The sequence below is a fragment of the Toxorhynchites rutilus genome, chromosome 2 (assembly GCF_029784135.1).
Source record: "Toxorhynchites rutilus septentrionalis strain SRP chromosome 2, ASM2978413v1, whole genome shotgun sequence".
Classification (NCBI taxonomy): Eukaryota; Metazoa; Arthropoda; class Insecta; order Diptera; family Culicidae; genus Toxorhynchites; species Toxorhynchites rutilus.
Genome location: NC_073745.1, coordinates 163492472 through 163564560, shown reverse-complemented (window position 1 = coordinate 163564560; position 72089 = coordinate 163492472). Strand labels below are relative to the sequence as shown.

At 40.1% G+C, this 72089-nt stretch overlaps 2 protein-coding genes across 5 annotated transcripts in view; both read left to right on the top strand.

The window, feature by feature from the left end:
- LOC129764832 (uncharacterized protein CG16817) overlaps positions 1 to 1994 on the top strand; it is a 2242-nt gene extending 248 nt beyond the window's left edge. The window contains exons 2-4 of the mRNA XM_055764356.1: positions 335 to 418; positions 471 to 730; positions 1575 to 1994. Of these exons, the coding sequence (XP_055620331.1) occupies positions 335 to 418; positions 471 to 730; positions 1575 to 1732 (502 nt within the window). The 3' untranslated portion in view covers positions 1733 to 1994. The remainder of the gene's footprint in view (positions 1 to 334; positions 419 to 470; positions 731 to 1574) is intronic.
- Positions 1995 to 18900: 16906 nt separating this feature from the next.
- On the top strand, positions 18901 to 64821 carry LOC129764828 (protein mini spindles). 4 transcript variants are annotated; one of them, XM_055764339.1, is made up of 16 exons: positions 18901 to 19109; positions 22042 to 23182; positions 23243 to 23423; positions 23477 to 24719; positions 24784 to 25306; positions 25366 to 26370; positions 26430 to 26749; positions 26839 to 26979; positions 44882 to 45208; positions 45294 to 45486; positions 45545 to 45801; positions 45867 to 45960; positions 46030 to 46470; positions 46532 to 46661; positions 46726 to 46799; positions 63255 to 64821. In XM_055764339.1, the coding sequence occupies exons 2-16, from the start codon at positions 22097 to 22099 to the stop codon at positions 63519 to 63521; spliced, it is 6282 nt and encodes a 2093-aa protein (XP_055620314.1). In that variant the 5' UTR covers positions 18901 to 19109; positions 22042 to 22096; the 3' UTR covers positions 63522 to 64821. The 4 variants fall into 4 exon arrangements, with proteins under 4 accessions (XP_055620314.1, XP_055620315.1, XP_055620317.1 ...); XM_055764340.1 differs by lacking the exon at positions 26839 to 26979; XM_055764342.1 differs by lacking the exon at positions 44882 to 45208.
- Positions 64822 to 72089: the final 7268 nt, after the last annotated feature.

Here is a 72089-nt window from a genome sequence, read left to right as displayed (position 1 = left end):
ATTTTTTATCGATCGCTGTCGGCAAGTGAACTATATAAAAACATGTATTATTTGTTGTGGTATTACCAAAGGATTGATTTTAACAAGAATACTATTACTTGTTTTATAACAATGTGCCACTCCCGACCATTATTGGTGTGAATCAATGCCCTATCGAATGGCTCAAGTTGATATGTCGGTATCCAGGATACATGTTCATAACCTTTACTTAGGATGATCTAGAACTATCTCGAAACTTAATGTTCCTTTCTGAGGAATATTTATGAATGTATTTTACGACAATTTTTGAATGTTCAACACCTTAGTGAAATATTGCTCTATTTTTTATTTCCAGTGTGCCACCGCCTGCTATTTGGGCTCAACGGAATGATGTTATTTACCTAACATTAAATGTGGAGTGCCCTGATCCAACTTTTAAGTAAGAACTATTTTTGTTAGTTAAACTAAGTATTTACTAAGTTTTTACGCAGATTCACACCAGATACCATGTATTTCAAAGGTATTGGGTTACCGGAGAAAAAGAACCACGAGGTTACAATAAACTTCTACAATAAAATAAATCCAGATAAAGTTATCAGTAAAAATACTAGTCGTTGCATCGAGTTTGTTATAGCGAAGGCAGATACGAAAGGACCTTACTGGCCAAAATTAACAGTTGACAAGAACAAACCTCATTGGCTCAAAGTTGACTTCAATCGATGGAAGGATGAGGGTTCCGATGATGAGACAAGTAAGTGTAAACTTGGTATAATAGTATAGTTGCTTTTTCTCAATACTTTTCTTTGATAGGTACTGTAATTAGTGCGTGTTATTTGTACTAATACTGAAGAAATAAAAATCGGGAAATGAAAAACGCTTCGGAATCGTGTCTACATGCTACTCTCGTGTAGTCTCTAACATTCGATAATACGATTCATGATACCTCTTATGTCCTGCACATTTAGATACATGAAATGAATTTTGAGTTATAGCTCAGTTAATGAATTTCCACGATTCTTAAAATCGATAAAACTGTTCCCTCGGAAGAGTCCAGCTTGTTGTTCATGTTATTACCATGTTCGCGGATTCGTGTTTAACATTGCCTAACCGCATTTTCCCTAAATAATCACTGGATTATGATCCATGCTGATCCGCCCACGTATGTATTGCAATATGTATGGATGTCATCGAAGAATGAACGTTTAGGAAAAGCTTTAGCCTCCTTGCAAAATTTGAGGCGCTCCTAATATTTTGTTATTTCTTTTGTTTGTTCGATTTGGATTCATCAGCGTTTTCAGCTAATTTAATTCGCCCGATTGAGTGTACCTGTTATCTTATCGATACATGTGGTAAATTACACATTATCGAATTTTAATGTAAGAATTTTCCGTAACCGTAAAGTGGGACCATTGATTATACGAGGCTTTCATTGTTGTGTTATGAATAGCCCTAAAAGAGGCTGATTGGGTTCACGGATCAGTGATAACTGTTGCGTGGATGCAGTTACTCGATATCCGCGGATTCAAAAGAATTATCCATAACAGAATAAAACTGCAATACTCTTCAATACTAATCAACTGGTCTTATATTTGCAGATGAGGGCGACAACGCAATGTCACTGGAAGACATGTTGCGGCAAGCTAATGATAGTAAACTTTCATTCGATGATCTGGACGACGATCAGGAAGACTCAGACGATGAGGCGATGCCTGGTTTAACTGAGGATAAAGACGAAAATGAGGATAAGAAGTAAACAAGTTAATACGAACAATGCTTCCCTCTCATTTTTGAAAAATGGACCCGGTTATGAATACAAAAGGGAGAGGACACAGTCAAAAGCAACCATTGAAATGTGTAATTTTTATTTAAGACGTAAGAAGGGATACCGTATAAGTAAAAAAAAAACGTTCGAATTGTGCGAGAAGATTTCCAAACCGTTAGATTCAAAAATGGCTTGGTGTAAAGCCTAGGAACAAAGGTTAAAAAGATCTAATAGAATCTTTTTTACACTCATAGGCATTAGTTTATTATCTTTTGATTAGAAAGAACAGATCCAGTGTGTCCAAGCAATCGATAAATATTTTCTTGTTTTGCATTGACATCCATTGGATGTTTTGATTTTGTTCATTATCATATTGATTTGCCATGCAAATTATTGTTACAGCATCTAACACGTGTACTAAATGAGGCCCTCACATTAAATGTGTCTTAAGCAGTTATGGGCAAAATCGCATCAAAATTCGTTCAACAACGCTTATCCACAGATAAAACTCATCCAACAATTAGAGAGTTTATGCCTCACTTTATTTGAGACAGAAAACATTCACCTATCATCGCAAAGTTCATTCTCGAGTTTAACGGAAACATACTGTCTCGATTCCGCTCATCTAATCTCAGAGAATTTCGCATTCCCTCATTTGCCTCTCGGAATGACGTTAGATGGTGATAGAATCAAATTGGAAACTTTTGCTTGGCCCATCAAGTGTCTGTAAAATCATTCGTTTTTCACTCAAACAGCAATTAGTGATCCCCGATATTTTAAATTAATCGTTCATCTTCTTCTTGAATGGCGTTAACGTTCCCTGTGGAACTTTTGCCGTCTCAACGTATTCATTAACTAGCGTCGTTCATTAATACTTGGTTGAGATTTCTATGCCGAATAACACGCCTTGAATGTACTCTGGAGTGGCAAGCTCTAGAATACGCGTGACCACAGTGCAAGCCGGAAGAATTTTCTTTGACGAAAAATCCCCCAACCAGAACGGGAATCGAACCCGAACACCCGGCATGATAGTGTGGGACGCTAACCACTCGGCCACGGGTGCACCTCGGGTAATAGTTCATCAGCTAATCGAATAGTTTTCAGCAGTTATTTATATATATTTTTTTACCCTCCACTCACCCCCATCTCGAAGATACTCTCATTTGAGGATCCTAGAGTTGAGCTTTTCGATACGATTAATCGCCCCAAATAATCGGTTAATCGATTAATCGTCACCCCGAGAGAAATAATTAGTTAGACTAATATTTCTAACATTTCACATTTCACTAATAGCAATCATTGAGCCGCAGTAAAATATAGGTAGATAGTTGAAACCGAGTTGTTCCTATCGCAACCTGTTCCTATCGCAATGACATTTTTTGTTTCTAGTATGAAACGATCTTAGCCAACGCAAAAGACCATATTAACGCAAGTTATTGGTGAGCGGGAAGGTAGATTCATGTGCACTTGAATGCTGACAAGAAAAGAGTACAAGGGAAAATAAAATCATACATACCCTTAGAAAAATCCTCGGTCGAAAACTACTAAATACATTTGGTAATGCAAAATTAGTAGAATGTACAAATTTTTTGTACATATTGTCAACAAACCTGCATCCCTACCAGAGATTAGTATATTTTACTCGATAACATTAGTAAGCTTGGATATTGTCATATCTGAAAATTGGTGAGAAAAGCGCGTATTAACCATTTTCATTGACGGCGCCAGTGGTTGTATGGTTAGCGTAACAGCCTCACAATCCGATCGGCCTGGGTTCAATCCCAGCTGGCGTCGTTGGGATTTTCTGAGGCGAAAAATCTCTGGTTACGTCTTCCTTCGGAGCGGAAGTAAAAGAAGTTGGCCCGGCTCATGAGTTGTTGAGTCTGATAGGTAGGAACAGGTGGAGTCGCCTCCCTGATGTCGGTGATTGGCACTAAAGTGGCGGAAATAGGCCGACGAAAAATAAGCGAAGATAAAAAAAAAAAAAAACCATTTTAATTGTTCCTATAAGGCAATACGGAGGTATAATAAGGATATAATTCTGATACGTGCATTTTCGGCGAGAAAATGTAGCCGATATTGGGCTTCCGAATCATTGTTCTGCTTGACATATGTGTTTATTAGTACGGGCGAAAATGACTATAGATTGGTAGTATTTACCAAAAAATTCGTTATATTTACTAATTATTTCTCTCAGTGTACACGCAGATTGAGTCTACAGTAAAACTTGTTTTTGTGCAAGTATTTCTTTGTGCGATTTTTTTTTGTGCGGTTTTCTGTTCTTGTGCGGTATATGAAAAGCAGCATATTTAACGAAGTTATCGTTCATCTAGTTTTTTTCGATGGTTTATATGCATTCCAGTGCGAGAAAAAGCATATTTGCGTCTCAATTATTCGATTCTACAATCATTCTCCTTCCCCATCAAATGCTCTAAGTTTTTGCCTGACATGATAACTAACAGCATCACGTTTCGACATGCAACTAAAAGCACAAAACAGCCACGCGCAACCGAAAAGGCAAACTATCTCATCGCAAAGCAGGGAAACAAAAGGAAATTGAACGGTGAACGGCGTGGATTTGAGTTATTTTCGGCTTTTACATCCACGATGTTTTACTGGCATTTTTGGCATCAATATCTGCGGTTCAGCTTCAACCAATTCCTTTCCTTTTCTTCTTCGAAAACTATCGATAAATTAGTGCTTGAAAATCATACTATGAAAGCTGAGCACCCTTGGTGCACTCCACACTGCTGAAAAAATAACTATGGATGGGTTATACCTATGATATAACTGATATAACCGCAAGGTCGACGTAGGACTGTCGTTGGCTTAGTAATTATCTGTTTTTTTTTCAAATATCAATAATGGCACTTCGAATGTTCCTCATTGGGTACGATATCGCCGCTGCGCAAAGCTATTGATTAAACTAGTGAATGAATGAAACAATTTACGACTTCAATTGCAAACAAATCCCAATTTAGGTCAATTCATTCAATATGGCAGTGGTTATCGCAGCAAATAGTTATCAACATTTTGCCTAATCATCAAACGGTATGCGTAGAAGTTCAGTGAGCTGGCGACATGAAGGGACATGCAGTCTTGAATAACCAAGCTGAAGCATTGCATTTGTACCCGCTTTTGTAGACCGTGTTAGCAAAACGCATTCCGGAGTGTAAAAATGCATGGGAGTATAAAAAGTACTGCCGAGATCTGGAATGCCGATCTTTCCAACTTATTGGTTTCGGAATCTGTGTTGGGGAAACATTCCGATTTGCAAAAACGCAAACGAGTACAAAAGTACCCGCTGCTTGTATCTATTTTGCAATGCCAATTTCCCTTGGCTCCATGGTTTAGATGTCTGTGTTAGGGGAACATTCCGATTTGCAGAAACGCAAACAAGTACAAAAGTACCCGCTGCTTATATCTATTTTGCAATGCCGATTTCCTATGGCTCCATGGTTTTGAGGTCTGTGTTAGGAAAACATTCCAATTTGCAAAAGCGCAAACGAGTACAAAAGTACCAGCAGCTTGCATCTATTTTGCAATGCCGATTTCCCCTGGCTCCATGGTTTTGAAGTCTGTGTTAGGGAAACATCCATTCATTCCTGCGATGGTACCTCAATCGCTGTTCAATTATAACTGAGTGGATTTCCGAGGGGCGCTCCCTTATATACCGATTGGTGATTTCAATAGCCTGTTTTGAAAATAATTTTAAGGCTACTGAAACAAGTTTTTGTACCAAAAAGTAACAAGTATATAACGCGTAGACATTTTATCTTTCGAATGAAGTGTTTATCATACCATTTCGTTCAGTAGTTTAGGAGTTATTTACGCTCAAAATCTCGGTCTCCAGCGTAACGCTTTCGTTTTCGAAACTTCGATTTTACACCCCGGTATAGAAATGAAAGACGTAGTCCTACGTCAAAAACCATTATTGTATTGAGAAGAATGTTTCATGACAACCAGGAAGCTGAGAAGGTCTAACTAGGGCGTGATACAATATGCTTTATAACGATTTTTGGTTCGATGTAACTATGTAAACTATACATTACCTTTGGTTTCGGCGAGTCTTTGAACAAGACTACAAAGAGGATACAGATGGATCTGAATGTCAGATTTTGGGATGAAAATGAGAAGGATTTGGTAAATCTTTACGTCAATGTTCTTGGGACATTCTCAAGCATCACTGGAAAATCAGGGAATATCAGGGAATTTACTTTCGGATTTTTAGTCGACACCCTGACAAACTTTCTGTCAGTATATCTAAATGCGTAGTAATGACTTTTCATCGAACATGGACTCGACTGATGAAGTTGTACTGGAGAGAGTTGAACAAGTAAGTGACTTGGAGATAACGTTGGACCCAAAGCTTTCGTTTGATTTGCATCGATCAATGGTAGTCACTAAGACGAATCGGCAGCTAGGATTTATATTCAGGATTTTGAGGGATTTTTCCGACCCGTACTGCTTAAAGGCACTATTGCGTTCACTTGTGCGACCAATTGCCGAGACTGTGTCTGTCGTTCAGATTCCATACCAACTGTCCTGTAGCATCAGAATTGAACGTATCCAAAGAACATTCATTTGTCGAGCCCTCAGGCAACTTCCTTGGAGAGATCCTCTAAATTTGCCTCGGTACGCTGAAAGATGTCGTTTGCTGAGTATGGATACATTAGAACGCCGACGGAAAATTCAACAAGCCATTTTTTGTCGCAAAGATTTTGACCAATGAAATCGACTGCTTTTACCTACTCTCTCGCTTGAATCTGCATGCACCAAACAGATCTCTCCGGTCAACGTACCTGTTGCGGCAGTATGATCCACACGTTTTCTTCAGTTGGGGAGCTTTTCGAGTTTGGAGAACCTAGTGCTCGTTTCCAGCGACGTATTACTGGTTCTAGGCTCATATAATGTTAAACCATCTAGTCCTTTAATACATATGTCAGATGAATGTATCTTATAATAAAATAATGAATAATGAAGAGCATCGATTCGTTCAGGATCAATAGTTTACCGTAATGCGGAAATTTTTAAGCTGTTTGATTTAAAGCAAGCCCCAGTTTGGTTTGCAATATGCAATTCGCAACACATGAAGTTCGAGCAAGAACTCGACTCGGTTAGATTACCTCGATTCATAAAACACGAAATTTGTCTCGGTGTGATAGTCATGAGGATCGTGTCGAACGCTCGATTAGATTTACACAGTAAGACTAGAATTGGGCGATCTTTTAAAAAGATCGATGTTGTCGAATCGATTTTCCAAAACTGTGTGAGGATCGATCCACTGATTAAATCGGTATTAAAGAATCGATCTTTGAAAAATTAAAAGCTTTTTTCGATTTATCTGCTTGTTCTATATAAATGTCATTTAGTCGAAGCCGATTCTTGATTTTGGCGCCAGTTCTGAAAAACAACCTTTTGCCGGTAATTGATCAACTGATCAACTGATCAACATCAGGATCAGTAATCTTATGCGCAACTGGTTACAGTACATCCCCCCCGTCGCTGCCGTTGGTCTCTGTCTCTGTCAACATTTGTACGGAAGTAAATCGTAGAAGAAGCGATCCAAATGTTGACATCATGTTTTAAAAAAATCAGTATTACGACGGATTTACAGTGTCGGACAAAACATTAAGATCACTACTCAAGCCAAAAAAGAAAGTGACAAAACTTTGAGGAAAAATAATTCAGTCCAGTGCTTCAATCCACTTATAATAATTTATAACATTTGTAGTTAAAACATAAATCATTCATTAAAAAACTAAATTAAATGACTAAACTTCAAAAAATTCGAGAGGTTGTATCCGAGACAGACCGCTTAAGACGTAGGACTATGCAATATATATTTTTCCAAATTTTTTGGTTTATCATTTCGGATATTATTTTCGAATACGTCGAATTTCTTGAATAACTCTAGCAAAAAGTTCCCGGGACCCTGAAAAGGTTTAATGGCTTGTGTGGTTCTGTAGAATCATTACGATAAGCAACGATTCTTTCTTACCTTTGCTAGAACAATACACTAATTGATCATACACCCGTATACGGCATTTCGTTAAAACGGCCCTCTTCAATTAAGGCACGTTTTCGATTGACGGCCTAAAATGTTTTGCTAAAACGGCAAAAAAAAACTTTTTCGATATATCTAGGTAGGTTTATGGGCCCTATTCCAGAAAACGAGACGAGCAATTCGTCTCGGCTTCAGTCACTGTCGAGACGAGCAAAATATCCTATTCCAGTACACGAGTTTCATTGAAATGTTTTATTAGGTAGACTGGTAGACAGTGTATGCCAAATGATCCACTCATAGAAAAAATCGCTTTCGTTCGTTCAAATATGATCTTTCAGGAAACATTTCCCCCAGCGGTATTCTATTATTGTTATGTGCTGCAAATCACGACACAAAAGAGAACGAGACAACTCTGCATCGGCTCGCACTTCATTGCACACCAGCATGCAAGCAAAGCTATCATATACGCTTTCAGTGCAGAAAGCTTATTTTCTTCTTTGCCTCTAACATATGCATACCGACCTCTCCATGCATCATGAAACAGCAGGATCATACGGACAACGCAAAGCGAAAGATTCATATTCAGCTAATGTAGCAGATCCTGATTTTTAAGTCTCAGAGAGTGCAAACTATATGATTATTTAGCTCGATAGAGGCTAAGGGAAGGGTAGTCAGATTATATTTTCCATTTTTAACGCCGCTATCCCTTGAAATGTGTATATTCATATAGACCGCATAGTTTTACTAGCAAGACCGCTCCAGTTAGAAGCAAAAACTCTCGCGTTTTATCTCTTTTCCCATTCGCTGCTCTCCGCAAATGGTGACGTAATGATGACGTAATTTTTCTTGTATCATTTATTGCTTTACACTTGTCTGTGCAGTGGGTTTCGCTATAGTAAAATGAGACGATATATGCGGTTCAAACTTGTATGCAGGCTTCGAAAATAGTGTGCCATGTTTGATACAACTCGAATATGCAAACAACAGTCTTCGTTCCTCTCTTAGTTTAATCACTAAATGTTACAAAAGTGATTGCTGACATTCATACAAGTATCTGAATGATCCTCTCATATTTGGTTATATGTTCGTGAGAGTTTACTTGCATGACACATTGTGTATCATTTGATTTTGATCGAAATCCAAACACTGCTGGTAGAGCTCTTTCATCCGTGTTGACGGCATTGAGCTTTGTATTACGAAATGGGGGAGTAGGCATGACAATATGGGTTTGCAGAAGAAATGAACACACTTTTAAAAATAAAATTATGAATATTATTTTTTACAAATCAAATTAGTACTCCATGTATTTTTTTTTTATTAATCCGTTTATTTTTACAGGCTCAGTTACATAAGTTTAATGGAGCCAAACTCTTAACTATACTTCAACTAGCATATATCAACATGTTGTTTCCTTAATTCTATGGTTAATGAAATAGGAAACCGATTACTCGCGGTCGACTCGAGTTTAGAAGGGTGACACATTTTCATTAGGAAAAGGATGGGATGTAAGGAGATTTGTGTTTACACTCGCACTCACATTCACATTCACATTCTCATTCACACTGACACTTCACACTCAATTCTTAAAACTATCCTTACATCTAATATGTATTTACAATTTAACTTATTCTAATGTTAGTAGGAAGGGAACCGATAGCTCGCGAAGGACGAAAAGGAGGGGAAAAGGATTTATAAACAATCACACTCGAAGATCGATAGCTTTAAGGAAAACATATATTTGGGACATGTAATCAAGGTCTAACCGAGCCAACACATCTCTCACCGGCACATTGGACTGCTTTCCTCCAGCCCGAAGGGAGTTTTCTAAATTCGATCTGGCGACAAGATACAACTCGCACGACCAAACAACGTGTTCGATATCGTGGTAACCATGGCCACAACCGCAGAGATTGCTGTCGGCAAGATTAAAACGAAAAAGCAGCGCGTCTAACGAACAGTGATTGGACATGAGTCGGGAGAAGGTGCGAATAAAGTCCCGACTCAATTCCAGACTTTTGAACCACGGATTGAGGCTAACCTTAGGGATAATTGAGTGGAGCCACCGGCCCAATTCATCTTCGTTCCATTTGCGTTGCCAGTTAACGATGGTATTTTTACGAACTAAAGAATAAAATTCATTGAAGGCGATTTGACGCTGATAAATTTCGCCTTCAATTGCACCTACCTTTGCTAATGAGTCAGCCCTCTCATTACCCGGAATTGAGCAATGTGAAGGGACCCAGACAAAGGTAATGACATAACAGCGTCTGGATAAAGCACACAAAATTTCTCGTATTCTCTCAAGGAAGTACGGCGAGTGCTTTTCCGGCCTCACTGAACGGATAGCTTCGACAGAGCTAAGACTATCCGTTACAACGAGATAGTGTTCAACAGGTCGTGAAGCGACGCTGTCCAGCGCCCAGTGTATTGCTGCCAATTCAGCAATATACACTGAGCAAGGATACTGAAGACTGTGTGAGGTGCTAAAAAATTTGTTGAACACTCCAAATCCTGTGGACTCATTCATAGAGGACCCATCAGTAAAGTACATATTATCACAATTGACACGCCCATACTTTGCTTCGAAAATCGTAGGAACGATCTTCGATCGATGATAATCTGGAATTCCATGGATATCCTGCTTCATGGACAGATCAAAATGCACAGAGGAATTGATGTAGTCAGGAAAACAAACACGGTTGGGAATATACGAAGAAGGATCAACCTGCATGGAGACGAATTCATGATATGAGCTCATGAATCCAGAATGAAAATTTAGCTCGATCAGCTGCTCAAAATTTCCGATCACCATACTCCATGTAAATTAAAATCACTTTTGCTTGCAAGTAGTGAAAAAATATCATACAAAAATTGTGTCTAAAGATAATTTTATATTGTAATGGTAAGTTTTGGAGAGAATATCTGAAAATTCATAGAAAATAGTTTAAATTAGGGTCAGAACAACGTGATTCTAGAAGGTATATAACGCAAAGAAAAAAAATTCATACAAATTTTAGCAATTTAAAACTGCCTCAGGATCGACTAATCTGATAGAGAATAGTTGGCCTCATACAAACTAATGTCGCATCGAGATGTCGACACCATTCCGCCGTCAACGCGAATTTTTGACGGATATCAATATAAATATTTAGGTTGGGTTGTGATCAAGGTGTGTATATATATGTAAAGGTGTATATATATATATATATATATATATATATATATATATATATATATATATATATATATATATATATATATATATATATATATATATATATATATATATATATATATATATATATATATATGCATACCAGATGAAGCATCATCGTCACTTTTATAAGAAGGGAAATACGGTTTGAAGAGCAGGGGTTGTTTGATTTGTTATTGCTTCGAAACGTCACTTTTGCATTCTCAAATGCAAGAATAGTGTGTGTTAAACAAATGAAATTGAACCAGGATAAAGGACTTGAGAAGCACTTTGTTTTACAAATTTAAGATCAAATATGTTTGTTAAGCATATGAAATCGTGCATTCGGGAGTGGTCCGCCACTGGTAGCAACAATTAGGAAATCGTATGAAATAGCTTGTCGTATGTAAAACATAGAGGTAGATCGCTTACCTGTTTCTGTGTAAAGTAAAAATTCGCCATCAGAGAGTTCTAGCAAATTGTTAATGCTCAAGAAGTGTTGATAACCAACAAATAATGACTACAGAGGGCAACGACGACACCTTGTGTGACCATAAAGGGATATATAGTATGACAAATATTATGGTTTCTTGATACCCAAACTGCTCGATGTTTGTTTCTGAAACTTTTACTTACTGTTTAATATGTACAAGACAGTCTATGTAGGCTTTATGTATATCATAATATATCTACATAAATATAATTTTTTGAACCAAGAGTGGAATTTATGTTTAACCTGTAGATTTTTAGTAGTAGCGGCAACAAACAACGCATACTGTTGCATTTTCATGTAAAAATTTGTTACTCACAAAAATAGTTATATATTTGTTTTGTTTGAGTGTGCGCTCAGAACATATTTTTTTGTAGTTACACCGAAACAGCCACATAAGAATGGTCCTGTACAGTCACACAAATTACCAGTAACGGAGGCATATTAATATTTTAAATATATTTTTAATTTGACTTGTTCTGCATTTCGGCTTAAATTTAGTTCACTTTCTATTAATTGAATAATATGGCAATTCATTTTCGCGATCCAAAGTCTTATTCATACATCGTTGGAAGTGAAGAGTGCGACTTGTTATTTCCATTTTATTCTCAGTAGTTTCTATTTCCAGTATGAGTTTGAATGTGCTTTTAGAGGGCTGAAGCACTTACAAACGCTATTGGACATCGTGAACTAGAATAGGGCCGTTTACCTGCAAATCGATGACTCTGCTGAATGGTTCATTATAGTAACACATATTTTATCAACTAGTATGGGTTCAAATATGCCTTTGGAGCAATGCAGAGCTCACTAACATTTTTGGGCACTGTGAACATGAAATTGACGTTCACCTGCAAAAATGATCCTACTGAATGGTTAATTTTTGTAACATGTTTTACCAACCCTTATGAGTTAATGTGTTCTTCGAGCGTTGTAAGACGATTAAACGCCTTCGGACAATGTGGACAAGGATAGGGATCTGCAATGGGATGATCCTGCTGAATAAATTATTGAATATACCTCATTTTCATTAATTCGTATGAGTTCCAACTTGCAATTAGAGTTCGTATTTCGACCTATTTTTTTACGTTCTTGAAGTTTTAATGGTTTTGTTCCTGAAATAGATTATCTGTCAATGTTTACAAAATAAAAAAAAACATCATATTCTAACCTGTGTGTAACCAAATGGGGTCTTTCATCAAATCTCCGTCCGCGAGACTTTTCTACTTCTATGACGGATTTTTTTTTGCGGAGCATCCAAACTACATTTGGCAGCCGGAATTATTCAAGTGTTGTTTTCTTCTTCGGTGGAGTGACTCACACCAACAGTATGAGTAAATGCTGAGTATGTGGAATAATTCGATGTCGAATTCGGGGAGTTATAATGCTAAGAACCAATATTATTTTTATTTTACTACTGATCTGATCGTTTCATTATCTATTTGAAGATTCAAATGCAGAAATTTAGGTAATTATAACATTTAAAAACACCTATGCTTCTCTTTGTTCATCGTGTACAGAAAATATTAATTATATGATCAGCGGTTCAATGGTTTCTTATATTCATCTATTAGGAAACACTAAGTGATAAGACACTATCGTGACAGACATGTTTGGACTCTACAAATAATGTGATTCAAATGTAGATTTAGCTTATAGCACATCATACTGATAATTGTTAATTTTCGAACGACTTTTGAAAGCTGTATGGAACACGTCTGATATGCGGACAAACAGTGATTTTTCGGAAACGTTTTTTCAAATTTGCTCAAATGTTTTCGAACAAAAAATGTTTGTTTGCATGTTGAGCAAACGTATTACATTGTGTAGAATGCGAAACAGCGAAAAAGTCGATTTTGTTCATTTTGTCGTTTACGTCTCCTATACAAACAAGGGCAGTGCGGCTTCATTCACGTTTCCATTCTACGGTGAAAACGAAATGAAGTGAATCCCCGATGACAACGGTGCGGTGTCGACATCTGGATTCGAAATGAGTTTTCCACTAAAGCTTATCATTATAATATAAAATTATCAGCACATAAAGGGTGTGTCACATCAAATTGCATCACGGAAAAAACGCTGTAGAAATTCGCCCAGAAGACCGATCCTTTTGAAAATTTTAGACAGTAAAATAAAAACTATTAAACAACTTTTGGCAATTTCTTTTTATTCATACTTCGAGCCCAAGCCCGTATGCTCGCACCTTCCTCTTTATCCCGTCCATAAGGTTCTGTACAACGTCAGGTTGTAGTTTTTTTTTGAACAAAAATCCATTTTCTCTTGAAGTCCGCCTCCGATTTGACAACTTTTGGGTTCTTCCGGAGGGCCTGATTCATAATCGCCCAAGATTTCTCTATTGGGCGAAGCTCCGGCGCGTTGGGCGGGTTCATTTCCTTTGGCACGAAGGTGACCCCGTTGGCTTCGTACCACTCCAACACGTCCTTTGAATAGTGGCACGAAGCGAGATCCGGCCAGAAGATGGTCGGGCCCTCGTGCTGCTTCAATAGTGATAGTAAGCGTTTCTGTAGGCACTCCTTAAGGTAAACCTGCCCGTTTACCGTGCCGGTCATCACGAAGGGGGCGCTCCGCTTTCCGCAAGAGCAGATCGCTTGCCACACCATGTAGTTTTTGGCAAACTTGGATAGTTTCTGCTTGCGAATCTCCTCCGGAACGCTGAACTTGTCCTCTGCGGAGAAGAACAACAGGTCCGGCAGCTGACGAAAGTCCGCTTTGACGTAGGTTTCGTCGTCCATTACCAGGCAATGCGGCTTCGTCAGCATTTCGGTGTGCAGCTTCCGGCTCGCGTCTTCCCCACCATGTTTTGCCTTTCGTCGTGGTTAGGAGCCTTCTGAACCTTGTATGTACGCAGGCCCTCCCGCTGCTTGATCCGCTGGACGAATGAACTTGACAAATTCAGCTTATTGGCGACATCCCGGACCGAACTTCTCGGATCACGTCTAAACTGCTTAACTACGCGCTTGTGATCTTTTTCACTGACGGAGCATCCATTTTTGCCATTCTTCACCTTCCGGTCGATGGTTAGGTTCTCGAAGTATCGTTTTAGTACTCTGCTGACCGTGGATTGGACGATTACCAGCATCTTACCGATGTCCCGATGTGACAACTCCGGATTCTTGAAATGAGTGCACAGGATTAATTCACGACGCTCTTTTTCGTTCGACGACATTTTTCCAAATTTAGGAAAAATTGACAGTGAAGCATGGCCAACGTGATCTATACACTCTTATCTGATTATAAGCGAAAGCTGAAGATATAATTCCTAAAAATTAAATTTCTGCAGCATTTTTTCCGTGATGCAATTTGATGTGACACACCCTTTACAATTTTCGTAAGCGATTATTTTACCACATGAAGAAAACAAAGTTCAATTCACATTGAACACTAATTTGATACGAAGAAGTTAATTTTGATTCATAATTTCTATTTGAAAGGTGTTCTGCCTGAAACCCCATTATTATCTTTGACACTTCACTAACTCGTAAAACGTAGTTCAGTGGCGTTCCGTTCATTTCGTTTTCACCGTGAAGTGGAAACGGGAATAAAACCGCTGGTATTTATATATCCACACCTTATTTCTATATATACACCTCGTTCATATATACACACCTTGATCAAAACAAACTCAGCTCGTCGGGCTGACAGTTCAGACACTGGCTTTTAATCCGTCGAGGCAGACGAGTTTCTCGTTTGTTTTTCGTCGAGCCCGACGAGTTACTCGTCTGTTTTTAGTCGAGCTCGGCTTCTGGAATATGAAAACAAACGAGACGAGCACCCGTCTGCTCGTCTCGTTTTCTGGAATAGGGCCCTATATCAGAGTGCCAATGAAAATAATCACCCTGAATTTTCAAACGGAACATTCTTAAAAATGTTGATTCCCTCAAAAAAAAACTAAAACAAAATTATCAGCTTCATTTAAAATACAGTAGAACCTCGATTATCCGCGAAATAGTCTGGCAAGGTCAGCGCGAATAACGAAAATCGCGTATAACGAGTTAATATACCAAAAATGAGGTGCAAACACGAAATAAAAATATTTCACCATGTAAACTTTGTTTTATACATATGCATAAATCACTCGACTATCCATCTGTAAGGTCGTGCACACCAGTGGTCAGATAATCTGAAAGCCACGACCAAAACAAAAGAGCAAGTGATAGAGGTCAAAAGACGGCAGAAAATTGTGAGCACGAGGTTGAAGAAGAAACTACTTTATGAGTAATATTGCACTTTTATTGTATGAATATTGTATGAATATATTAGGTTGTCAAAAAAGTCCTGTGGTATTTCCGCGAGGTGTCGTTGTAAGCGCGTAGTTCTAGTTGTATTCATTGTATCGAGTCATACTATAGCTTGTTGGAAAGGTATTTTTGCGCGCTATAATATAGTCCTTGACAGTGTTTTGTTTGGTTAAGTCGTTCGTGAGTTATAGTGTCGCAAATATGGAGCAAAATAAAGAGAAAATCCGACATATTTTACAGTACTACTATGACAAAGGCAAAAATGCATCTCAAGCTGCCAATAAAATTTATGTAGTTTATGGACCCGATACAGTTTCCATTTCCACCGCACAACGATGGTTTCAACGTTTTCGTTCTGGTGTAGAGGTCTTCGAAGATGCGCCACGCTCCGGAAGGCCTGTCGTCGAAAATTGCGACAAAATCGCTGAATTAGCCGAGAAAGACCGGCATAGTAGCAGCCGTAGCATCGGCCAAGAGCTGAGGATAAATCATCAAACCGTTATTAACCATTTGAAGAAGCTTGGATTCACAAAGAAGCTCGATGTATGGGTGCCACACAAGTTGACGCAAAAAAACATCTTTGACCGTATCGACGCATGTGAATCGCTGCTGAATCGCAACAAAATCGACCCGTTTCTGAAGCGGATGGTGACTGGCGATGAAAAGTGGGTCACTTACGACAACGTGAAGCGCAACCGGTCGTGGTCGAAGCCCGCTGAAGCGGCTCAGACGGTGGCCAAGCCCTCATTAACGGCCAGGAAGGTTCTGCTGTGTGTTTGGTGGGATTGTCAAGGAATAATCTATTATGAGCTGCTTCCCTATGGCCAAACGCTCAATTCGGACCTGTACTGCCAACAACTGGACCGCTTGCAGGTAGCACTCATGAAGAAGAGGCCATCTTTGATAAACAGAGGCCGCATTGTTTTCCATCAGGACAACGCCAGGCCACACACTTCTTTGGTGACGCGCCAGAAGCTCTGAGAGCTCGAATGGGAGGTTCTTTCGCATCCGCCGTATAGTCCGGACCTTGCACCAAGTAACTACCACCTGTTTTTGTCCATGGCGAACGAGCTAGGTAGTCAGAAGTTAGCCACAAAAGAGGCCTGTGAAAATTGGCTATCCGAGTTTTTTGCCAATAAGGAAGGGAGCTTCTATAACAGGGGTATTATGAAGTTGGCATCTCGTTGGGAACAAGTCATCGAACAAAACGGCGCATATTTGACTTAAAACAGATGATTGTAACTAATTTTATGAACAAATGAAAATTCAAAAAAAATACCGCAGGACTTTTTTGACAGCCTAATATTTCAGTTTGAGCTGATATTAAAAAGACTGCTTCACCTACCTCTCACTGACAAATCGAATCATCCGCTGGTGGATAATCGGGGTTCTACAGTATCTATGCTCATGACACCTGGTGAAGTCTGGTTGCGTGAAACGCTACAATGTATGGGCTGTACACCATTTTACTAAAAAAAAACATTAAAAGTTTCGTATTTCGTATTTCCATCAGCTCTTATTTTCAAACGCTCAGTTTTGAAGCAAATCGTGAGTGATGATGCAAAATCTAAGCATACACAACAATGTTGAGTGAAAACAAATGTTTGGGCTAGTCAAATGACCTCCGTTAGTTATCCTCAAAGCCTGTCTCCACCAGGAGAAAGTCATTCGTTGTGTCTGAGTTATTGGAAAGAAATTCTGTATTATAAGTTGCTGCCAAGCATCAAGTCGATAGATTCCAGCACGCACAGTTCGCAACTAAACGAATCAAAACCAGCGATCCAGCGATTAGCTATCATGATAGGCGTCCTATTCCACCAGAATAATGCCAAACATCATGTCTGAGCAATTCAAAAAGCAATCTTGAACAACGTGATGATATTCATATCGTTTTTTATACCACTGAGGTCTTGTTTCGCTTCAGATTTTCTTCGATGATTTGATTTTCTCCAAAACTTAAGCAGCTCAGCCAGTTTACGTCAGTTTATGCTACAAAATTTCGAGAGAACATTCACAAGTGATGCTTTGATATAACGTAATATAACGTGATAACAACGTAAATGGGATTTGGAGGAATCTAAGGAGTTATACATATAACTTCACGGGCAATGTTGGGAAACAAGTTAAAAAAATGAGTACAAACCGCTATTATTAATAAACTTTTTCATCAAAGTAGAAACATAGCATAGAAAATAGAACCAAACTAAATATGGAATTTACGTGCAGTTCAATTCTCGCGTAACTTTTGAAAACGTCCTAAGTAACAAATGTAAACAAATCGAGTTCATGGATTCACACTATTAGTTATCAATCATTTAATGCATTGAGAAAACAATCGTTCAAGTATCTATCCTTTTCACCTTTTTATCGCCGATACAAAAAATGACCAATGTACAGATTCGAATTTTAAGCACTCGACTGTTACTTCGGACACCATTTTCCTCTGACGCTCGATACATCCGAAGTAACAAAGCACAGCACGAAAGCACGAAATCGCACTTCGGTCATTTTGAGTTTTTGTTATTTTCGGGTGTCGATATCGTTTTTAGTTCAATTCAACGAGTTATAACAATAATGATCTGCTTTTAGCACGAAGTGCAAGTATTTGGATCGTTGTAGTTATTTTCAGATTCTCATCGTGCAACGTTATTTGTCCAATGTACAAAGCGGGCAGTCAAAACGTCCAATGTAACATTTTTCGCTCGAAGGCTTGAATTTCTAACTAAAATCACATGACAACAGTTACGATTGGTTTTTCAGAGTTATTATTGACTGCTAGTGGTAAAAGTAGTGATAAAGATCGATTCCTTTTGAAACAATTCGCGGAACAATATTCCGATTTTCAACTCCGTTTTTCTCGAGTTGATGTGAATGTTACATAGGACCTTTTCAAAAGTTACGCGAGAATTATTCATTCGATTTTTATTCAAAAAAATGGAGAAATGTCCACGTTTACAACATGGGGAATGGTAGAAAATGACCAAGCTTGTCCACGGAGGGGAAGGGGGTGTCTCAAATCGTGCTTTTTCTTTTCCCGTGGTATGTGGGCAAGGACAAAAGCATTAAGTACAAAATAGTTAACATTTACTGATTTCTTCTCGGAGTGTAAGCGGTCGAATGTCATTTACTCATGTTCCACCTCTAATTTGTACTTGAGATAAACCTTGTTGTCCAAAAATGATCGAACTGCCGTAGTATGTGTGCAGACATGCGACATACGTTCTATCTCGCACAGATCGAAAAAGCGCTGAGGGAAAGCAACGAAAGAAAATTTGCTATTGTGTTTTTGTTTAACGGACGCGACGAAGTAAAGAAGCTGACGGTATCATTTGCAGTTTGAGTTTAGGTGTTGCATTTTGTGCAATTTATCGTTTTGAATTATCACTTAATGTCGTGCGTTTGCGAGGAAACTGAGAATACCCGTAAGTATGGGACAAACAGCAGTGCAATTTGATTTTTTCCCAACAGTCGGGAGTAAAATAGTGACAAATGGTAAAAAATGTCGGCTGTAATATGATGATGACGATGATGGCTGCTGCTGCTGGTGCGACGGAAAGCGATTTTGCTTTTTCGTTGAACATGGGGAAATCCGATGGAAGTAATTTAAACATGATAAAGCTGGATAGTTACATTCGGTAAACCAGCGTAATGAATGGTGTTGAATTTGGCAATTTAGTTTATTTTTAGCGAAACACTCCATTTCCCCAATGCGACGATTTTAGTGTGCTGTCACAGGAAAATTGGATTTTGATTTTGATTGTGACTGTTCCTTTAAACATAAATTTCGATATTGTTGATTTTATCAATATACCAAAGTATATTGAACAGAATTCCAAGCAAACATATTACAAGAACGACAGATTACATTGTTTTTGCAAGCATGTGAATAATACATATCCATTACCAATGTTTGATAGATATTTGCTCGAAGTATTGATTTTCTTGCATTATTTTTGTTTGCTTTTAAAGCTATGGGCCCAATATATTTTCAATTGGTTATTGCGTAAACGTAATTATGCTTTTATCGTTGAATAACTCTGGAAACAGCTACTTAACGGGTTACCTTCTTGTATTCAGTACTGTTTACAGATCATTGAACAAATATTGGATGAATATTCTTTGCATGAAAATCCGTAAAAACAAAGTATTTTTGATGCTTTGTCAATTTTCAAATCTCGACACGCTTCGAACCAGTCGAAATTCCGAGTAGGTTTACCGGTGATCTAAAGTACAGTTTGTAATGCGGCCTATATTTTGTTAATGACATTTATTGAAAATCTATTCTAAAAATAAATCATTTAGTGATGAATTTAAGCAATGCGTTTTCACTTTGCTTCCTCACGAATGAACGAGGAGTTATGTTTGATAAACCTGGCAGGTCTAGCAAAATTGTGAAAATTGCAATTTATTACCTTTTTTCCTATGCGTAGCTATTGTTTCAGCTGGTTCGGGACACTGCTGCATATTTCCATTCGCGTGAATTATGCCTGTGGTCCAGCTTAATGTTCTGCGTGCTCTCAGATTGATCCAAAAGTTTTTCAATGCTACGAGCAATAATTCATGTAACTTATTCGTATATTAGCAGAATCATAAAGTGAATAAAACCATGTTGAATGAATATTATCAGTAGAAATTAGCAAACATTCATTCTCAACCATTTGTAGAACAAAATTGCAGATTAGTGTTGTGCAAAAAAAAAAAAAAAGAATAGGTATTGGATTAACTTAAGCGAATGGATGTACCTGAAGCAACATTTATTACGCTTTGTTTCAAATATGAGGTGTTCGCTAACACAAATTTCGATTAAATATATTAGGTGTACCGGTGAGTTTTTTCGGTTTTACAACAGATGGCGTAACTTGATTATTATTCCAGTGATAACATTTCCAGACATTTTTTGGAAAGCTACTGTCATTGCGCGTCTTTTTCAGTATATGTCAAAAAGTTGAAGCGTAAACAACATAGTTTTTTTCCACTTCGAATATGTCGAAGAGTGTTTTTGCGGGGAGTGTTACTTCATTACTTCAATATGAAGAAAAAAGTTGCGGAAAGTCATCGCATTTTGGTGGAAGTTTATGATGACCATGCTCCAACTCAGCGAACGTGTCAGACGTGGTTTGCACGGTTTAAAGTGGTAATTTCGACTTGGAAAACGAAGAACGTTCCGGACCGCCAAAAAAAATTTGAAGATGAATAATTGGAGGCTTTACTCGATCAAGATCCGTCACAAACGCAGTAAGAACTTACAGAAACTTGGAGTAGCTCAGCAAACCATATCCGATCGTTCAAAAGCAATGGGAACGATACGAAAGATAGAACATTGAATGCCGTATGAATTGAAACCACGACACGTCGTTTTTTCACGTGCGAACAACTGCTCCAACTGCATAAAAGAAAAAGTTTTTTTTTTTTGCATCGAATCGTTACTGGCGATGATAGTGGGTCCATTACGACAATCTTAAACGTCGGGAAAAGTATGGATACCCCGGCCATGCACCAATATCGACGGCCGCGCGGAATATTCACGGCCCGAAGGTTATGCTGTATATTTGGTGGGACCAGCTGGATGTGGTGTACTATGAGCTGCTAAAATCGAATGAAACCATTACGGGGGACCTCTACCGACGACAATTGATGCGTTTGAGCCGTGCACTGAAGGTAAAACGGCCACGATAGCAGAAAGATGAAAAAAGATTTTTGAAAAAAAAACGAAGAAACTTATCGGTACTCCTATTATATTTTATATACACTTTAATACCATGAGATAGATATTTGTACACATATATTTATTTGTATTTGCTTAACATTCAAGTTGTTTAATCGTTTGAGTGCGGACCAAATTTTATTAGCACATGTCAATAATGCGGATTATTTAATATAATTTAAATATATCAATAAAAAAATCTCAGATCCATCGAAAATGGGTGAACAATAAGCTATAGAATCTAGATTTTTCCAATTTGTATCCCCAAAATGTTCTCAAAAACCAAATTCTACGGCAGCAAGTGCGCCTTTGGGTTCAAACTGTTAAGCTTGCTCAGCATATATTTGTTTTATACGAAACGAAACAAAACAAGTATTCTATAAATATTCTATCGACAAAATCGAAAAAAAATAATTTAAAAAATAATGGTCACAGTAACAAACGTGGCGTCCTCGTTAAATTTGAAGTTGATAAAACACAATTAGCAAGTTGATGTTACTTCGCAAAAATAAGGGTCGTTAATTGGAAGTTGAATTAAGTTCACTTTCCATCTCCTCGCGTCGATCATATGAAAGTTCAATGAATAATGAAAGTACAATGAATATTGAATGAGTGTCAAACATTAATCAACATTTATTTTCTAATTGCAGTGTAACTTATTTTATATTTGTACTTTTTGGTTGAGTGTTATTTTGCGTCGACACAATGGAAGAGGATACTGAATATAAGAAGCTACCAATTGATGAGCGCTGTGTGCATAAACTATGGAAAGCTCGCGTCGATGGGTATGAGGAGGCTGTTAAGCTATTTCGAACAATCGATGACGAAAAGTCGCCAGAATGGAACAAATATTTAGGACTATTGAAGAAGTTTGTCGTCGACAGTAATGCTGTGGCACAGGAGAAAGGTTTGGAGGCGACACTGGTGTTTGTCGAAAACAGCGGCAATGCAGGAAAAACAGTTGGAGAAGTTATGGGTGGTATCATCACTAAATGCGTCGGTGCGCCGAAAGCTAAAACTAAGGATTTAGCACTGCAAATCACACTGATGTATGTCGAAATCGAGAAGCATGATATGGTATTGGAGGAACTGTTGAAAGGGACAGAGCAAAAGAATCCGAAAATTGTAGCAGCATGCGTTGTGGCGATTACGCAGGCTTTGAGGGAATTTGGCAACAAGGTGATAAGCATAAAACCTATCGTAAAAAAGCTACCTGCGCTGTTGAGTGATCGCGACAAATCTGTACGGGATGAGTCTAAATCGTTGACGATCGAAATCTATCGATGGATAGGAGCTGCCTTCAAATCACAAATCGCTTCTTTACCGGCCGTTCTTCTCACTGAGTTGGAAGCGGAGTTTGAGAAAGTTAGTAGCGAGAAAGCTGTTCCAACGCGTTACTTACGGTCGCAACAGGAAAAACAAATGTTGGCAGCGGTGGCGGCCAGTAGTAGTGGTGACGTGGAAGATGGTGGTGAGGACGAGGAACCTGATGAAGCCGAGGAAGTCGATCCAATGGATCTTATCGACCCAGTCGATATACTATCCAAACTACCAAAAGACTTTTATGAGAAGTTGGAAGCCAAAAAGTGGCAAGAAAGAAAAGAATCACTTGAGGCTCTCGAGACTTTGTTGCAAAATCCTAAATTAACTCCTGGAGATTACGGCGATATAGTGCGGGCGCTTAAGAAAGTCATTTCCAAGGATACTAATGTAGTTCTCGTTGCACTGGGTGGTAAATGTCTCGCAATGCTCGCAAAAGGAATCGCAAAGAAATTCAACCCGTATGCAGGGGTAAACATGATGTTTCGGTTCACAAGGATAACTAATCAGGATGTTTTTTTTTGCTTTCAGGCATGCGTTCCAGCCATTTTGGAAAAATTCAAGGAAAAGAAAGTGAACGTGGTTACTGCACTTAGAGATGCTATCGACGCTATTTATCCTTCTACTTCATTGGAAGCCATACAAGAGGATATTCTCGAAGCTCTGGGAAACAAAAATCCTAATGTTAAAATGGAAACCGCTTCATTCCTCGGTAGTACTTGTTACCCACATTCCTAAATCACATAAATATTTTATCTTTTCCAGCACGAGCATTCACAAAGACATTGCCGACAATTCTCAACAAAAAGTTACTTAAAGCGATCGTGACAGCATTGCTCAAGACACTGAATGAGCCTGATCCAGCTGTTCGGGATGCTGCAGCCGAAGCCATTGGCACTGCAATGAAGCTTGTTGGCGAGAAAGCCACTGCGCCATACTTAACGGAAGTTGATGCCCTAAAGCAAGCCAAGATCAAGGAATGTTGTGAGAAAGCAGTGATCGCGATAAAAATACCTGGGCCGAAAAAAGAACGTCCCGCAACGGCACCTCCTAAAACGGGTGCGCTAACAACGTCTACGGGTGCCGTTAAAAAAGGAGGATCTACAGAACCGAAACCGGTGGCACGGCCCGCCACGGCCGGGGTAAAGAAATCGACGACTCAAAAGAAAGTGGCGGGCGGAGGAGGTGCCAATACTGGGATGGGTATCACGAAATCAGCAAGTGCTACGAAAGTTCTTCCCACAGAACGAGATATGTCACAGGAAGAGATAGACGAGAAAGCAGCAGAAATTCTGGCAGCGGACATTGTCCAAGGTTTGGTAGACTCAAATTGGAAAACTCGATTGGCTGCAATGGAATCACTTTCGGGTGAAATTGCAAATTTAGACCCTAAATGTGGACATTCACAAGTGATCTTGAGGTTCATCGCAAAAAAGCCGGGTTTGAAAGATACTAATTTCCAAGTGATGAAGCTTAAGTTGGAGAATGTTAGAGCGACAATTGAGAAGCTCGGTATCACAATAACTACGGCCGATTATATTATCAATGATATTACTGAAAAACTTGGTGATGCAAAAAATAGTGGACCGGCAGGACAGGCTTTGACGGCCATGGCCGAAGGAATTAAGCTGGAATATGTGGTATCCAAGGTTATGGAGTTTGCTTTTGAACAGAAATCACCCAAAGTGCAGCAAGAAGCTCTCACCTGGGTTAATAATGCGATAAAAGAGTTTGGGTTCCAGGTAAATCCGAAACTTTTACTTGAAGATTCTAGAAAAGCCGTACAAAGTATAAATCCGGCAGTGAGAGCCGCAGGTATTGCGCTACTGGGAACGATGTATTTGTTCATGGGCAATTCATTAGCAATGTTTTTTGAGAATGAAAAACCAGCTTTGAAGCAACAGATTCAGTCGGAATTTGATAAATGTGCTGGTCAGAAGCCACCTGTTTCAATTAGAGGTTTATCTAAGTGTCCCAGCAAGGCTTCGGTCGATGATAATCTTGAAGAGTAAGTTTCTTTTACTGAAAATTATGCAGTGGTAATAAACAAGTTTTATATTTTTATACAATAGTGATGGCGAAGTTAATGATCAGCCGGCTGTTAATTTAGCTGATCTTCTTCCACGGGTGGATATTTCACCTCAGATAACTGAATCGCTCCTGTCCGAGTTGTCTGATAAGAATTGGAAGACGAGAAATGAAGGCCTAGAGAAATTGAGGACTATTCTCAGTGAAGCAAAGTTGATTAAATCAAATCTTGGTGATCTACCACAAATTTTAGCACAGAGACTAGTGGACAGTAATGCGAAAATAGCACAGACAACTGTGGAAATCTGTCAGCAGATTGCAACAGCAATGGGACCTCCCTGCAAGCAATATGTTCGCACCTTTTTCCCTGGATTCTTGAAAGGTCTTGGTGACAGTAAAGCATTTATCAGGAATGCTTGTATTTCATGTATCAACATATGGGGTGATCAAGCAGGATACAAGGAGTTCTTCGAGAGCGAAATGATTGCTGATGCGCTTAAAACCGGAAGTCCAGCATTGAAAACTGAGTTGTGGGGATGGTTAGCGGAAAAATTACCGTCTGTTCCGGTATAGTGAATCTTTTTATATACATTGGCAAATCATGAACATCATTTTTCTCGTTTTAGGCCAAAAGTATTCAAAAAGATGAACTAGCAGCAATGCTCCCCCATCTGTATGCTAATATCTGTGATAGGAATGCGGATGTGCGCAAGAATGCTAATGATGCTGTTCTTGGTATAATGATTCATCTTGGTTACGATGCGATGATGAAGGCCCTTGACAAACAGAAACCTACGTCCAAGAAGGATATTCAGGCAGCTTTGGATAAGGCTCGACCGAATTTACCCGTGAAACCCCTACCAAAAAATAAACAACAAGCTCCAATTATCGAAGAACCGAAAGTGGTTCGCTCGGGATCGGCTAAAACCCAAAAAACTACTCTTGGCGCTGCCGCCAAGACAAATGCTCCAGCCACTTCCAGGAAAAAAGAAGAGGAAGTAGATACTTCTCCTCTGCTAGCAATCAACAACATGAAAAGCCAGCGACTGCTGGATGAACAGAAACTCAAAGTTCTGAAGTGGACTTTTACCACCCCGAGAGAAGAATTCACCGATCTACTCAAGGAACAAATGTCGTCGGCTAATGTTAACAAAGGGCTAATAGCTAATATGTTCCACGACGATTTCCGGTATCATCTGAAGGTGATCGAGGCATTGGTAGAGGATTTACCCAAAAACGACAAAGGACTGATTTGCAATTTAGACTTGATCATGAAGTGGCTTTCCCTAAGATTTTACGATACCAACCCTTCTGTACTGCTAAAAGGTTTGGATTACTTGAATCTGGTATTCCAGATGCTAATTGAGAAGCTGTATGTGTTGGCCGAAAATGAAGGCAGCTCATTCATTCCTCATTTGTTGACTAAGATAGGAGATCCCAAGGATGTTGTTCGCAATGGGGTTCGTACACTGTTGAGACAGATTTGTTTGATTTATCCCTTTGCTAAGGTGTTCGTATTTGTGATGGATGCTTTGAAATCGAAGAATGCACGACAACGTGCGGAATGTTTGGATGAGTTAGGATTTTTAATTGAAACATACGGTTTAACCGTTTGTCAACCAACGCAGCAGGTATGCAGGCTATGTTCAATTTGTGATCTGAGCCCAATAAATGGTTTGTCCTATTCCAGGCTGCACTCAAAGAGATTGCAAAGCACATTTCAGACAGAGATAATTCTGTTCGTAATGCTGCGCTGAATGCTGTCGTTCAAGCTTACTTCCTTGCCGGAGAAAAGGTATACAAATTGATTGGCCAATTATCGGAGAAGGACCTCTCGATGTTGGATGAGCGAATAAAACGGTCTAAAAAAACTACAGTAAAGAAGCCCACGAATACCATCGACATTGTAAAGGTACCGTCAACGGCAGAAGTTACTCCCGAAATTGAGCCCACAGAAGAGGAAGAGGAATCAGTACCCATGGAGCCTCAACCCGAACCGATCGCCGCGCGGTAAGTTACTTTTGCTCATACGCTTGAAATTCATCATCACGCGCAATGTTTTGTTGTCACGCTTCAAGGTATTTTTTTTTCTTTTAAAGTAAACGTAGATCTGTTGTGTTTAACAATACCATCAAAATCAATAACGTATCTGAAAGGGTGAATGAAGAAATAGCAGATGAGAATGGCGATTGTGGAAACACACAAAAAACAGAAGATCAAATAGCTCCTGCTGTGCTGAAGTTAGTATCATACTTATGGGTTGTTTCTGTACAATTGAAGGAAGGATTTTCTCTAATACTTTTATGTGTGTGTAGTTGATATAATTGTTTGCCAATTTCTGGAGTATCGTCTACCATAACGTGATGGGTTGTTTGCCGGATTTTAAAATCTACGTGTAATTTCTTTCAAATAATATATACTACGGCAGTACATTCACTAGGGTTGTGGAGGGTACAATGGTCAGTGGCTTGTTTTATAGTAAACTAATTGACTATTGATGCTGTATTGATAGTCACCTTATGTTTGAGGAGCATCATGTCTTTTGAATCACCCTGTACTTAAGTAGAACTGTCGCATGCAAAGACAGAAATCGCTCTCTCGGTAGTCTTTCGGATGTAGTTTGTGCGCATCGTATTTACGGAATTTTCCGTGAAATCTAATTTATTCGACCTGATATCTTCGACAAATCTTCAGTATTTACGACTGTTCACATACTAGATAGGAGGGATATATTCGATAGGGAAAATGCAGTTAGAATGAACAGGGTTGGTAAAATTAACCAGTGCTCAAATTCCGATAATTCTACTAAAAACCAATCGATATTTCTTGATTATCCTATTCTTAGAACATATGAAACTATTTAAGACACCCTGTTGTGCATGAATCTTTCAAATGTAATAAACAGAAACAGAAATTGCTCTGTCGGTATCCATTCGGATGTAATTTTGCGCGCATCGTATCTAAGGAATTTTCTGTGAAATTTAAGTTATTCGACTTGATATCTTCGACAAATTATTAGTTTGTACGACTGTTCACATATTCGATTAGAGGTAAACAGATATTTGGTTCGATTTCAGCGATTGATTCGCATTCGAATTTACTTTGTTGTTTGGGGCAAAACGAGTCACCATCGGATAACGACTTACAATGTTATGTTTTCTGGAGCTGATATACCTTATCACATGTTGCCCTTCAAGGTGTTCCATTTGTGGCTTTGACCCTGGGAAAATATTAGGCTGTCAAAAAAGTCCTGCGGTATTTCCGCGAGGTGTCGTTGTAAGCGCGTAGTTCTAGTTGTATTCATTGTATCGAGTCATACTATAGCTTGTTGGAAAGGTATTTTTGCGCGCTATAATATAGTCCTTGACAGTGTTTTGTTTGGTTAAGTCGGCGATGAAAAGTGGGTCACTTACGACAACGTGAAGCGCAAACGGTCGTGGTCGAAGCCCGCTGAAGCGGCTCAGACGGTGGCCTAGCCCTCATTAACGGCCAGGAAGGTTCTGCTGTGTGTTTGGTGGGATTGTGGCGTCCAAAAATCGAGGGGCGAAGGGGGGTTGAAACGAGAGAGCTTGCTAAGACCAAAGAGGAAGAACCCTAGACTAAACACGTCAATCAGTAGACTTGAGGACTACCCGGATTGTACGTATCCTGCTAGAATTCTTGTTTGCAAGCTCCCTGAGGGGTTTCGGATGAGTAACTACTCGTTTACTCTCGAAAATGCAAGTGATTTATTCGGTAAAGAGTTGGCTTATATATAGGGTCTAAATCTAAGAACTAACCAATATCGCGTTGGTTATTGCCTACCCGGCTGGCGGTTTTCCCTCCCGGCTGGAGGTATACTTTGTTTCACACACAAACATTTATTGCCAGCAGGGTGTTTACACATGCGCCGGTCGATAAGCGACCGGCTCCGCCTATACAAAAAATATGTTTATTCCTAGTCGTAAATTATCCTATCTTCTACTGGAGGCATAAACATACGTAAACAATTGATTATTTATTACCAGACCTCCGACTGTGGTCGATTAACGACCGGCTCCTATTTCTACGAATTTATGGTCACCATAAATTCTTCCAGTGCAGGCAGACCCATAAAGATCCGCTGCAACATATTTATTTTTGTATTTCGTTTCCTACGAGGATAAACAATTACTTCTACGCTGCGCGGCAGTGATTGCTAGTTTTCCTTCGGGTCATAAAACTTGCCTATTTTCCCTTTCTATGTTCCTTCGCTTAGAAACCCTATCTGCTATTTGAAGGCAAGCGTATCGCGCTTACAGATAAGCACGCGCAATATTGACACTGCTTATTTGAGCAGTGACAGGGATTGTCAAGGAATAATCTATTATGAGCTGCTTCCCTATGGCCAAACGCTCAATTCGGACCTGTACTGCCAACAACTGGACCGCTTGAAGGTAGCACTCATGAATAAGAGGCCATCTTTGATAAACAGAGGCCGCATTGTCTTCCATCAGGACAACGCCAGGCCACACACTTCTTTGGTGCTCATCGCAAGCGAGCAGATATTGTATTTCTCCCGCTGCGAATAATCGTTGATTACGTCTCACTTTGTGTATAATTGTGCGTGTGAGTTTCACGGGGCGCCGCGCAGGTCGTGGAAGTGAACTTTACCGCTTTTATTTCGTGTCCGTACGGTCCGTACTGTCCGTTTGTTCGTCGTGAAAATTGTGTGTAGTGATCCCCGATAATCGTTCGATTAATCGATTAATCGAATACTTCATACAGAAATCGATTATTAATCGAACGAATACTGCGCCACCAATAATCGAAGCGAACGAATAATTTACGTCGATTAATCGATCCAAACCCAGAGAAAAAAAAACGTAAAAAAACTGAAAATCAATCATTATCTTTGACGCTCCCCTAAACTCGTAAACGAAGCTCAATGCCGTCAACGCGAACCCAGCTTCGTTTACGAATTTAGGACAGTGTAAAATATAATAATTGATTTTCAGGCGAAATGAACACTTTTTTGATTCCAAATGGCTTTCTAGCAAATGAGAAATATTAGTCTAACTAATTATTTCTCTCAGTGTGACGATTAATCGATTAATCGATTATTTAAGGCGATTAATCGAATCGAATAATAAACTGCAGAAAAGTATTCGATTAGCTGATGAACGATTAATTTAAAAAATCGGGAATCACTAATTGTGTGTACCGATAGCATTGTATACTTTTGTTGACGTTTGTTGAGCCACTAGCGCTGGTGCGGCTACATCGCCGTACACAAGTGTTCGAACGTTTTGTTCGCGTTAATTTTGTTTTGTGGACAATTTATCAATTGTTTTTTTTAATTGTTCAACCGCCGGGAAATAAAACGCGAGTGAGGTGAGAAGCCGCGTCGGTGACGTCATTGGGGTAGGAATTCCTCCGTAGCGTGTTTTTTGTGCGTCGTAAAAATTCACTGTTATTGGATAAGCGGCTGCTGAACCGCCGTAATGGCGGGTGTCCCCGGCCCCGCACCTAGTGTGTGGGGCCTCAATGGCGGGATAAATCACCGCACAATCGACGGTAGCTTTTCGGGTGCGACTTTACCAACATACATGGACCCCGGCGGTAATCACGGAGAACTGATGGTGCTACGAATCACTGGCGTGGACAACGACGGCAAAGATAAGGCGCTCCCTACCGCACCATTCATGATTCGCAAGTCAATAGAGGACTGGGCTGGAAAAATTGAAGGTGCATTCCCCGAAGGTGGCAGTGCGGCATATGCACTAAAGGTACGTGACAAGAAACAGGCAGAGAGACTTCTGGATTTGACCAATCTAGCGGACGGAACAAAAGTGAGGGTTACGTACCACCAGTACCTCAATTTTTCTAAGTGCGTCGTAAGTTGCGGGCAGACAGTCAACATGTCCGAGGAGCAAATTGTGAGCTACCTCCAGGATCAAAAGGTTACAGCGGCGAGGAGAATAAAGCGACGAACTGGCCCGACCACTTTCGAGAATACTCCGACGATAATACTGACTGTAAGCGGTACCCAAACTCCCGAATTCATTGATTTTGGATATCTGCGTGTCAGAACGAGACCCTACTATCCGTCGCCCATGCAATGCTTCAAATGCTGGGCGTTCGGTCATACTAAACTCAAATGCAGGCAAGACACACCAACATGTGGGAATTGTTCAGAAAAACACGTGATTCCGGCGGAGGGTCCCAAATGCGAACGGTCATTGTTCTGTATAAAGTGTGGATCGAATGAACACAGTCTTGCATCCCGTTCCTGTCCTGAATATCTGAAAGAAAACAGCATTCAGAGATTAAAAGTAGACCGCGACATCGATTACAGGGCCGCACGAATAATTTTCGAGGCAGAAAATGGTCGATCAAAAAGCTACGCCGGTGTCACTAGAGAGGTAAGTGATCAAGGCCAATCATCGACTACGGGGATTGCCCCGGACAAAAAATACAATGATCTAGTAAAAATAATAGCGGAGAAGGACCTCATCATCGCGAACATGGCCGCTTCAATTGAATCGCAGCGCACCGAGGCTGCCCAAAATGCAGCGACCATTAAGTCGTTGGTTGAAAGAGTAGATCAGATGGCCAACATTTTAGCGGCCATGGAACAGCGATCGATTCTGAGAGAGGGAGCAAATGCATCTCAACAAGAAGAGATTATCGTAGCTAGATCATTGTTGACCCGCACCAGTACCACTAATGCATCCGGAGCAACACGGCCCGTCCAAACAACTCCTCCGTCTTCGATGAACACACCGATCCCCTCTCCACCGACCAAAACACATTCAACAAATGAAACGGTCTCAAAAGAAGCAGAAAATGCAGCTGCCCACAACGATTTCATCTATTATCGATTCGATTCAGACACCGATTCCGACGATCAAACGGCAACATTTAAGGACATCACCTCGCCGCCCACGCCAGTATACCGTTCTTCTCAACCAAAAAATAACGTAGTCGCACCCGCCACGCCTTCGAAAAAACGAAAACCGGACTCCCAGCTCACTCAACCGCCAAAGGACATCCGCAAAAGACAGTTGGCCACAGACCAGCAGCCCACGTCGCCGCCAGACACCAGTCGGTCGAACCAGCGACCAGCTACCCCCTGGCATCCGACAGAAGCGAATAATTAAAAATGTATCCCACAATGCCTCACCTGAACCAACACACATCCACACATGTCGCTCCACACCATACTACTAGTCAGCTCTCCGGAAGGGATAGTCGGGGCCCCGCCGATGCGGCCGCTACAGCCCAACCGGAATCGTCGGACAACCTCCGGCATCCCATGCCGCGACCTGAGGATGATACGAGTAGCAGCGCCTTGGGTATACAGGGCCCCAGTAGTGCGGACGTTACACCCCCACCGGAACTACTGGACCACCTCTGCAGCTCAAGGACGAAGAACCAGATAAACGATGCAGAAAATCGGAACTCCGCGACAGCCCTCTGCAGCCGGGGCACCGTTAGTGCGGACGTTACAACCCCACCGGTACTGACGGATAACCCCCGGCGCCGGGGAAAAGTGGCTTCCGTTGTACGAGAAATCGGCACAAGGGCAGAAATGCTCGTTCCCCGATGGACCACGCAGGAGTAGAAAGATATCTCGGGACGCACAAAGGCGGAAACGCTCGTTCCCCGATGGACCACGCGGGAACACAAAATCTCAGGACGCACAAGGGCGACAACGCCCGTTTCCTGAAGGACCACGTGGGAGTCGTATATGATCTCGGGACGCAATAGGGCGGAAACGCTTGTTCCCCGACGGACGGGATTTCTACGTCGTGCAACTGCATCGTTGAGACAGGGCCTGCTGTCATTGCTGTCGCCGAAGAACCAACCACCATAGTCGATTGCCCTAAAAAAGCCGAACTATTTTTTCCTTCCGTCGGGTCATGCGGGCGGCTTTCGGTCGGAACCATTCCACCCGGACGCTGCCTCCCTCTGTCTCGTTCGGCATTACCATCCACAACATCCTCCGCCAAGGGCCAAGCTGCTGATTTTTTTTCCACCGTCGGGTCGGGGGGTCGGTCACTGGGAGATATCCGTCCTTACCCCTCTCGTTTGGCAACTCAGAGCGCGGGTGTTCCGTCCATGCCCGTCGAAGCCCAATCCAATGCTGCTATCTACGACACATGGAGACATAGACTTGGAGACTTTCTACCAGCTATAGCCGGGTCCTCCGGTCCCCTGTCAACAACGTCATATTCACCTCCGTTGAGTTCCAGGGTATTTCCGAACACCCAGGGTGCTCCATCGAGTCTGGTATCTGACAACAGTTTGATTTCACCGAGTAACCACCACGTCATCAACCGCCAGCGAGGTCCAACAGTCACCAGATCAACAAACCTGGCCCTGCAGTGGAATGTCAATGGTCTGTATAACAACCTTGGAGAGCTGGAGATCCTAGACCGGGAACTGTGTCCTTTAGTCATCGCTCTTCAAGAAATAAACAGAGTGTCTCCAACGAACGTCCAGAAGATCCTCGGCGGTAAATACCAATGGTACACAAAGCTGGGCTCCGTATTACAACATTCCGTGGCTTTGGGCGTCAAGAAGAGCATCCCCCATAAGCGCAAGCAGATCAACACCGACCTACCGATAATTGCGGTCAGAATAGAATCTCCAATCCGGTAGTTATTGTCTCCGTTTACCTACCATGTGGCAAGATCCCGGATTTGAGACGCAAACTGCTAGAGGTGCTTGAGAGCTTGGAGGATCCTAAAATCGTTCTGGGGGACTTCAACGCTCACCACCACAACTGGGGGATGCAAGCAACGGACGTAAGGGGGAACATCATCGCTGATTTTTTCGAATCGTTGGATCTCTCGGTCCTGAATGACGGTACCGACACCTTCTGTCGAAGTCGTAGCAGTTCAGCCATCGACATTTCCGCAGCCAGTATTGATTTGGTAGGTAAACTGGGGTGGAATAAAGCAGACGACCTACACGGAAGTGACCATTATCCGATTTCAATTATCCTCAACGCACCGTCGCCTCAATCCACCCGAAGATCAAAGTGGATTTTCGACAAAGCTGACTGGGATTTCTACAGGACTTCCTCCAGCCACCTGATCGCCCGAGACAACCCGACCTCCATGCAGAAGCTCAACGAAATCATCATCGAGGTAGCAGAATCCGCCATCCCTAAAACAAAGCCCAACCCTGGAAAGAGAGCGCTGCACTGGTGGTCTGAGGACATCAAAAAAGAAATCAAGAAACGGAGGAAGTTCCTGCGTGCGACAAAACGAATCCGGCACGATGGTCCGGAGAAAGAAACGGCAATGAACAGATACCGAGCGCAGCACATAAGGGTGAGGCGAATAGTGAGACGGGCCAAACTAGACAGCTGGACCGGCTTCCTGGAATCCATCAACGAAAGTCAGTCCTCTGCGGACCTATGGAGACGTGTTAACGCGCTGAATGGGAAAAGAAGATTCCAAACCCCTATCCTGCAAGCGAATAGCACGACCTACAGCGATCCAGTCGACACCGCGAACATGCTAGGGGAATATTTTGCTGAACTGTCCTCGATTTCGGGATACGATTCCGAGTTCATCCGACAACAAAAAGCGGACACGAACTCAGACGATCGATTCGTGGTTCCGAATGATCGGGTTGGAAAACCGTTCAACAAACCCTTCTCCGTCGAAGAACTCATCGTCGCTCTGCGCTCCACCAAAGGGGAGTCCACTGGTCCCGATCACATCGGTTATAAGATGATCAAGCAGCTGTCCCCGTTAGGTCAAACCACTCTCCTCGACATTTTTAATGATCTCTGGTTGAAGCACGACTTCCCAGCGGAATGGAGACATAGTATTGTGATCCCCATCCCCAAAGTCGGCCAGAACAGCTGCTCCGTGAAAGGATACCGACCAATATCCTTGACCTCCTGTACGTCCAAGACCCTAGAGAGGATGGCGAACCGACGGCTCGTCACCTACCTGACCGAAAACAAGAAGTTGGACTGCCGACAGTTTGCCTTTCGACCGGGGATGGGCACAAACACGTATTTCGCATCCCTTGGAGAGGTGGTAGCTGAGGCCAGAAAAAATCGACAGCATCTGGAGATGGTAGCCCTGGATCTAGAGAAGGCGTACAACCGAACCTGGATTCCATTAGTTCTTAAAACACTGGCTGACTGGGGGGTAGACGGCAACCTGCTGCACTTTGTTCAAAACTTCGCGACATACCGGACCTTTGAGGTAAAAGTCGGGAACACCAGCTCCAGGCGCTTTCATGAAGAAACTGGTGTACCTCAAGGTTCCGTCTTAGCCGTCACCCTCTTCCTGATAGCGATGAACAGCCTGTTCCGGGTTATACCGAAGGGAGTATGCGTATTCACGTATGCGGACGACATCCTTTTGGTAGTGGTGGGGAACACGCACAGGGCACCACGCATCAAGATCCAGGCAGCTACCAATGCTATCGGTAAATGGGCTGTCGAACGAGGTTTTCGACTTTCGGCGCAAAAGAGTGGTCACATGGTGGTATGCAGTCACAAACACCAAGGTTGCAATTCGGGAGTCAAAATCTACAACGACCGCATTCCCCGCCGTAGAACGTTGAGAATCCTGGGAGTGGTGGTCGATTGCAACCTGAACTTCCAGCACCATTTCGACGAGGTGAAGAAAAGCTGTGCCACCCGGTTAAACCTCTTAAAAACCATCTCCAAACCTCACCGGAGTAACAACCGAACGATCCGTTTACGGGTGGCCAAAGCCATCATCAATAGCCGCCTCACCTACGGTCTCGAAGTGACATGCCTGGCCAGAGATAAACTCCTAAAAACTATCACCGATTTACAACAATGCACTACGGATTATCTCTGGTCTGCTACCATCAACACCAGCAGCCTCGGTATGCGCCGAAATAGGAGAACCTCCGTTTGACATTTTTGTGGACGCGGCGATAGTTTCCAGAACTGCGAGCTTTCTCGCTAGAACCAGCGGAGGTAAGGAGACACACCTGACTGTTTTAACGAACGAAATCTTGCAGCAGGTGACACACTCAAACCTCCCATCGATAGCTAAACAGCTTTGGTTTGGGACTAACGACTGGAGGTTGCCGGTGGTCCAAGTGGATAATACAATCAGGAACAACTTTCGAGCTGGGGCAAGCTCTGTGGGTCTGGAGCAAACCTTTGTCGAACTTGTCTCAAGAAAATATCACAATTATGAAATTCGCTACACGGACGGTTCCAAAGGGATGCAAGGAGTTGGTTTCGGGGTAAGCGGTCATAATAACTCTCTTATTTCCAGCAAGAAGCTCGTCGACATTTGCCAGGTTTTCTCGGCCGAAGCTGCCGGAATATTTGAAGCTGCCACTATACCGTCAAGCAAATCGATTCTGATAGTTACCGACTCGGCTAGCGTCATCGATGCCGTTGGCGCGGCTATAACTAGGCACCCATGGATACAAGCTATCAGGAGGTATCTGCTGCCGGATACAGTCCTCATGTGGGTCCCCGGACATAGTGGCATAACCGGCAATGAAGCGGCCGACCGTTTTGCTGGAATCGGTCACCTTGGACAACTTTTGACGCGCAAAGTACCGCTAGACGACATCAGACTATGGATCGCCAACACATTCAAAACTTTTTGGGCGGAAAAATGGTCCGTTGAAGCGACGTTGTTCCTCCGGAGAATCAAAGGATCCATCACCAGATTCGAAGACGTCAAAACTATGAGAGAGTGACGAATCTTATCCAGGTTAAGAACCGGCCACTGCAACATGTCACACAAATTCAACAGAGGACCCTTTCATCCCCTTTGTGACTTGTGCGAGGTTCGCAATTCAGTCGAACACATCCTCTGTATTTGACCAAAGTATGAGAACCTCCGGAACTCACATGGGATCAGCGGGAGCATTCGAGATGTGCTTGGCGACGACCCTTCACAAACTACTGCACTGCTCTGTTTTTTGAAAGATGCCGATCTGTACTTTAAAATTTGACCAAAAAACTTGTGATTAAATCGAAGATCCTTGTTCCTTCCCCTTCGCGATAAGGGGAACAAGAACAGTCGGCATCTTCGAGTGGCGCGGATTCCCCATCTGTGGCCTGGGGCCATGGCAAGCGGACATCCTCGTCAAACCAGGGGAAAAAAAGCTCAAATGCGTAGAAATTCTTGTGACGAAATCTGTTTTTGTTTTATTGTTTTATTGTTAATTGCTTGTCCGTATGTGCATGTAAAATGGATAGTAAGCGCACTTTGCGGCATGGTTTCGGCCGTTTTTACTGAGACGAACCAGCCCAGGAGGCTGAAAGTCTCAAAAATAAAGAAAAAAAAAACTTCTTTGGTTACGCGCCAGAAGCTCCGGGAGCTCGGATGGGAGGTTCTTTTGCATCCGCCGTATAGTCCGGACCTTGCACCAAGTGACTACCACCTGTTTTTGTCCATGGCGAACGAGCTAGGTAGTCAGAAGTTAGCCACAAAAGAGGCCTGTGAAAATTGGCTATCCGAGTTTTTTTGCCAATAAGGAAGCGAGGTTCTATAACAGGGGTATTATGAAGTTGGCATCTCGTTGGGAACAAGTCATCGAAAAAAACGGCGCATATTTGACTTAAAACAGATGATTGTAACTAATTTTATGAACAAATGAAAATTCAAAAAAAAAAATACCGCAGGACTTTTTTGACAGCCTAATATGTCACCCCAAACAAAACCAAACCTCAATATGTCAAGCGTTATGTGTTTCTTACTACGTTTCCGTACGTATGAGAAAATCCTAATTACTACTCTAGGTGAATAAGCTCAGCTTGATTCATACATGTACTTACTATTTCAAAAATGATTTAAACAAATTTAGATAAGGAACAACGCATAAATCTATCTGATGTATGTAATTGTTCATTTTGTCACCACCATGTAATCATTTAAACCACACGAGAAAAAATGCTCGGCTTTACGCCTTTTTTCTTTTAATGAAAATTGTACTATTTTTATTTTTTATAATAAAAACCGTTTGCTATCTTGAACAACAATTAGTTAAGCTGTAATATTCTTTGATGAACGGAAATTGCAGCGATATGTGGACGCAGTAAATGGGCATATTCCTTAGGGTGTTCATTTTAACCGCTTTCCCCTACTATTTTTAATCGAAGAGCCTCGTCATCGGCGGAGACTTCAACGCCTGGGCAGTAGAATTGGTGAGTAGACTCGCTAATGTGAGAGGGTTCAATCTAATGGATGCTCTTGCAAAACTAGAAGTTAAACTAGCTAATGAAGATGCCACCAGCACATTCCGCAAAAACGGTCGAGAATCTATTATTGACGTCACCTTCTGTAGCCCGTCGCTTACAGTGGCCATGAACTGAAGGTTGTGCGACAACTACACCCACAGAGATCATGAAGCTTTTCGATACTATCTTGGCAATAAAACACCATCATCAAATCGAGGGCCGAGCCCAAATGAACGGAGATGGAAAATTAAGATATTCGACAAGGATCTTTTCATCGAAGCGCTCCGAACACGAACTTCACCGGAAATGAATGCAAGCGAACTGACAGATGTGACATTGCGATGCTACGAAAATTACAGCACAACACGTACGCCGATCAGTTTATTGGTGATGCGAAGAGATAAACTCTCTACGCGCCAGCTGTCTTCGGACTGGGCGGAGTACGTAGAGGATTAGGACTGCCATTGTTAGGGAAGAACGCATGGGCGCTTAGAGTCGCGAAATCCTTACTAAAACGGAAAATCAGGCTCAGCAAAAAGCGAGGCAGACGGCGCCAGTGGTTGTATGGTTAGCGTAACAGCCTCACAATCCGATCGGCCTGGGTTCAATCCCAGCTGGCGTCGTTGGGATTTTCTGAGGCGAAAAATCTCTGGTTACGTCTTCCTTCGGAGCGGAAGTAAAAGAAGTTGGCCCGGCTCATGAGTTGTTGAGTCTGATAGGTAGGAACAGGTGGAGTCGCCTCCCTGATGTCGGTGATTGGCACTAAAGTGGCGGAAATAGGCCGACGAAAAATAAGCGAAGATAAAAAAAAAAAAAAAAGCGAGGTTTGAAAGAGCTCTGTCGCGAACCCGTGGGAAAACGCGTATAAAGTGTTGATGGCAAAAAATTATAGGAAGTTGTGTCCAAGATTCGACCGCATTGTTGACGTAGAACTACGCTGTTATTTTATATAAGTCACTTGTTTATACCTTCGGATATTATTCTATAATGCTTTGGCGCACTTTAACGTCTGCTTCGCCATAACGTCAGTTTAATGCATTGATCCATTCTCAAAGGCACCAACGAAGCCCTTATGATTACGGAAAACAAACAATGTTAGCTGCTTGGAAAAAGACTGAATTGTGCCACACAGCTTGTACTTTGCTGAAACACCCATCGATGCGAATTCGCTGATGAGTTTGTCAAGAACGACCGCCTTCACCACCAGCGGGGGGAGCTTGATTTTGGTTGATGCCTGAGTAACGGCGTTTACATTTTCGACCGACGCGCCGAAATCGCCTACTGTTGGTCACACTCGCGAAGGTTCGGTTCAGTGCGAGCGCTTTTCACTGCACCAACATCACGTGCATCATTAGATGACGCTTGCCTTGAAATTTTATTTGTTCGTTTGTTGCAGGGCTCGAACCTGCCTTCCTCTTCTTCTTGCTCATCACATACTACGCGAAGCGTCCAATTTATGACGCGGAAAGAAAAACACGATACGAATAACGCGAAAACCGAACAGAAAAACTAAACGACGATATCCAAGTTGGATTCCGATGCCGAATGAAAGTTTGCCTCAGCGAAATCCACTGTTTATACTCTAGGCAAGTATTTCCCTTCATTCTTCTACTTTTCTTTTGTTCACGGAGACTTTAAATCCTACGATTTCCCCTCCGTTGGTTGTCGATAAGTTGCTCGTTATTGACAGCTCTGTTCGGGAAAGCACACAAATGGACAGAACAAATGTATGGGAAAATGAGAACGCTTAAAGTTTTCATGAATTTTAACAAACCAGGGGATTCTAATATATAGCATATTAAACAAATCTTACGGAATTTCCGATTCGTTTAGTATGTAAATCGCCAAAATCCGTTCGCGGCAAAAATAGTTATTAACGTCAACTTTATTTCATAAAAACGTGATCTGTTTTCTGATTTGGCACCCTTAATGAAAGACGTAGTTCTACGTCAAAACAGAGGCCCCTGGACTCCCCACGAATAGTGCCCGGAAATGCCGAAAAACATTCTAGAGAGGCTTCCCGCGTCACGAACCGACGATCTGGTCGAGTGCACTATACGGTCAAGAGAGTGACCACTACAGCAAGGAGACTGAAGGGAAATAAAATACCAGATCATGACTGTATCCCCAACGTGGCCTTAAAAGTCGCTATACAAGAGAACTCGAATATTTTCAGAGAAATTCTACAAAAGTATCTGGATGAAGGACATTTCCCTGATATATGGTAGAGACAGAAACTCATTCTGCTGTTAAAGCCAGGGAACACAACAGCCGTCATCATACAGGTCAATTTGTCTCCCGGACACACTTGGCAAACTTCTAGAGAGAATACAGTGGGTATCCCATTAGGCTTCATCCTTGGCCCAACGGTTTGGAACGGAATGTACAATGGAGTACTAACATTGAAGTTACCGAAGCAAGTCAACATCATTGGTATTGTAGACGATATATCCCTAATAGTGACGGGTGAGACACGAGGAGAAGTTGAAATGCTGACCACTGAGACGATAAGAACTATAGAAAGCTGGATGCATGAAGCAAAACTGCAGATAGCGCATCACAAGACTGAAATCAAGCCGCAACTGCAGAAGTGTTCAACGAGCGTAGATCACCATTGGAGAGCACACCGTTGTTTCCAAACGTGAGCTCAAGTACTCGGGTGTGATAATCGATAATCGACCTAATTCCAGGAGCCATATCAACTACGCCTGTGAGGAAACTGCAAAGGCCGTAGCGGCAATCGTCAAAATAATGCCGAATAATGCAGCCAGTAGTAGTAGCAAGAGGTTTCTCTTAGTTAGCGTAGCCATCGACTCTAAGGGTGGGTTTAGACTAGTGATATATTCATGTGAAGAAATATGATGAGATTTATAGAAATCGCATAAACCGTTTACACTAGCGTGAACTTCTATAATGAATATATTCATATTTTCGGTGAATTTATTCACCTAAAGTAGAACTGCATCCAGCTTTAGTGATTTCTCACCAGTGAGAAATTCACAAGCGTTTACATATGCTGAATTTATTCAAGTTATATATACCTCGAATAAGTGTATCATATTTATTCTCACCCGTTTACACCTATTTTCACGTGAATAAATCCATCTATAGCTATAGATCTCCCTAATGTAAACCCGCCATAAGATACACTTGTCCAGTGTGGGCGACAGTGATCAACAACAAACAAAACCGAACGCTGTTGAGTTGAACCTACAGAACCATGGCCATGAGAGTAGCGAGCGCATACAGAACCATATCTATGGAAGCCGCATGTGTCATATCCGGAATGATTCGTATCCACATTGTTTTAGTTGAAAACAACGTGCTGTAAAGAGAGCAAAATATCAGCCCCCTGAAGTAATACCGAACCCGAGTGAAACACGAAGCAGGGCTGATTGGGCTTGGGAAAAATATATAAAAATATATTTTTGTATATATAAAAAAAAATAAAAATATATAGAACAAGTCCATGCGTAAAAAATATCGAAGCGGATCTATTAGATTGATGCTCGCAACGTTTTGTACTGGTTGAACTTCGATTATCGCAGGTACTGCCAATTTTTTGCTTTTCGTGTGAGGGAACTGCTGGAGACAACGGATGTTGCTGAATGGCGATGGGTACCACTCAATTTGAACGACGCCGACGAAGCCAGAAAATGGAAATGCACAGCGAGTTTTAGGTACGGTAGGTTGTTTCAGTGGCCCTGAATCTCAGTTCAGAACTCAGAACTCAGTTCAAATTATTTACATCACCATGACGTTGATAATTGACTAGTTGCTCTAGAAAACTTTTCAAGTTGGAAGTGTTTGCTTCACCCCGTGGAATTTGTAATGTGGTATTCAAGGAATCCGAGAAGGAGAAATCGACAGAAACCCTGTTGCTGGTTTCTTGTGTGCGGAGGAACTAACTGAAAATTACATCTTTCGTCGAGCTCAAGAGAACACCTACAATGAGGAAGGAATGTTGCTTGCTAAACCCGACTGGTTTAGGGTACTCCGATTCTTTCATTCTTCCATAGCAACATTTTGTACAAAGTAGAACCTTATCTTGACAATGCTGGGGTAATGCGCACTCGTGGCCGCATCAGCGCGTGCTATTTAACTGATGAATCTACCAAACGTCTTGTTGTTCTCCCTCTTAAACATGATATTCTCAAACAAAACTCAAGAGGAATTTAATCATCAATGTATGATCATGACAGCTAAGCCTCCTCTCATGGCCAACCTGTTGAAAAAAAGCATACTGAAAAGCGCTGGGGCGTAATAGTCAGTTGTTTGACTACTCTAGCAGTGCATATCGAGCTAGCTCATTCAGCACCAAATAGTTCAGGAATAAAAACGGGACACGTTAACCCAAAAAACGTTTTATATTTTTTATTTAATACTAGCTAACCCGGCAAACTTCGTCCCGCCCATTTACTTGATTAATTCTCGAGTAATGCAGAAATTTGTGTTTTATTTGTATGGCAGCCACCCCTAAGAGAGGGGGGAGGGGTATCTAACCACCATAGAAACATTCATTGCACCTTAAAGTTTCCATATGCCTAATTTGGTTTAATTTGCTTGATTAATTCTCGGGTAATGCAAAAATTTGTGTTTCATTTGTACGGCAGCCCCCTCTAAGAGAGGGGGAAGGAGTATCTTAACACCATAGAAACATTTATTGCATCCTAAAACCTCCACATGCCAAATTTGGTTTCATTTGCTTGATCAATTCTCGAGTAATGCAGAAATTTGTGTTTCATTTGTATGGCAGCCCCCCCCCTTTGAGTGGGGGATGGACTGTCTAACCATCATAGAAACATTTATTGCACCCTAAAACTTTCACATGCCAACTTTGGTTTCGTTTGCTTGGTTAATTTCCGAGTAATGCAGAAATTTGTGTTTCATTTGTATGGCAGCCCCCCTTAGAGAGGGGGGAGGGGTCTCAAAATATCACGAAAACCTTCCCCGGCCCCAAAAACCCCTACATACCAATTTTCATGTCGATCGGTTCAGTAGTTTCCGAGTCTATAAGAATCAGACAGACAGACAGACATCACTCCATTTTTATATATATAGATTTTTTGAAGAATTTTATTTTGTGAATAAAACCAATCAATCAAATATTCCTAGATGTGTTCGCTTAGCTCCCCTTAACGAAGTAATATTTATATGCTGAAGAGACTTTGCGAGAAAGGTATGATTATTGTAAGTTTTATCATGAAGTTTGACAAAATTTTTGTTAAATTAACAAAAATTGTAAGCATGCCAATTTTCTCACACATTTGTTCTGTGAAGTGCTAATCTGACTGTACTTTGTAAACCGAGGAACGAGGGGAATCGTGAGGTATAATTTTTATATACCACTGGGTGCGTGCGTAAAGCGCTCGCTCGAGCTGCAAATGCAACGTTCGTTCATACGGACACTATGATCCGGCCCGTTTATTACTTATTGGTTATAAATAAGCCATTCGCGATTTCTAATATTCATTCTCGCTCTAATCAGCAACCAGTCGGCAGTTTCTCTTTTGTCGACAATTCAACATTCAACGCGCTGAATCGTACTCAGATGCTGAAAAGTGGAAACGATTCTCATAATTACTCATGGAAAACGCGTGAAGAGGAATTGTCTGAAGATTTTTTTCCGCAAAGCCTTTTGGTACTGCAATGATTGAGTTCATTTGATTCAGTCAAACGCAGCGACATAGCACCGGTCCTTCAGTAGAAGTGGTAAACAAGGGAATTGAAAAAAATCATTTCGTTGTACTGCGTCAACAATGCGGTCTTGGACACAAGTCTCTATATTTTTTCGAGAACACTTTACACATCACAATTTTTTTCTTTAAACAAGGACAATAAATGTCTGAAAGATCACTAATCGATATAAACCAGAACAGCAATACTTTTTTTATACTCAAAATACGGTACAAATTGATAAAAAGACGGGACAACCAAAATGGTCGAAAAAAGGGTACTGTCCCGTTGAAAACGGTACGTTTGGTGAGCCTAATTATAGCGCGATGTAGAACTCCTATTGAGATCATACGGGATTACGATTTTTTTTGTCGAAGTGCGGATAATTTCATTTGAGAACCGTTCCGGAGATATTTTTTTACGGAAAATTTCAAATTAACACTTCGATTTGACTATTCTCGTAATATTCAATATATTAATTTATTATTTAGAGTTCATTTCAGAAACAAGTATTTATGTATTAAAATCTTGGTTTTGATGCAGTTATCATCGCGCATAATACCTTCGATCTGTGCATATGAATAAGATTTTTGCGTTTACTTAATTCCAATTTATTTTCATTATTTTATTGGGAGTACAAAATAGTTCGTTCCGTTTTCGGAAAATAGTTCCGGCATTGTTATTGTTTAATAGTTGCAGCCAACTCCGGCAGTTTCAGTTCATCGCTTTGAGTATCATACATAAACTATGATTCTAGTCTTTTTGTGTCGAATGCTGTGTCGAATTGGTTCTGATCTGAATGATAAATCATGTAAGGAACGGTTTCAATGTTCGAAAGATCGATATTTCCATTTTCCATATTTTTTCCTGAAATAGAATCCGAGGAATTTAGAATACAACGATGCATCATGCCCGCGGTTTATTTATTCATTTATTTTGTTTTGACTAAACCGAACCAATTTGTACTCCCAATATTCATTATAAACATATAAGTGTAAGCATTGCTATTTGCAGTTGGTTGAGGCTTTTTGTTTGATTTTTTTTTGCTAGATGTTATCGGCCGGGCTATTCTTTTAATCGTTTTGGTTTCATATGTTAAGTAATAGTTATTTCTAATCCCCCATTTTAATGCGCATTACATTGACAGCATTTTTTTTTCCTTCAATGCTAACCCACTACCATAGTAAATTTAAAAATAATACTTCAATAATGTTGAATGTAATGTGATTCCATTTCTCTTCCTCAATGCTTGCGCTGGACATTCTCGATTGTCACACTTTTGGACGTCTCTTCAGACCGCCGGAAGAAAGTCATCCTAAAGTCAGTGGCCCATTCAAGTTGGACGAAAATGTGATTGCCGATATTGAGTGTAATTGGGTCAAGGCTGATCAGCACCGCAAACTGGACTTGCCAAATATTGATGTTGCATTCATCTATGAATCAATCAAGGTGATTCCAGTGCATGGTGTAGCATACCCGGATGATAAGTTTCAGCAATTGCTAGCACGTACGTTACATCGGCCAATGAGTAGTACACACACGCGAGACTATGCGATGAGTCCACCGTCGCATCTGCGTTCTCCGGCATATGGTGGAGTGAATAAGCCAAAACCAACTGCAAAGTATGTTATTGATTCTAAACTTAGCTTGTTTTGAGAATTTCGTTTGCTAAAACGTGGGATCTATGTGTTTACGTTTACTTTACAGTTTAGCCGATGCGTTACCTCCTAAATTGGATCCGAATCTTTTGCGTATTATCCGAGGTATAGGAAGCGCTGATGTTTACACTGCTCATGCAGCTATCAATGAATTGTCGGATATTCTCGAGTCCCAGGAAAAGCAAGCAGTTTTACGGGAATATGAGGAAATTTATATCCAAAGTATTCTACAACAGTTCAAGGTAGTATAACTTCAACATCAGATCAATACATGTCTCACCAAGGCCTTTTATTCGGTAGTATCTACAACAAAAACCGTTATCAGAATCGCTTGCTATGTATCAACCGCTGTTGCATAGTATATATTCCTTTTTTGCGTCTAAGACACTAGGTAAAAATCTTTCGGTGAACACAATTAAGAGCATCATAGCCGTACTGCTGGGTCTAATGGCGGACAATAAACTCGGGGGAAACACTGATGACGCACAGTTCACCAAAGTCGTTAATGGAATTTGTCTTAAGATACTTGATCGAACTAACTTTACGAATCTTAACTGGTTGGTGTTGATAATAATATTCAGTTTTCACTTCAACTGAAATACCAAATTTTTATTCTGAACAGTGCATTAATCCGATTGCTGAAGGAGTCTTGCCAGACAAGTTGCTTGCCGAAATTCACTGATTTATTGATGAAATGCATTTGGAGAAATGTCAAGGTTACTATTTCTTGCTATGTTACTTATTAAATTAGATTTAAACTTTGACTAATATACCGTCCATTCTAGGTTATTCCCGAGCGTCTTCCTGAATTGGACTATGACGCTGTTTTACTGGAAGTGCACCAATTCATGCTGGCTTTACCGAGTGTATGGTGGCAGCAGCGACCGTCGGATACCCCTCTTCGAACGGTTAAAACAATCATCCACAATATGACCAAAATAAAGGGCAAAGCAATTATGAACCATGTGAATAAAATTCCAAATCATTCTGAGCTAAACTCATACATCTTGCGAATATTGAAAAACCTTAATAAGGAATCCTCGGCGTGTGCGGCCAATCAGCATGCATCCGCAGTTATGAACTCAAACAGTGAAAACAATAATACTCAACATCGAACGGGTAGCCGGCCTGCACACGAAACACACGAAGAAGTGTCCAACATTTTTAAGCTTATTTCAAATACGGAATCAAGCCAGGAGGGACTGGCGAAACTGCATGAGTTCAAGGTAGTGAATGTTTGTTTTCCCGTAGTCTGATAACCTAGTAAACGAGAACCCTTTTTAACAGTCTAAAAATCCCGAAGTTGACATCCTTCCATTCCTGAAAGGTGCTAGCGTCAGTTTTCAGAAATACATATTAGACGGATTAGCGGAGCTAGATGCTTCCAAACCGACAGCAGGCGAAAGTGATAAAAAGGGTAAATTAGACAATTCCTTTTGCTTCATGAATATTCATTCTATTGACACTTATTGTATTGACAGCATTGGGTGGTAATCGTGTAACACATTCAACCACAAATCCTGAATATTGGATGGAACGTTTGAACTCTATGATGGTAAGTCCTATTGTAACTTTTCATTCTGATTTTAAACAATTCAACATATTGTCACCTTGATTTATACGCCTTTTTTTCTGTTAACCTTTTTACCTACAACATCGAGTCTCTCAGATGTGAAATGGCTGGCTGTAAAACCTAGAACATCGAGTCTCACTCGGTATGCACTTGCATATCATAGGGCGCTAGCACCCAGCAAGGTAGTGAAATTTTTCGATGTGTGACCCATCGAAGCGTTTGCATTTGGATTGCCCTTTTGAAAATTAAATTAAATTATATTTATTTATTTATCACCGTCTTCGTCCTTGACGTACATACTGAATAATGGTTAACAAAACCATACAATATTCTTAATCTCAATTTCAAATTTGCTTCTGGACATATTCAGATCACGGATTGTTGTAGCCATAGTTGGTCCTGTGAAGGGGCAAATGCCAACAGAGACGAACTCTAGAGACGTCGGGTGGAACATAAATCGAGATTTGTTCCAGAAGTTCATAGCAGTCAATTTTGCCTCGTAGCGAGTCGATCAATTGGCAACGGTCGGAGTATGGAGGAAGATCGGTAGGATCGTTCTATGGATGTTGACGTAGTGCAAACCGTATGAATTTCCTCTATATGTGTTCAATACTAATTATGTGCGTTGTTTAGTATGAGCACTAGACAGTAGCAGCATACTCCAGTATACTGCGTACCAAAGAACAGTAGATCGTCTTCAATGCGTGTATATCGATGAAATCGGAGGCATGCCGACGGATAAATCCAAGCGTGAAGAAAATTTTGGCGGTCGTGATTCCTACGTGTTCGTTGAACTTGAGTTTGGCGTCAATGGTCACTCCCAGATCGCAGATGGATTTGACCCGGTCAAGCAAGTCCGCTTCCATGAAATATTCGTGATAAGCAAGGTTGTAACAGCGACTGAAGGATATGATCTTGCACTTCTTATTATTGACCTGTATGCCGTTATCGCCACACTATGTCAGCACTGCGTTTATATCTTCTTGCAAGGCGACATGCTCCGATAAAATTTCAGATCGTCGGCAAAAGAAAGCTTAGATGAAGAGATCAGTGAAAACAGGTAATTTTGAGATTGAAGATCAGAGGGCCAAGGACGCTACCCTGAGGTACACCAGACGTGATACTGAATGGTCTAGATTTTGTAGAATTAAGCACTACGTACGCGGAACGATCCGTCAAGTACGACCATAGCCACTCCATAAACCAATCGGGAAAGCCCATGTGCTTCATTTTATTAATGACAAAAATATGCGGAACAGTGCCGAATGCCTTCGAAAAATCAATGTACACCGAATCTACTTGACGCCTGAGCTCTATTTCACGAGATAGAGCGGTGACGTAACACATGAGGTTAGTCGTGGTACTCCGATGCTTTATGAATCCATGAAGCCATCGGAGATGATCGAAGATGACACGTTGTACAATACCTTGTGTACTAACTTTTTGAAGACCTTGCTCAAACAACTCAGTATTGATATTCTACGATAATTGCTGAAATAAACGCAGTTTCCGGATTTATTGATCGGAACAATACAGGCACGTTTCCATGCAGCCGGGAATGATCGGTCGCGCAGAGAGCTGTTGAATATAAGAGCGATTGGCCCCGCCAAGGTGTGCAAATCACGACACAAAAGAGAACGAGACAACATTGCATCGGTTCGCACTTCATGATACACCGACACGCAAGCAGAACCATCATACACGGTTTCGGTGCAGAAAGTTTATTTTCTTCTTTGCCTCTAAGGGTGAGTTTAGACTAGTGATATATTCATGTGAAGAAATATGATGAGATTTATAGAAATCGTTTACACTAGCGAGAACTTCTATAATGAATATATTCTTATTTTCGATGAATTTATTCACCTGAAGTAGAACTGCATCCAACTTTAGTGATTTCTCACCAGTGAAAAATTCACAAGCGTTTACATATGCTGAATTTATTCAAGTTATATATACCTCGAATAAGTGTATCACATTTATTCTAACCCGTTTACACCTATTTTCACGGGAATAAATTCATCTATAGCTATAGATCTCCCTAATGTAAACCCGCCATAACATATGCATATCGACCTCTCCATGCATCATGAAACAGCAGGATCGTACGGACTACGCAAAGCGAATGATTCATATTCAGCTAATATAGCAGATCCTGATTTTTAAATCTCAGAGAGTGCAAACTAAGGGAAGGGTAGACAGGTCATATTTGCCATTTTTAACGCCGCTATCTCTTGAATTATGTATATTCATATAGACCGCATAGTTTTACTGGCAACACCGCTCTCTTTTCCTATTCGTTGCTCTCCGCAAATGGTGACCGAATGATGACGTAATTTTTCTTGTATCATTTATTGCACTGCCATCTGCATTCGATGCTTTCTTATAGCGAATTCGTTTTTGTTCAGTTTCAACCCCAGTGCCGCACTAACTGCTGTCAAAACGTTTTTTTATTCACTCAGTTTCGCACTCAGTGTCGCACTAGTTCGCCCCGAAAGCTGTTAGTTTCGCACTGAGATGTTTCACGGGTTGGCACTCGGGTTCACCAATACAACTATACTGAACTGTCAAGTTCCGAATATTGTTTTGGAAAATCTAAAAATAAAGACTATGAAAATGGAAAACCTGCTGCTTTTGCTTTTGTATTATTGGAATCGTAATCCAATTCGGATTCTGATTTTGAAGAGTAGAGTAGACGGCATTAAGCTACGTGTGCTTTCATTGGGAGGTGAAAATAATGATGGATATTCGGATGGAATAAATTTCAAAATCAAAATTATGAATGAAAATTTACTTTAACGTATCGAATATTTATTTTATGTGATTAAATAAAAGTTTTTTTCCGATATCGCAGAATATTGAACGAAAACTGTGTCTAATGATGGTTTTATATTATAATAGTAATTATTTGTGGAACAAACAGGAAATGAATCGACAAATGGTTAAGTGAGTGTCAGAACTACATGTGTTAGGTAATCAAACAATATTAAGTAAAAATTTTCATTCAAACTTTTATATGTTTGCACTGCACTTGGCCCTTCTGATCTGATGGAGAACAATTTACCTCCCAAGCAATAATATCACCACCAGACGTCGACACTGTACATTTGCCGTCGTAAATATAAACAAATCAGACTATATAACGCACACCAACAAACCACCGCATTCGTGAAACTGAAAACGTTTTTTTATTACAGAGTCAGTTTGGCACTGGCTCAGTTTTAAAAACGAATTCGCTATTAGTGTCAAGTTCCTCAAATTCTTTTTTCACATCTTCAGAGGAGAACTGAAGAACTGGAAATGTGATATGATGGTATGTGAGCGAAGCAATTGCGACGACAAACGGGCGACATTTTGCTGAACACACTCACGAAAAATGTAGCGAAAAGTTCGGCTGCTTCTGCATTCGAACTTGCATTAGATTCCCCGTATTTCACATTGAATGGAATGCGGGTAGATGATCTCCGTGTTCTCACAAAGTCCCAGAAGAGTTGAAGATTTAGTTTCATAATCGACTGTACCATAGAAATATAGTTTTCTTATGATAACAGAAGAAGTTCTCTTTCTGTTGCTAGCCTGATCGTATACTAAGGGATTAATTTTATCTTTCCGACGGACTCAAGTGGCATTCGTTTTAATGCAGATCATGCAGATTTGGATGAGGTATAGAACAGTGAGATGCCAAACATTGATAACATTTTTTTAGACTCGCGGTAAACAAGAGCCATTATTTGAATTAAACTTGTTCATTCATATAAACAAAAATTCTTGCTCAAAGATCTAACTGATGAAATCAGTATGCTGGCATCGTGGCATGCAAATTCATCGGACCCCTCGTTTACGAGTGGTCTACTATTCGCTCAATGCCTGATAGCGTAACATCGTGACATCACCGAACAATTCTACAGCCGTTTCCGGCCTTATGAAGGGAGAAGGAAGGCAAGTTCCGAGGAATGCATAACATATGGATTCGAAGGAACGCTGGAAGCGCACTCCATCAAAACCATGATCACCGCAATGCTTACAATAATAAAGACACTTTTGCAACAATTGATGCAAACAAGGCCCCTTCTTGCAATGATTGCAACTCCTTACACGGGAACTCCTTAAAACCAGCAATTAGCAGCACAGCAGAGACCATCATCGGGTATGAACAACGAGGACAACGGAACGAATGGTTTGACGACGAGTGCCGAGCGCTCCTGAACGAGAAGGATGCAGCACGCGCAGCCATGCTGCAACGAGCGACTCGACAAAACGTGGAACGATACAGACTGAAACGAAGGCAGCAAACACATCTCTTTCGGGAAAAAAAGCGCCGCATGGAAGAGAAAGAGTGTGAGGAGATGGAGCTGCTTTATCGTTCTCGAGAATCGCGGAAGTTCTTCAAGAAACTAAACGCCTCGCACAAAGGCTTTGTGCCGCGGGCCGAAATGTGCAGAAACAAGGAAGGAGGCATCTTGACGAACGAACGCGAGGTGATCGAAAGGTGGAGGCAGCACTACGATGAACACCTGAACAGCGCGCAGACAGGAGACCTAGACGGCGTTGAGGAGGACTACACCGGTGCAATGAACAACGACGACGTACCACCCGGACGATGGGTGAAGTTAAGGAGGCCATTAATCAGCTCAAGAACCACAAAGCAGCTGGTAAGGATGGCCTCGTAGCGGAGCTCTTCAAGGGAGGTCCGAGAAAACTTGTAGAGTGTATGCACCGGTTGATAGTCAAGATCTGGGACACAGAACAGCTACCGGAGGAGTGGAAGGACGGGGTAATCTGCCCCATCTATAAAAAAGGCGACAAGTTGGATTGTGGGAACTATCGTGCCATCACAATCCTGAATGGTGCCTACAAAATTTTGTCTCAGATCCTCTTCCGCCGCCTATCGCCAATAGTAAGTAGATTTGTGGGAAGTTATCAGGCCGGATTCATGCCCGGTTGCTCGACGACGGACCAGATTTTTACACTGCGGCAGATCCTCCAAAAGTGCCGCGAGTATCAGGTCCCTACACACCACATCTTCGTCGACTTCAAGGCCGCATATGATACAATCGACCGACGGCAGCTATGGAGGATCATGGACGAACACGGCTTTCCCCGAAAGCTGACAAGACTGATTCAGGCAACGATGAACGGTGTGCGGTGCAGTGTGCGGATCTCAGGTGAGCTGTCGGAATCATTTGAGACTCACAGGGGACTTCGACAAGGCGATGGAATCTCCTGTCTGCTCTTCAACGTGGCGCTGGAAGGTGTTATGCGGAGAGCGGGCTTCAACATGCGGGGCACGATTTTCAACAAGTCTAGTCAGTTTATCTGCTTTGCCGACGACGTGGACATCATCGGAAGAACACATGCGACGGTAGCCGCCTTGTATACCCGACTGAAACACGAAGCAGGGCTGATTGGGCTTGGGATCAATGCGTCTAAGTCTAAATACATGCTAGCTGGAGGGACTGATCGCAACAGAGTTCTTCTTGGTAGTAGTGTTGTGATCGACGGCGACGAGCTCGAGGTGGTAGAGGAATTTGTCTACCTTGGCTCGTTGATAACAACTGACAACAACAACAGCCGTGAAATTCGAAGACGCATTGTCAATGGAAGTCGTGCCTACTATGGGCTCCGCAAATCCTTGAGGTCCAACAAACTCCGACCCCGTACGAAGTGTACCATGTACAAATCCCTAATTCGACCGGTTGTTCTCTATGGGCACGAAGCATGGACGATGCTTGAAGAGGACTCACAAGCGCTTGGAGTTTTCGAACGCCGAGTGCTCAGAATAATATACGGTGGTGTACAGGAAAGCGGAGTATGGAGAAGGAGAATGAACCACGAACTGGCGCAACTCTACGGCGAACCCAGCATTCAGAAAGTCGCCAAGGCTGGACTAGTGCGATGGGCAGGGCATGTTGCAAGATTGCCGGACAGCAGCCCTGCAAAGATGGTGTTCGCATCGAATTCGGTAGGAACAAGAAGGAGAGGAGCCCAGCGAGCGAGGTGGTTGGACCAGGTGGAGCAGGACTTGGCAAGAATCGGTGCAGCCGGGAGTTGGAGAACTGCAGCCATGGATCGGGACTATTGGCGAAAAATTGTGAAGAAGATCTAATCTCTCAATGGGATGTAGTATCATTATAAATAAATAAAAAATTCTTGTTATGATTGTCTCTCTCGATGGCTGTTCACTGTTTTACGGTGGAATCTTATCCCTAAAAAGGATACATTCAAATTTTTGATTCATAACATTAATTGTGATGTTTTTGCTCTGTCCGAAACTTAGCTTTCTTCGCGAGATGATCTCTCTTTCCACGATTTTAATGTTATACGCTTGGATCGTGATGACAGATACGAAGGGGTGCTATTGGGGATCAATAAGTGCCACTCATTTTTTTCGAACTAACCTTTCACCTATTGGAGGGATCGAAGCTGTTGTTTGTCATGCAAACATCAGAGGCAAAAACCTCTGTGTTGTCAGCTTGTATTGGCCTCCGAGAGCTGTGGTTATCCGTAAGTAATTTGCTGACATGTGCTCACTCCTTCCTGAGCCATGATTGATCTTGGGAGACTTAAATTCTCACGGAACCGCCTGGGCGGAACAGTACGACGACAACCGTTCATTGTTCATATGACCTTTGTAACAGCTTCAATGTGCTCTCGTGGCCGAGTGGTTAGCGTCACACCTAACATAGTTCGGATCGATTCCCGTTCTGGTCGGGGGAATTTTTCGTCAAAGAACCGACTTGCACTGTGATCACGCGAATTTTAGACTCAATTATCCGGAGTATTTAGGTTTTAACTTTTTTTATAAATATGATTATTTGAATAAAATTGAACGTAGCTAGAGGAGAGGGCTGGAATAAGGGATGTTCCATACAACTAGTTTCGATTATCCGCAGTAGATTTATATACGCCGAAAATTCCAAATTTAAATGAATACAATTTAATGAAACAAGGATGTAGCAAGGATGAGCAGGGTCCGTTTAGTATGCTTAAACTCGGTTGTCCACAGTGTATCATATATAATATGACCATTCGAATAATCATGGATGTAGTCAGAACAAGGTAAAGTTGGGGTAAGGGTGTTGAGATTGTTGCAAAGAATACAAAATAAGGGATAAACTTTTGTATACGCTTTGATAATCATTTGATTTTTTGGATTCTCAAAAAAATCTAATTAGCATCTTCATATGTTACGATATTATCGCAGAACAAATTCAATGAAACTTGTTTGGCAAATTATTATTTAGTTCAGTTTGAAAACAAATTCATGAGTAACGATGTGCATTAGAGTGCCAATGAAAAAGGTTAGCTCAACTTCACGAATGGGACTTCCTGAAACATGTTGATTCCCTCGGAAAAATACACTATACAACATTTCAGCTCAATCGGACTTTATTTACTACTAGCTGACCCGGCAAACTTTGTCCCGCCCAAAATTTATTTATCGTTATCACATCCACGTTTTCTTACTAAGCGTAGGTTCATGGGTCCAATCGCAGAACTGTTCATTGATTGATTTTCTAATCTCTTTAAAATTACCGTTACTATGAAATTCCTAGTACTTCTACCAAAACTGGTCATTATAATATCAGATTATTTTCAGACACAACTTTCGTTCAAGATTTTTCAACCACTTTCAAATAACATGTTTCTCCGTTACATGGAATAAATGTTTGATACAGAAAATATGATAGAATAAAGACAGCCCTCAATCGCACAATTCTTTTTCGAGTTTTGCTCTTATCAACACATTCGGCGATCCATTTTTATTTATATAGATAGAAGACGATATAGGAGTGCGTTTTATCACATTAAAATCCATTTCCACTTTCGAAGGAAGACCAATGTCGTTAGCGCAAACATCAAATGGACTAACAACGTCATACCATGATAGAAACATTTCTCGTACCCAAAAACCCTCACCTGCTAAATTTGGTTCCATTGCTTGATTAGTTCTCGAGTTATGCAGAAGTTTGTGTTTCTTTTGTATGGTAGCCCCCTTGCTTTTAAAGAGGGGGTGGGTGAATCGAATTAGTATTGCTCCCCGAAACCTCCATATACAAATTTTGGTTCAATTCGCTTGATTAGTTCTCGAGTTATTCTAACCACCATAGAAACATTTATTGCACCCTAAAACCTCCACATGCCAAATTTGGTTTCGTTTGCTTGATTAATTCTCGAGTAATGCAGATATTTCTGTTTCATTTGTATGGCAGCCCCCTTTAGAGAGGGGGGAGGTGTCTCGAACTATCATAAGAACTTTCCCCGACCCCAAAAACCCCTACATACCAATTTTCATGTCGATCGGTTCAGTAGTTTCCGAGTCCATAAGAATCAGACAGTCAGACAGACAGAGAGAAATCCATTTTTATAGATATAGAAGATTGTCGCATAGACGCCAAAATTTGAGTCCGAAAACCGTAAAATCACCCAAAAGGAGAGTGCATGAAATCGGACTTTTGAAAAAATGTCTTCAAATCGCATGAAACGTCGAGATCTACTTTTTTGGCTTTAAAAGGGTTTAAACCTTTCAGTTCATTCGCCTCTAATCGAGATCTACTGTCACCACGATTGTTTTGTCATCTAATTCCCGAAATTCGATTTTGATAATATCCCTTGGGTGATTTAAAGCGGACCTTACACGGTCAAATTTATTGACAATATGATGACATTTGAGAGCATAATGACAGCTGAACATGGCCGACAACGCAGAAATCCGGATTTTCTGTTTTTCGGGAATCAATATCGTGACATTTCATATGGATGCATGATGTTGACGTTTTACCTCACGGACTTCCAGACTGAGTTGCCAGATATGCAAGCGCACGTTTAATTTTTGTTAGTCTTTTTTGCGATTGCAATTAAAATTTATAAACCACTGAAATTGTAGGAATCGTAAATGGAAGCTTTTGGTTTGGAAAACCGATACTTTGAATAGCAAAATACGGTACTTTTCACGATACAAATCAAAACTTCAAAGTAAACTGACAATGTGATGGTGAGCGAGTGGATGAAACTTAACAACGTTTTAGGATTTTTTAAACGTTGAACTCGGTCATTCTTTGCGCTGGTGAGCGGATTGTGTGTTTCTTCACACTCCGCTATAAAATTTGGATAATGAGAAGATCTTGGAAAAGCACAGATGAAAAAACATAATGTGTTAATTCAAGCTACAGTAGAATCCCGATTATCCGCGGAATAGTCGGGCAAACTCACCGCGATTAACGAAAATCGCGGATGACCCATTAAAGGATAAAAAAATGCAAACACGAAAAGAGATGTTTCAACATAAAAACTATGTTCTATCAATACAGAAATCAATCAACTATCCATCTATAAGGTCGTGTACACCAGTGGCTAAATAATGAAAAAGCCATGACCACAACAAAAGAGCATGGGCCTACCACTCACTAACAAATTCCGGAAAGGCCTATTGATTTACTATGGAACTCGCAGTCACGAATAATCCGCAGGTTCCGGGGTTCTACTGTCATAGTCTCATTTATGGAATAAAAACATTTGCTTGCAGATAAAATAACCTGCATATATTTTCGCAAACTAAAATAATCTGGCATCTCTGAAACTGAAAGGAACAGTCTGTATTTGTGAAACGAGTATTATGATGTATTTTTGAGAAGAAAAACCGAATTCTAAAGTGTAAATTATGAATGAAAATTAACTTTTACGAATCAAATTAGTATTCTATGTGAATGCAAATCACTTTTTTCCTGCAAGTGGTGAGAAAATCTCATACAAAAATTATGTCTGAAATTGACGTTATATTATAATAATACATTTTAGTAGGAATATCTGAAAATTCAGGGGAAATAGGTTAAGTTAAGGTTAGGACTACGCGCTTCAACTAATTGAATAATACCAAGTAGATATTTTCATTCAAATTTTACCAATTGAAAATTGCCTTTTAGCCTTCTAATCTGATAGAGAATAGTTTGGATCCCAAACTCAAATGTCGCCACTAGCCATCACGGATATTTTCGTTGTCTCGGGTTGAGGGCGATATTGACCGTGTAAGGTGGAAAAATATTGATTGAGGTTAGATCAGATGTTGAAAGCCTAGCTGTCACGATATTGAAGACACTTATTGTCAATCCGGTTGATCGTGTAAGATGCCCATAACGGTTTTCAAAAACTGAAACTTTGATGGCTGTGCGACACTAGTAAATTAGGTTCGATTGAACTGAAATTTTGCATAGGGTATCTTTTTACAGGGATCGACATTTTGCAGGAAATCCTTTTCGAAAATACGTCACTTCTTTTCCATACATTCATTGACACTCTAATGTGCATAACATGCAACAAAGCAAAAATTAAAAATTAACATTTGTCTCTAGAATACTCTCTGATAAAACTGTGATGTATGATAGCTGTAAAAACATTAAGTTTCATGCCCAAAACAGAGAGCTGTTTGGCTTTCTATATGTACATGGTCCACTCTGACTGAACCAATGAAACATTCTTTAAGACGTGGTTCACTATGACTGAATAATCTAAAAAGATTTTTCAATCAATTAACAGTTGTGTGTCAAAGTATGCCATTCTGTTATGAAAGTTAGGGCGAGGAGGGGCTGGAACTGCATAAAGATTTCGTTGCGTTCAGCATAATAGTCTCTACCATCTACTACAAGCATGACATTACACGGCTTACATGTTCAAGCATTGTGCTCCCGTGGCCGAGTGGTTAGCGTCATAACTAACATGCCAGGTGTTCGGGTTCGATTCCCGTTCTGGTCGGGGGAATTTTTCGTCAAAGAAATTTCCTTCTACTTGCACTGTGATCACGCGTATTCTAGAGCTTGCCACTCAGAATGTATTCAAGGCGTGTTATTTGGCATAGAAATCTCAACTAAGTACTAATAAAAATGACGCAAGTAATACTACGTTGAGACGGCGAAGTTCCTCTAGGAACGTTAGTGCCATTGAAGAAGAAGAAGAAGAAGATGTTCAAGCATTTATTAGAGGCGAATGAACTGAAAAGTTTAAAGCCTCTTTAAAACAAAGAATGGAATGGAAAGCATATATTTCCCGTTTTCAATCATTTTAGGGCAGTATTCCTCAATAGAATCGTCAAGTTTGATTTCATTGTCATCGCTACAGTCTGAACCGCACTCTGAAATAAAGGGTGTGTCACATCAAATTGCATCACGGAAAAAACGCTGTAGAAATTCGCCCAGTAGACCGATCCTTTTGAAAATTTTAGACAGTAAAATAAAAACTATTAAACTACTTTTGGCATTTTCTTTTTATTCATACTTCGAGCCCAAGCCTGTATGCTCGCACCTTCCTCTTTACCCCGTCCATAAGGTTCTGTACAACGTCAGGTTGTAGTTTTTTTTGAACAGAAATCCATTTTCTCTTGAAGTCCGCCTCCGATTTGAAAACTTTTGGGTTCTTCCGGAGGGCCTGCTTCATAATCGCCCAATATTTCTCTATTGGGCGAAGCTCCGGCGCGTTGGGCGGGTTCATTTCCTTTGACACGAAGGTGACCCCGTTGGCTTCGTACCACTCCAACACGTCCTTTGAATAGTGACACGAAAGTCCGCTTTGACGTAGGTTTCGTCGTCCATTACCAGGCAATGCGGCTTCGTCAGCATTTCGGTGTACAGCTTCCGGGCTCGCGTCTTCCCCACCATGTTTTGCCTATCGTCGCGGTTAGGAGCCTTCTGAACCTTGTATGTACGCAGGCCCTCCCGCTGCTTGGTCCGCTGAACGAATGATCTTGACAAATTCAGCTTATTGGCGACATCCCGGACCGAACTTCTCGGATCACGTCTAAACTGCTTAACTACGCGCTTGTGATCTTTTTCACTGACGGAGCATCTATTTTTGCCGTTCTTCACCTTCCGGTCGATGGTTAGGTTCTCGAAGTATCGTTTTAGTACTCTGCTGACCGTGGATTGGACGATTCCCAGCATCTTACCGATGTCCCGATGTGACAACTCCGGATTCTCGAAATGAGTGCACAGGACTAATTCACGACGCTCTTTTTCGTTCGACGACATTTTTCCAAATTTACGAAAAATTGACAGTGAAGCATGGCCAACGTGATCTATACACTCTTATCTGATTATAAGCGAGAGCTGAAGATATAATTCCTAAAAAATAAATTTCTACAGCGTTTTTTCCGTGATGCAATTTGATGTGACACACCCTTTAGTACATTTAGCTATCACTCACACTGAAGACCAGCATTTTACTGATCCGTTCAGTCAGAGTGAACCAAGTTAATTTTTCAATACAGTGCAATCCTCGATTATCCGCGAGTGGATGAATCGCGGTGCGGCTTATCCGCGAAAGCGAGTTTCATAGTAATTCTCGTGGCATTCTCGAAATTCGTCAGTGAGTGATAGGTTCTTGCTTTTTTCTGTTGGCTTTCACATTTTATGTACACTGGTGTACACGAGCTTATAGGTGGATACTTATGATTTCTGTATTGATAAAACATAGTTTTCATAATTTTTTTTTTTTTTTTTTATTATTCTTTATTTGAGAGGTTTTCAGCCTCCTGGGCTGGTTCGCCTCTTTATCGACGGCATTGCCGCAAGGTTTCGTTGGGAACAGATTGCACATAAAATTATCACATAAAAATTGGACGTAAAAATTTAACACATATAAATCCTTTTGCGAGACATGACTTAACAAAGAACTTGCTGTTTGCTTGTTGGACCAGATGGCATGGATGTCCTCGGACCATGGCTCCAGGCCAGTGGAGAGGAAGCCGTGCCGTTGAAGATGCCGGCGCGTTCTTATTCCCCTTCATCGTGGAGGGGAAGGAACAAGGATCTTCTTGACTGATCCATTGTTCAGACGCTAGATCTTAAAAAATAGTTCGGCATCTTTTAGGTAGCAGACAAGCGCTGCTACTCTTGCTGGATCGTCCTTCAAGATGTCCCTTACACTCCCGCTGATTCCATGCAGGTTTCGTAGATCATCGAATTTCGGGCAACCACACAAGAAGTGCTCGACGGAGTTGTGGATTTGGCAGAGGTCGCAGAGTAGATGGAAGGGTCCTCTATTGAATCCGTGTGAGACCGAGCAGTGACCGGTTCCTTTAACATCGTCAAACCTGACAATCGTGCCCTTGACTTTTCTGAGGAACTGCCCCCTCTCTGCAAACCACCTTTCGGTCCAAAAGGTGCGGAAAGAGTTGGTGATCTACAACTTCACATCGTCAAGCGGCACATCCCGAGTGAAGAACGGTCTGGTGTGACCGATTCCGGCAAACTGGTCGGCCGCTTCATTCCCTGCGATGCCGTTGTTTTCATCATGAAATATCTTCTTTCGTGTTTGCATCTCATTTTTAGTCCTTTATTGCGTTATACGCGATTTTTGTTGTCCACGCTGATTTTGTTATCCGCGCTGATTTTGCCAGACTATTCTGCGGATAATCGGGGTTCTACTGTATAATCAAAACGTGTACCTTCTACGCTAACGGGTTCCAGCACATTTCAACAAAGATACCTATTACCTTCAAGAAAAAGTTTCGTTGGTTTGAATTTAGTACTTAGAATTTTTTTAAATTCAATATACATCTTATTGAAATATGGTTCTGTCTGTCTGCACATTATATAGAGTAATATCTGGTCAGCTTACTGACAGCAATGAATAATCGTAAATACACTCAAAATACACTGCAGTGCATAAAACATACTGAAATCCAATGATGGGTAGAACAAAGATTCCCCTGATACAGAAAAGTCGTGAAAATCGCTGAGAAATCCTTCCATTTCCTCGTTTTCAACAGTGCGTGATTTTTTTTACATTCATCATGGTTAATAGCACATGGTCCGCTCTGGCTGCATACTATGAGGGGTTTTCTTTGATACTTCATAACAATTTCGATCCCTTATTACTGCTGTATGCATGATTTTTGAAATCTGACGAATTACGTAGCTTACGATATTCTGATGCAATCGATAACTCGATTTTTTTAAAAATTTGCTACTTGTTCCCCTCTAACTTAACACCGACCGAATTGAAGCGAAGAAACTTGTGGCTAAAAAAATGAAGATGCTGGCTAACGTCCAGAGAGGTGCAGTTTTGATGGACGAGAAAATTAAAATGCTCATAAAGTGTTGAAAGTTGAACTGGATTTGTAATAACGCCTCATAAACATAATACGATTAATTCACATTCTCATCTTTTATGGGTTTTTAATGGTTTCCAATCGAAACATTCGTATCTTTAAAAAAACAGTAATTGATAGTTGAATTGTGGATCTAGCATATGGTTCGAAACAAGTCCTTGAAATAAATCAAGGCTCTGAGAAAAAAATGGAAAAAGAAGTCAGATTCAGAGTCATTAAAGAAGAGATACAGTGTTATTGCAACCAGACAGGTTTTCTGTGTAATTTTATTTGCGATAGTTAATGAAATAATTAAGCACGGGTTATCACTTCATATAAAAACCTGAAAAAAAACACATATCTTACTTAATTTGTTTATTCTGATTGCTTAGGCATGCGGATGAAATTTGATTCAACTTAATTACTTATTTTCACCTACCTCGGATTAATTGTAGAATTTCGATTATATAGACTCTTCTATTATGTATTTTTGGTTCAACTCAGGAACTTCGGGACATGCACGAAATATTTTTGGATGTGATCAACGAGGGTTTGGTCAGTTATTCTGATAAATGAAACTTTTTAAATTCTGAGTAACTAGAGGCGGGATCCGTATCTCCTGAAACCTACATCCAACCCAAAATTTGTTGCTGAGAAACACATCGTCCATTTTTTACGGAACTTGGAAACAATAAAGTAAAAATATTCGCCACTCGGGTTTCAAAAATCAATTTACACAATATTATAAAATTTTCATTTTTGAGAATCGGGAATTTCGTGTTTTGTCATGAGGGAAAAAAATCGGAAAAAATGCGGGAATTCTAAAACTGAAATTGAGTGCCCCCCTGCTTTTCCGACTCCACAGAAGCCTATTTCATTTGAAATTCAATTTTCGGGCTCTTCATCTTCATCAACCTGATGTAGATTCAAAACTGATTAAGCATTCGCACCCCCAGCAGTCGAAAACGAATTTTCATCATCGTAGAAATATGTGTTTGAACACAAAACAATGTTGACTATGCCATCGTCGATCAGGATCTCAAACTCCACATCCTCGTCGTGTACGGAATTGTCCTGGTCAATCAATTTCTGCAGTATCGGAAGTATGCGTTCTTTTACAACCGACAACGGGATATCAGCATTTTCCATGACTTTAGAATGGAATCAGTTGGTACCTCGTTCCAAGCCTCGGTTACCCATAACATATGTAGCATCTCTAATGTTGATTCGCTTAACAATGTCATCGAACTCTCCTTGGCTCTTGGATGTCAAGCTTTTGCTAATGCATAAGCTTTTGCTTGTAGTTGGTCTCGATCATTTGAAAAATATTTTGGTCCATGAGCTGTAACAAGACGATGCATTTTTTTTTTGTTCGGTTTTCAAAACATTGCCCCTCCCCCAGGGGGCGCTAGTCAATTTCTGGCTACGACACTGCAATATATAAATTGGTGCAAATCATAGTTATTTTATTTTTACCGAGAGATTTAAATTTTTGTATGATTCGATTATCCGTAGTAAAATAAACAACATTCCGGATAATCGAGTCCGACCTGTAACATGTTTTTCCGTTACATGGAATACATGTTTGATATAAAAATATAATGAAAAAAAAACAGCTCAATTTGGACGATTCCTTTTTCGAGTTTTGCGTTTACCAACACATTTGGCGATCCATTTTTATTTATATAGACATCAAGCTAACAACGCTTATCACGATGTAATTGTAGAAAATATAGGAGTTTAATTTTCGAATTTTTCCATTTTCCTTCAGTGTTTTGTTGAGTGAAACGAATCAGAAGGCATCTTGCAACGAATAAATATTTGAATTTTCAAAAATGTAATTTTCCCGCGAGTGCCTTATTGTGGACTGATTCCAATCTTGAAAGACATCAAGCTCAAAGTGCAGATGCTATTCACAGATGCTAATTCGATAGCACTGTGCACGAGCTGTCATTGTGCCATGTAGTTTTTGATTTGATTAATGTACAATGGATTCAACCCTGAATGTAAATTGTTTCTGCTAACAGATGGCACTGACACAATTATCACAAATATTCAACCAATATAATGTTCCTCGGAGCAATAACTTTCAGTTTGTACATCATACGTCAATACAACGAATGGCCTCACGTAAAACGATTGATTAGAGATGGATCTGAGATGAATAACTTTACATTCCTTGTCGCAGTTGGCATACACTCTGTCACAGGCGGTTATATATTTGTTCCCCAGCATCATTATTCCGCATGTCATAACCAATTCAATCTTGTTTTTTTCAATTGTATTATCTGTGATATAGGTGCGTAGAAATATTTTTATTTTTCTTCACTAATAATACATCTATTTTTCTTTTCTTTCAGACAAAAACAAACAATCCATTGACACATCAAAATAACGCAAACAACAGTCAGTATTCGGACAACAAGATTACAGACGAGAACCTCAATCTCAACCAGTTGCAACCAAAAGTAAATCTACTGCGGAAGGAAACAGGCGGTGTCTTGGGTTCCGGATTAGCTCCAGCGCCTGCCCTGGGCAGTGGCGGAAATACGTATTCCTCTAATATTCCTCTCCATCGGCGAGAGCTGCTGGCACAGAAACTAGAGCAGATCAAACAACAAAAGTAAACTAATTAATAAACCGAATTGATCTCGGGTTTTTGACTCTCAACACAATAACCGAAATTACGTCTGAAAGTAGCAATCGTTAAGGCACTCTCTGAATACAGGTCATAAATGTTTTTATAAGAGTCGGTTTCGAATATAAACTAATAATTTTTTTTAGCCAATTGTTCTAACAGAAACAGGAATAATATTTCGAATCGGTCCATTCTGGCTTTTAATTTCAAGTGGCACACATTGAAAACAAATCTTCGATTTATGTTTTTCACAATATTTTGTATGTTCTACAAGCGTTGTTTTATAAACCGAGACATCTGGAAATGTTTAAAACGATAACATGGGTTGTTATCTCTCAATTTGCCTTTTATTTCTCGTTCTACAATGTGTGTTTAGTGTGAGGCCTATTTTTATTTATATTTTTTTTGTTTAACAACCCTACAAAACATACAAAACAATAGCGTGATAGTAACTATATCCTTACAATTTCAATAATTATAAACAAAGCCAAAATTCCAACCCTGACATATAGTCTCCGCTAAAATCCACTAAAACAGTAATCTATAAATAATAAAACGCAAGGCATGATATCAATACTTCTGGCTGTTTTATGGAAATAAATTATCAATAAGTTGTGATTTTCGCACTAAATGTTATTCATAAGTCGCAGTTATTGTTCAAATTCAACTACGTTTAGACTGACATAAAAACATACCATTTTGAATAGTGTTATTTTTGCGGTTACACATTACAAATTATAACAACAAAAAACCTTTCAGTATAACTCGAATCTCTATTATTTAATTTTGACACTCGAACATGTTACAGTTTTTTTTCAATCGTATACATTTGTTGTTATTCCCGTTGATAATAAATATCACTCATGTATATGCACGGTTATTAATTTTGTTGAAATGATGCGAATGCTCTTAACTCTAGTGCTTCTAGAATCTTTTTTTGATGCTATTACTTATCTAAACAAGTTAATCTTATTACCACACGGCGCTTATCAAAATCATTAAAACCGGAATGGCGTTCGCCATAACTCGAATACCGTCATAGACTGTAGTGTAACCCAGAGTCCTTTGAGCTACTTGTTCAAATTGTATGGCTATTGATGTGGATATCGAGGAGTGCTCATCCTACTGATGTTCTCAATTTTTCGGACATTTTCGATTCCATAAACAGACAAATAGAATGTAAACGTAAACAGATCAAAATATATATATTTATTATTGCAGAACATTCATGTTGAATTGTAAACTAATTTGGTAATGAAATGTAATGAAAGCTGTACTAATATCACGAATGTTGTTCAATTGTTTTCTTTTTACTCTATGCGAAAAACGTATGTTCGTCTGGTAGGTATTGCCATGCAAAGATCGGAGCTCCTACGTCTCCTGAAAAGTTTTCGAGGGAACTAAGACTGGATCTGAAAACTGAAAGGATGAAGTTACTAGATGTGCGAAGCGGCCGATTTTGTATTATGCACGGACCATTCAAGGATAGATCCGAAAAGACGAATACCTATCTCGCCTATCTTCTACATTGTCAAATACAGCTGGGAATGCGTTTGCAGTTATCTTATGACCACAAGAGAGAGCCATACAAATGAAGCACAAATCTCTGCATAACTCAAGAACTAATCAAGAAAATGGAATCAAACTTGGCATATGACGTTTTAGGGATCGATGAATGATTCTATCACAGCAGTGGAACTCCATACAATTCACTGACTAAAAAGTATCCACATTTTCATCGCTTGTTTACGTGAAGAATATATTTTTTTCAGGCACACTTGATTTGAGAGTGTATGGATTTCTAGCTGTCTTGACGCAAGGTCTTTAATGAAGAATGAGAAGATGGGAAGGTTTATATAAACATGTTTATAATTACATAAGTTTATTCAAATATTAATATTGCTCTTATGTAACTATTCAGTGCAATTTTATCAAAATTTGAAAGAGAAATTAAAAAAGGAATGTTTTTTTTTTCAATATTTTTCTGAGATGGTTATTAAAAATCCATGATTAATATTGCTTTATTATTTACCCTCCATTATTTGTTATTCTCTCCTGCTTTTCGTTCTTTGACCTCTCATTTTAACAATTCAATTTGAGAGGTTTAAAATTGCGACAAGAAAAAAAATTGGTGTGAAAAAGCGAATTGTGGAAAATTAAGTCGCAAATTCTCTAAGCGTTATAATTAAAGTTTTTCTGTAGTATTTAATTTTTGAGTTTGTGTGAATGACAGATTAAAATTGATTCATAAAAGAATAAGATTTCATTTGATATGACGATTTTTGAAATCGACTCAATGGTTGTAAAGTTATGACGTTTTGTAAGAAATCTTACTTACTTAATCAGCAAGAGGCAAGAGGAGATATGATATGTTGGTTTGCACATGCCACTAGATGTGCAAACCAACATATCATATCTTTCCGTTATCCGCAAACATGCCAAGCAGTAACTTAAAAAAAACAAACTCAGTAAGTAGTAAATTAGCTAGTCTTTTTGGAAAAATATCAAACTTCCAAGAAATTTGAATTTTGTTTTCGTAATTCTTGATTGTATCCGTTTTTATAGTTTACATGGTTTCGGGACCAACGGCGCTATATTTTTCTATATTTTTTCTTGAAAACTGAGGATTTTTTTATATTTTTATATTTTTTACTCAGAATTAGATATATTCTTTTTCCTTTTTTGAGTTATAATTTTTTAGAGTTAACCGATAGTTCAGAATATTAATTTCTTCCCCTTTTTCCTATTTTCAAAAATTCATTACATTTGAACTGCTAGAGCGATTCAGATGATCGATATATCAAATTAAAGCCAAGAATTCAGAGTTGTTCGAGAAATAATAAAACGAAAAATAAATTTTGGAAAAATATTGCACTTGCGTAAAAATTATTTTTGTTTTCGTGATTAATAATTGTATCTGTTTTTCATAAATCAAAAACAAATGTTTTTTGCACCTTTGAAATTATTGACTTAAATTAACTATGTCGATTATATGAATCGATTCAGTAGATAAAAGTTATGAATTTTTAAAAAACGTCATTTTTGGAAAAAATGAGAAAAATGATTTTTTTCGGTTAATTTTGAAAAATCATAATTTAAAAGCGAAGAACACATTTTTGGATATGTTATCCAAAAAATCCTCAGCTTTCGAGAAAAAATATAAAAAACATAGCGCCCTTGAATGAAAACTATAAAGAACAATTACGATCAATAATCAAGAAAACAATTTTTTTTTTGCAAGTATAGTATTTAAAAAAAAACTGGCTAACTGGCCAATTTGATATGTCGATCATGTGAATCGGTTTAGTAGTTCAAAAGATATGAATCTAAAAAAAAATATTTTTTGGAAAAAAGGAGAAAACTAGATTTTTTGAACCACCCTAAAATGGAATGGGATCTAATATTTAACGAAAAGGAACAAAACGACCTATTTACACGAAAATCTGACAAACCACTATGTCAGTTTGGCATGGAATCTATATATAATACTAAAAAATATAGTTTGGTGTTAATTTTCCCTGCAACTAAAAAACTGATTACTAGAAACTAATTGACGTTAACGTTTTATTACCTTGTAAATTCTAGATACAATACCAACAGAGGGTATTTAAAAAAATAAAAATAGCTTTTTATGGGGTGTGTTCAAAACTGAAAAAAAATATTCAGAAATCATATTTTTATGTTGTTTATTAAGCTACACTATTTAGTCGTATAATTATTGTATCATTCAATTTATTCCGATGAGAATGTCTTAAAATATTTCAACTGATGCTCTTTCCACATTTTAATTTTTTTTATTCAATGTTCAGTTTCTATGGCGAAACTTCATTCGTAAATTACACATTTGTCATCATTGGTGGAATACGATCATAAATGTTGTTATGAATACCACAGCAAGTTATGATTACAATACATATGGATTTATTTTGATAATGCATTGTACATAAACCGATAAAAATGCATTATAATATCTATCCACTGCGTTTTAGCGTCTATATGTATATTTTATTCAATTTCAGTTCGTAATTTCTATCCCATTCGCCGTGTTTATCATGGTGATCCTAACATTAATAACATTATATACGAACCTCCCACTTTATATATGATGTCTCCCACCCTTTTAGAGACATCTTAACATTATGTTCAATTTTTAGAGCGTAAACTATCTGTCAATTTTTTCACTGTTTACATTTTCTTGCCACAAATCGTTGCCACTTTTTTCTCTCAAGTTCCACTTCTCTTCTCTGGATTCTATGGTGGTTCGACACCCGATTAATTCGAGAACTAATCAAGCAATTCGAGCCAAATTTGGCATGTGGAATTTTCTAACGTGAATCAACACTCCTCCCTTCTCTCTAAGGGGGAGGGGGGGGGGTGTGCTACCATACAGATGAAGCATAAGTTTCTGCATAACTCAAGAAATAAACAAGCAAATGGAACCAATTTCGGTATATGTAGGTTGTAGGGGGCAATACACGTTTCTATGGTGGTTTGAAACTCCTCCCTCCTCCCTAAGGGAGGGGGGGCTGCATTACTCGAGAATCAATCACGCAAACGGAACCAAATTTAGGATGTGAGGGTTTTTGGGTACGAGAAATGTTTCTATGATGGGAGTGTTTGGATTTCGATCAAAATCGAATGATACACAATGTGTCACGCAAGTAACCTCTCACGAACATATAACCAAATATGAGAGGATCATTCAGATACTTGTATAAAAGACAGTAATCATTTGTGTTACACTAAATGATTAAACCAAGAGAGGAACGAAGACTGTTGTTTGCATATTCGAGCTGTATCAAACATCGCAAACCATTTTCGAAGCCTGCATACAAGTTTGAACCGCATATAGTGCGATTCACATACAACATCCACGTCACGTTCACGTCCCGTCACGTCACGTTACGTCAGTTATTCTATCATGCAATTATTATTCACGTACACCGGCACCGTAACGACCCGTCAGCATACGTTCAACGAAAACGACCGGCAGGATTTGTAGAAAAGAACAATTGACGGAGAGGGACGGTTCTTTGGGTTTTTGTCTGGGCTTTGTGTCTCGGCTTTTGTTTTGATTTTGGTTGTACAGTAATTTACATCTATTTCGACATTTGGCTAATTGGACTGACCTGTGATGCAACACGTTTAATTGGACATTTTTAACTCTAATTGGACATTTTTGTAAACATTGAGTTCGGGGCCTAAATTATGAACCCACATTCAAAGTCCCCACCAGTCACGAATGTTCAATTACTGGTTAAAATCGCCTCCAATGCGACACTGAGTCGTGCCTCGGCATGTCGCATTATAAGTAACTTACTGTACTTTTTATGCCAACATATCTCTTAAGCCGGGTTCAGACGGTGCGAGTAAGCATACGAGTCGGTCTAGTCAGTTACTGCAGTGCAGCTACTCACACCGTGTGAACACATCATGCCAGTTATTGTCATGTGTGATCCGGCGTGCGAGCTACTTCAAAGTTTTTTGAATTTACTCGCACTTGCATGCTTCACAACGTCAAAAACAGAATTTAGCGTTCGAATCAGTGATGCCAAATGTAATGAAATGTCTCTATTTTTAAGATATTTGAAAATATGTGAAGATATTTATAGACTTCAAAATTATTGGAAAAACAAATAAAACCCTCATAGTTTCTAAACGAAATAATTGTTATTTCGTTTTGCACGCTGGCGGGGCACGCTTTCTTTTTGAGATAGTTTTCTTGAGAATCTCTAATATAGAATCATTATCAGATCACAACTTACAAAAAAAAGTATTGTTCTAAGAAACAGAATACATATTCGATTTAAAAAAGTACATTTTCATTCATTATTAAAATTTTTGAAGCGTATTTATTGCACCTGCAAATCGACTATCATTTTCATTTCACAAAATAAATAAAATTAAAAAAAAATCTTTTAGACTACCATTTATAACATCACATCCTTTCGGAATTATCTGAGCTATGGATGTTTTCGAGATTCTAAAAAATATCGACAACAATCCCAACGATATTCCAAAACAAAGGCACATCAATGTCATTTCTAATTTAACTCTTGCAGGTACAGCATCCCTCATGACTGTATCTTGGCGTTGTATTCGTGGAGCAATTAAATCCAACAGTTTTTTCACTTGTTCAGGTGTTATTATCAACACTGCTCTGTAATCTCGGGGATCCTCATCGTAGAGTTCCTTCAATATTGTATTTGTTGCTCCTTTTCTTTGCATCTAATTCCTGGCCCGAATCCTTTTCTCTTTCTGCTTTTTCGGATAGTACCTTCAGTTCAAAGAAATTCAGCACAAAGTATGTATTTTTAAACACGATCAGCGTTTGTTTTGCTATAAAATTGTGTGATGATACATTCAACTGAAAACCTAAGATGAAAACTGCCAATAAAGAAGTCGATTTTGGACCAATCATTTGACAAATTCGGACCTGATTGCTGTTTCTGACTATTTGATGGACATTTGAAAAGTCGCCTGGCATCCCTGGTAAACCCGTGCCGTAAGGCCCATTTATACGTTGCTAGTAGCTGACTTGACAATGAGCAGCTACTGACCCGGTGGACTCGCTTGACAATTGGTTGACTCGCCTTGTCCGTTCACATAGTGTGAGCTGCTGGCGAGAAACTAGATACTACGGCACGGGTTTACCTGGGATGCCAGGCGATTTTTCAAATGTCCATCAAATAGTCAGAAACAGCAATCAGGTCCGAATTTGTCAAATGATTGGTCCGAAATCGACTTCTTTATTGGTAGTTTTCATCTTAGGTTTTCAGTTGAATGTATCATTACACAATTTTATAGAGATTACAGAGCAGTGTTGAGAATAACACCTGAACAAGTGGAAAAACTGTTGAATTTAATTGCTCCACAAATACAACGCCAAGATACACTCATGAAGGATGCTGTACCTGCAAGAGTGATAATATAAATGACATTGATATGCCTTTCTTCTGGAATATTGTTCAGATTGTTGTCGATATTTTTTAGAATCTCGAAAGCATCCATAGCTAAGATAATTCCGGAAGTATGTGATGCTTTAAATGATAGTCTAGAAGACTTTTTAAAATTTTATTCACACGCGTCAAAAATTAAAATAATGAATGAAAATGTACTTTTTTAAATCGAATATGTATTCTGTTTCTTAGAACCTTACTTTTTTTCGCAAGTTGTGAGTGAATTTTGAATGAAAATTGTGCCTGATAATGATTCTATATTAGACATTCTCCAGAAAACTATCTCAAAAAGAAAGCGTGCCCCGCCAGCGTGCAAAACAGAATAACAATGATTTCGTTAAGAAACTATGAGGGTTTTATTTGTTTTTCCAATAATTTTCAAGTCTATAAATATCTTCGCATATTTTCAAATATCTTAAAAATAGAGACATTTCTTTACATTTGGCATCCCTGATTCGAACGCTAAATTCTGTTTTTGACGTTTTGAAGCATGCGAGTGCGAGTAAATTCAAAAAACTTTGAAGTAGCTCGCACGCCGGATCACACATGACAATAACTGGCATGATGTGTTCACACGGTGTGAGTAGCTGCACTGCAGTAACTGACTAGACCGACTCGTATGCTTGCTCGCACCGTCTGAACCCGGCTGTAGTATCTAGTTTCTCGCCAGCAGCTCACACTGTGTGAACGGACAAGGCGAGTCAACCAATTGTCAAGCGAGTCCACCGGGTCAGTAGCTGCTCATTGTCAAGTCAGCTACTAGCAACGTATAAATGGGCCTTTAGTTCCGAATTTCGGAGTGAAAATCATTCGCGACTAGCTGAGAGAAATAGTCTATATATTATTATTGTTGAATTTTTTTGTCGGACACATGAGACAATTATCACATTTGTTGTCGGCATTTGCCGGGTTAAAGCATTTAAATAATTGAATTCAATGATTCAATGAACTGATTCTAGGCATGCTGATTTGAAAGAGTGCATTGCGATTGGAAATTGTTGTAGGTGGAACCACCATGAATAACATTAAATAAATCATTCGTTTGACATTTGACGTGACGGTGCTGGTGGAAGCAGGGGATAGTAAAGGCTGATTTAGACGATGCCAGTCAGCGCTCTAGTTGAAGTATCCAGTGAATAGAGAACAGACACTCTGTTTAAGTTAGAGGCCAATTACTTGTTCGATACTGGTACAAGTAACTTGAAAAGAGTGTCTGTTCTCTGGAGACTTCAACTAGAGCTCTGACTGGCATCGTCTAAATCAGCCTTAATGGACCATATAAAGGCTGATTTAGACGATGCCAGTCAGCGCTCTAGTTGAGGTATCCAGTGAACAGAGAACAGACACTCTGTCCAAGGTACTTGTACCAGTATCGAACAAGTAATTGGCCTCCAAAGGCTGATTTAGACGATGCCAGTCAGCGCTCTAGTTGAAGTATCCAGTGAATAGAGAACAGACACTCTGTTTAAGTTACAGGCCAATTACTTGTTCGATACTGGTACAAGTAACTTGAACAGAGTGTCTGTTCTCTGTTCACTGGATACTTCAGCTAGAGCGCTGACTGGCATCGTCTAAATCAGCCTTAAGGTGAAGGTGGA

Bases quoted from the DNA above. Each gene is read 5' to 3' on its own strand.
- LOC129764828 (XM_055764339.1), top strand. From the start codon at position 22,097: ATGGAAGAGGATACTGAATATAAGAAGCTACCAATTGATGAGCGCTGT. The intron at 45,961-46,029 runs GTTACTATTTCT...CGTCCATTCTAG, and splicing joins GCATTTGGAGAAATGTCAAG to GTTATTCCCGAGCGTCTTCC. The intron at 46,800-63,254 runs GTAAGTCCTATT...CTTTTCTTTCAG, and splicing joins AACGTTTGAACTCTATGATG to ACAAAAACAAACAATCCATT.